Genomic DNA, 72,089 nt, shown 5'->3' with positions numbered 1-72,089 from the left:
TATCAGAATAGTCAAATAATAGTTTGTTAAACTATAAAAAATTTAGTATTTCAGTGTCCTTCAGTTGGTAGTAGGATTTAGCACCAAGTGAGTGTACAGATGGAGTATTCACCAATACATAGCAGAGTCATTAGTAGCAGTCCCTATACTCTAGAACTATTTAGCCATCTTAGGATATGAGAAGTTACCCATCAGATTAGGCTTGACTATCTTGAAGGGGTCACTCGTAAGATCAGGCTTGACACCCTTAGTCCTTTGGACATTGTATCAGTTTGGTAGATCCACACAGTCACTGTTAGTACCCGTGGCACGGTATTAACACACTTTAAAATGGGTTATAGGTTGGACCCCGATTAGCTCAAATTTGGGAATGTCGGTTAGATGATACCTCCCATAACCTCAGATACAGTCTCAGTTTAGTCATTTAGTCTTATTTTTGTTTCACCAAAGCATAGAGATTTTAGTTATTTCAACATTTCATTTTACAAAATTTACTCAGATCATATTATATGCTTGGTCATGCATCCCCAGTATCTATAGATATTCACGTATCTTCAGTAATTACAGATTTTCATGTACACTCAGTACTCCATAATTTACATGTATATTTAGTTAATTATTAGTTTTGTTCATGAAACCATGCATATCAACCAACGTCATTTAGCATACTAGTTTACTCAAAGTACTGATCGCATACATTTTCTTTTGTATTAGGATGTATTATATCATAGGTTCTGACACTCAATTCCCATCTAGTGATTAGACTTATTAGATCCTCAGCAGTAGCAGTGGTGAGTCATTATACTTCAAGTATAGGCTTACTTTATTTTATGTCTCAGTTTAGTAGTTTGTTGGAGTTAGTTGGGGACTGTCCCATCAACTCATAGTCATTCAGTTTTAGAGGCTTATCTGACATTAGAGTATTTAAATTAAAATTTAAGAATGATATGTGACTACGATTGTATATTATAGAATACTCTAGTTTATTAGTTTTTTATCAAATTCAGTCAGTTATTTCTATAGACTCATATCTAATTTTTTAATTTAGTTATTAAAACCTTATGGCATGTCAGTATTCTTCTGCATTTATGATCATGTTATCCTGTGCTCACAGCAGGTACCAGTTCATGGGTTAGCTTATGATCCGTCGGGACTATGAGCACTGTGTGACACCTAAAGTAAGCTCCTAAGGCATTATATCCATATCAAAGTTGACATCTTAATATACCATATCAAGGAAAATCATATCTACCCATGTATTACGACCAACAAAGGTCATAACACAAGATTGGTACTCCAATCCACCGCTAAAAAATCCCCTACAAGATCAGATACATGGATAAGCATATTAAGAGGCTCAAATGCAGCATCAAAACCCAAAGAAAAATATGCTGACATATTATCAAAGAACAAGGTTCAAGTGTCCTAGGTTGTCTCTAAAGTCGTGTCTAGTAGAGTCTTGCAGAATAGTACAAAGACATCTGTATTTTTCTTCGAGAGGTTTCAAGCCATTTAAGAAATATTTCCCTTCTTTCACATCTCAAATCGTGCTATAGAAAGGTTCACTAAGAAACTTATAGAAATTCTCATACTTCGAGGACAGGCTTACTTTATTTTATGTCTCAGTTTAGTAGTTAGTTGGAGTTAGTTGGGTCCTATCCCATCAACTCACAGTCATTCAGTTTTAGAGGCTTATTTGACATTAGAGTATTCAAATTGAAATTTGAGTATGATACATGACTACGATTGTATATTATAGAATACTCTAGTTTATCAGTTTTTTTATCAAATTCAGTCAATTATTTCTATAGACTCATATTTTATTTTTGAATTTAGTTATTAAAACCTTATGGCATTTCAGTATTCTTCTACATTTATAATCATATTATCCTTTGCTTATAGTAGGTACCAGCTTATGGGTTAGCTTGTGATCCGTCGGGACTATAAGCACTGTGTGACACCCAAGGTAAGCTCGTGGGGCATTATATCCATATCCAAGTTGACATCTAACTATACCATATCAAGGAAAATCATATCTACCCATGACTTACGACCAACAAAGGTCACAAAACAAAATTAGTACTCTGATCCACCATTAAAAAATCCCTATGTGAGCAGATACATGGATAAGCATATTAAGAGGCTCAAATACAGCATCAAAAGCCAAAGCAAAATGTGCTGACATATTATCAAAGCACAAGGTTCAAGTGTACTAGGCTGTCTCTAAAGTCGTGTCTAGTAGAGTCTTGCAGAATAGTACAAAGATATTTGCACTTTTCTTCGAGAGAATTCAAGGCATTTAAGAAATATTTCCCTTCTTTCATGTCTCAGATCGTGCTATAGAAAGGTTCTCTAAGAAACATATACAAATTCTCATAATGCTCCATTCATGTCAACTCTTCCTTACTTTCAAGGTACCAAAAATAGTGAAGCTTAAATTCCTATTGTTAAAGTTTTCTCAGACATCCCCATAGACTGTAATAGGAGTGCACGCTGGCTCAAAAGTGTCCCATCAGTTCCTTTATATTCCAAAGTATGAAATATTTCATTCATGATCATAAAAAAAATCATGCACTAAGCAAAAGTTTGATGTGCTTTCAGATCCGTTTTCAAAATCCTATGGTATCACATAATCTAGAGTTAGAAGCATAAACCCAAAAGTGAAGCAGTAGTAGAATGGGGATAGTGTTATCTAGAATTAGAAGATTATTTATCCATGCGGATAGTTTTATGAAAGGTGAATAAGTAGGCTTGAAATTGTGTACGTAAGAATTTAAGTTTATTGTTTCAAAGTTAAGTATGATGGTCTAGTTATGATCTAGAGGTGTACCCAAGGTGTATGGGATTGTATTATTTATAGGTTTTATGGGGTGTGTGCATAAATAGCACCCATAATTTTAGTTTCTAAGAGAGAATGAGGTTCGTAATACAGTATATGGTGTTCTTACCAACTAAGTTACAGGTTATAGGTTGTTGATGTTAGGTATTTTTGTGTAATGGTAATTCTCATGGTTTAGGGAAAAATATAAGTTTAAATATGTGATATTAGTAGGATATGAAGGAAGTTAGTATGGTTCATTAAAATTTTGAGGATATCAATATTAGGTGTTAGAATATAAGTTTGAATCTTGGATAATTTAGCTAATAAAAAAAAGAATTAAAATTCTAGATGGTGTGAACACAGGATATGGTGATACTCCCAAAGATTCTAAGTTAGTAACTATTTAAGTTGTTATTTGATGACTATTAGGGCTATAGAAATTTAATATTTCTATCTCAAAAAGAAGTATTAGCAGTGGGTTTTACACTTTGAGGTGCGGTCTTTTAGGGTGAGTTAGTATATATGTTTATTGTTATATCTTGGACTCTAAAGAAAAGTTGTTGCAGTTTAGTTAGAGTTTATTAAGTGGTTCATAAACTTAGAACGATGGCTTAAATCTAAGAGGGAGATTATGACATGTATGCCCTTTGTTTTGATCTGTTCAATGGATTCATGCCTTTGATACTCTATTTCTCAGGCCACGGTTAAGCATCAAAATTATGCATAGTATTCTTCCATGCTTTCGGTCCTCATGTTTTAACCTTTTAGCAACCTCTTCTTATTAATTGATAGTAGTGATGAATAATTATTTAGACAGGAGTAAGTAAATTTTTCATATTGGGGAATGAATGTTGTATGATTGGTTTATCTAAGGCTATAAGTGTGAAGTAATATTAGGCCAAGATTTTGGTGCATATCACGGTTAGATGAGAACTTCATGTGTGTCTTCTTAAGAATAGTGAAAGAAAATTGTTATTGATATAGGTTTAGAGAATATGAGAAAGATGCATTTACGGGTGTTTCCCTAGAAGTTTATATGTAGTTGTAATGATACACTTGAATGCCATGTTGGTTAAATAAGTGTATGGGTGCATTATGTGCTAGTGTATTCCTAGTAAGAGGTTTAATTTAGTTGTTGAAGTGGAAAAAAGAATTATTCTTCAGATGAAATATGTTAAACATGCATGGAGTATCGAATTCCTGGTTCAGACTAGTGTTATAGTGTTACGTGTGGTAAATTGTGATTTATAATTAGGCTTGATCATGGTGAGGCTATGTAGTTTAACTTAGACTTTGGCAAGAATTGTTATATGTACCTATGTAAGAATTATAAGTTTAATCAAATGAGCATATTAATCAAAAGGACAAGTATAGTTGAGGGAGTAATTTGGAAGCGGGGCTAAGCTTGAAAGTTAGAAGTTTCCTTGCCTAGGGCGTAGTAATTCTATCCTAGCTTATGTTTCATAGGCCTAAATTCTATGTTATACAGTCGTAGTCATGTATCATGCTCAAAATTCTTTTCTCCCTAATGTTATTAGAATTTCTTGCAAAGAGTGTTGAAGAAATACTCCAGTTGAGTATAAACATTAAGTATAATTCAATCTGTATAGCCAACAATTCAGTTTAGCAATTAGACAGACAAGTTCCTATATTTTTCTATCTTTTCATCTAGTCTCATTATCAGAAGTTTCGTGAATATGGCTATTCCATGAGGTAATTTTTTTTTCATACATGTAAGTTATGAATTTAGCTCAGTTCATGCATCATGTTTCAGATTCAACTATTTACTCATAACTCAGTCATAAGTGTTTTATACTTCATCTCAGTTTTCCAAGTATTCCAGCTCAAACATTGTAATACCACTTATATGACCTTGGTCTCGTTATCTCAAGATTCTTTATTAGATAACGTACTTGGCGATGTCATGAAACTCTTTTCTTTTGATTCCTATTCATGTTTTGTTGAGGAATAATTCCTAATGAGAAGTTACGTACTCTATTCCATACTTAGTAACTCTTGGAATTTTATTGTATTAGTTATCACTTTTCAACTCTATATGTATGATCATATCATGAACATTTCAAATGAGTTCTAAAATCTCAATATGAATCAGCGCCTTACAGTCAATAGAGTTAAGTCAGCTCAAAAATCAATTTCATAATGGATATTTTAATGTTTTAGCTTAGCTATATCCTTTGTTAGTAGATGTGTCATGTCTAAGTCATTTCATACTTATAAGACTTCAACAAGTTCCTATCCTTCAATCGAGGACGAATGATTCCAAGGGGGAAATAATGTAACACCCCGCATTTTTGAGCTAGACATTGAACCATTTTTCCTATGTTTTTAATCTCTACTCCCATGATTTTTATTTAAATACATTTATGAAGATCATTATCATAGTGTTAATAGTGATTATTTGATGAAAAATGTTCATAGGAACCACTTAGAGCAAAGTTGATCAAAGAGCCTTTGACTCGGCCAAATTTTGATATTTGATTCTACAAGGGTCTACTTTGTACCTATAAAACATTTGACCTATATAGAATTCGACAACTCAATACACCCCCAAATTATATATAATTTAATTAGCTTTCCAATGATAATAATTTATCCTTAATTCAATACCATAGAAAAAAGTTATGACATTTTTTGTGAGAAATTGTAAGGGTCTTCGATAGCCCCGCGCCGCGAGGGTTGTTCTCCCGTAATTAGGGTAACATCGTGAGGGTTATCCCCTCGAAATTAGGGTAACTCCATGAGGGATATTCCAGCTTCTTAAAAAGGCCAAGGGGTATTTTCTCCTTTCCCCTCAACTCCCAATCATCAAAAACATAATTTATAACATTCATAGGAGTATTATTTCCCCATTAACCTCAAAACTACTCACTAAAACCCCTCTCTTTTCTAAAAAATAAAATTCAAGCTTCTTCTCTCAAGAATTCAAGGATTCAAGCTTTAATTTGAAGATTTCATGAAGAATTCATTCAATTAAGGTATATGGGGTTTTGAACAAGGGTAATCATTAATCTTTGTGCCTGAATGAATGATTTTTAAGTTGAAATTACATGTTTTAAGTTAGGGTTTATTCTGAAATTCTCATGTGTTGAAATCATAGTTTTACCCTATGATTTAAATGACTAAAGAGCATAAGAGTTGTACTTATTCATGTTTTAACTACAATTTTGATGTTTTGTATTGAATTTCGTTATTTTAATGAGAAATTGTTATTCTTCTAAGTTTAATACGTCCTCATGATTAAATCCATGTATTATACTCATGCATTGAACTGTCGAATGTTTTGGGTCTCTAAATTATGACTTTAAATTACTATTTTAAGAGTTATCATATTTGATAAATCATTTAGTCCTGCCGGATTATTAACATCCAATACCTATGTGTTTACTTACGTTTCAGACCATCCAAGTAACAAGCTAGTCAACTCAAGAATGAATCCTATGACATTTTCTTGAAGCTTTTGATACTTGACACGATTTGATAAGGAACTGTAATTGATGTTTGGAAAGACTGTTTTGAGTTTGAGTCGAGTTAGGAATCCATAAGTTGTTTATGATTTACAAATGAGATATATTTATGATTTGGTCTTTATGATAGACCCTTGAGTTGATTAAGGTGGATTTCCTAATGCGTTTCGAGCTGAGTCTGAGAGGAGTATTTAGCACCGAGTGGGAAGTGCGGGTCCAACATATCCTACTTCACTAGAACTACGTGCCACCATAGGATTGAGATTTGAGGGCCAAAGAGCCGAGTATGTGATCACAGAGATGAGTTTGAGGTTATACTCCCTGGTAAGAGTATGATGCTCCCGCCAATGTGTGGTTCCTTCCTTAGGAGGGCAAAACGTTGGATTCCATGCTGCTCACATAATTTATATTAGTTATAAGAAACTCTCAAATCCATAATAGTCTAAGTTTCTTGAGTTACCGAGTTACTCTAAGTCATAAGTGAAAGAGTTTGAATTGAGTCCAATGATTTATCAGATTTATGAAGCATGTGTTATTATTGATGATTTATGGAAATTATGCTTCAGGAAATTCAAGAGAAATGGGTCATTATTGTCAACATGCATGATTTTAGTTTACATTTATGATATTATTTAAAAATGTATCATACACGCCTACATACTCATTACATTCTCAAGTATTGATTCCCATACTCTTCTATGTTCTGCATTTTCTCATGATATAGGTTCAGGTACTCAGTCTCAGCAGCGATAGTGATCTTTGAGTACCTCCATCTACATTCTTACAGTTGGTGATTCCTCATGGTTTGAGGACCTATGTCCCTGATTTTTTCCTTAATAGTAGATGGTTGTTTTTTTTCAATTCAGGCGAGTTAATTGGGGATCTGTCCCAATTGCTCCTCAGTCTTTTGTAGTAGAGGTTTTGTCAGACTAGAAAACAAATATGTACAGAACTTTAAGTATTTTGTTTGTACAGGCTAGTATTTCTTCATTTCAAGTATGTTCATGACATGATTATTCTTCTACATTTAGCATGATTAGTGATATAGTGAGATCTGAAAGGGCTGACAAGCTTAGAGGGTTACCTTGAGGCCATGTGTGGCCTTAAGTATCGTGTGACATCTTGGGATAGGTTCTTAGGGTGTTACAATCTTGGTATCAGAGCCTAAGGTTTAAAGATTCCTAGGGAGTCTAACGAGCCGCGCTACATAGAGTCTTGATCATCGGTGTGTAGCGCACCTATGAGAAAAAGGGTACGGGATGTTTTGGAAAAAGTTGTTTCTTTCTTCAAAATTCTACAGTGCCTACAATTTTTTCTCTCTGCTATTAATTTGTGCTTTATTATAACAGCAAATGCCTCATCATAGAGCTCGCAAAAAAAAATGAACGACCTCAACCCGTTGATCCTTTAGGTGAGACGGTGTCCCATGCTGAATTTTGTGCAACTCAAGCACTAGCCCAGGCGGTTACCGCCAATTCTCAGACCTATATTCAGGCCGTGATTCCACCTTTGTAGGAGGGTTATTCAGTGGCAGTTTGGGGTTATGATTTTATGTGGATGAATCTGCCATAGTTTTATGGGTGAAAGACAAGCGAAGACCAAAAAAATGTATCATGATGAGGTGAAAAAGATCACCCGAATTATGCATGTAATGGAGGAAGAAAGTATGGAGCTATCTTCCTATCGCTTGAAAGATGTTTCTTATGATTGGGTGGAGATGTGGAGGAAGAATAGAAGGGAGGATGTCGCTCCCATGACTTGGCAGTTGTTCCAGGATGCGTTCTTTCCCCCAGAGATGTGGGAAGAGAAATTAGAAGAATTTATGAAATTGAGACAGGGCCCTATGATAGTTAAGGAGTATTGTTATAAGTTCAACCAGTTATCTAAGAATGCTCCCAGTATAATGGCTAATTCAAGAACTAGTATGAGTAAGTTTTTGGCTGGTGTATCTGGTTATGTTGTGAAAGAATGTACATATGCTATACTTAATAGGGATATGGACCTTTCAAGTCTAATGATTCATGCTCAACAGATTAAAGCAAACAAGGAGAAAGATAGAGAGAGAGTAAGGGCAAATAAGAGAGTTAGATGAGAGCAGCAGGGGTATGGTCAGACTAGATTTTCTTGAGGGAATCGCCCTCAGTCCTTGAACCATTCACTTGTGCCATTGCCTTTGTTAAAGAGTGCTCCCACATTCAAAATTAGGAAGGAGCAGGGTAATAGGCCTATTAAATCCAACCCTTGGGTGAAGAGTTAGAGCTATTTTAGTGAGACAGTGTGCCACCAGGCACTTTAGCGCATCACAGAGCCAGTTAAAATGGCAATTGTCATTTTCCCGTGAGCCTCTGCGATATTGATGCATCGCGCCAAGTCTCAATTTTAGGATTGTCAAATTCCAGTTCCCGACCAAGGCGGCAAAAGCAACTTCACCGCATCGCGTCACTGAGCAGTTTCCCATTTGTCTAATTCTAGTGAAGGACCGCGATCCTGGAATATTGCGCCATGACCAAAAATTAGGCTCCAGTTCTAGAATTTGCTCAAGGGTATTTTAATCTTTTCCACCCTTCCTTACCCTTTATATATATACAAGTGAGAGAGAAAATCCTTATTTTCTCTTCCATCTTCTCTAAAATTCTTGGGTTTCTCTCCAAAATTCAATCCAATTCTTGTCTAAACATCTCAACATCAAGCCATGGTTTTCACAAATTAGTTCAAGATTTAAAACTTCCAAGACAAGAACAATAAGATATCTAACTCAAGAAGTGAGAAAAGAAGTCTATAGCAAGTTTATTAATCTCGGATAGTAATCATGGTATGTGGGGCTTGAACAAGAGTATCCTTTCATTCTTGCAAATGGGTTTACACCCAAATTCTTTATAGATGATGTACGAGATTTGAGTTGAATGAGTTTGATATTTATGATTATTTTATCATCACGTTTCTTAAATTGAGAATTTATGCCATGAGTTGTATATTGTCATTTTGTATTGATGATTTCTAAGCGATTTAAGACAAGTTTCATGAGTTATGCTTTTTCTATGAGATGTTTGAGTATTGAATATATTTATCGATATTTAGCTTGAGAGTCAAAAATGAATCTTATGACATTTTCTCGAAGCTTTTGATACTTGATACGATTTGATAAGCAACTGTAATTGATATTTGGAAAGACTGTTTTTAGTTTGAGTCGAGTTAGGAATCCATAAGTTGTTTATGATTTACATGTGAGATATATTTATGATTTGGTCTTTATGATAGACCCTAGAGTTGATTAAAGTGGATTTCCTAATGTATTCTGAGCTGAGTCTAGGAGGAGTATTTACCACCGAGTGGGACGTGTGGGTCCAGCGCATCCTACTTTCCTAGAACTACGTGCCACCATAGGATTTATATTTGAGGGACAAAGAGCAGAGTATGTGATCACAGAGATGAGTTTGAGGTTATACTCCTTGGCAAGAGTATGATGCTCCCACCAATGTGGGGTTCCTTCTTTAGGAGGGCAAAATGTTGGACTCCATGCGGCCCATATGGTTTATGTCGGTTATAAGAAACTCCTAAGTCCATAATATTCTAAGTTTCTAGAGTTACCGAGTTACTCTAAGTCATAAATCAAAGAGTTTGAGTTGAGTCCAATGATTTATGAGATTTATGAAGCATGTGTTATTATTAATGATTTATGGAAATTATGTTTCAGGAAATCAAAGAGTTTGAGTTGAGTCCAATGATTTATGAGATTTATGAAGCATGTGTTATTATCGTGTGATGTCTTGGGATAGGTTCTTGGGGCATTACAATCTTTGTATCTGAGCCTAAAGTTTGAAGATTCCTAGGGAGTCTGACGAGCCGTGCTGCGTAGAGTCTTGATTATTGGTGTGTAGCGCGCCATATCTATGATCAAAAGGCTACGGGATATTTTAGGAAAAGTTGTTTCTTTCTTCAAAAGGCTACCATGCCTACAATTGTTTATCTCTACTATTAATTTGTGCTCTATTATAACATCAAACGCCTCATCGTAGAGCTAAAAAAAAAATGAACGACTTCAACCCGTTGATCCTTTTGGTGAGATGGTGTCCCACACTAAATTTTGGGCAGCTTTTCAAGCGCTATCCCAGGCAGTTACCGCCAATTCCCAGACCCATGTTCAGGCCGTAATTCCCCCTTCTCAGGAAGTTAATTCAGTGGCAGCTCAGGTTTATGATTTTATGTGAAGGAATCCACCAGAGTTTTATGGATGAAAGACAGGCGAGGACCGAAAAATGTATCTTAATGAGGTGAAAAAGATCAGCCAAATTATGCATGTAAAGGAGGAAGAAAGTATGGAGCTATCTTTCTATTGCTTGAAAGATGTTGCTTATGATTAGGAGGAGATGTGGAGGAAGAATAGAATGGAGGATGTTGCTCCCATGGCTTGGCAGTTGTTCCAGGATGCGTTTTTAGACAGATTCTTTCCCCCAGAGATGTGGGAAGAGAAATTAGACGAATTTATAAACTTGAGACAGGGCCCCATGATAGTTAAGGAGTATTGTTATAAGTTCAACCAGTTATCTAAGTATGCTCCCAGTATGATGGTTGATTTTAGAACTAGTATAAGTTTTTGGCTGGTGTATCTGGTTATGTTGTGAAAGACTGCAGATCTACTATACTTAATAGGGACATGGAACTTTCAAGACTAATAATTCATGCTCAGCAAATTAAAGCAGACAAGGAGAAGGAAAGAGATAGTGTAAGGGCAAATAAGAGAGTTAGATCAGAGCAGCAGGGGTATGGTCAGACTAGATTTTCTGGAGGGAATCGCCCTCAGTACTTAAACCATTCACTTGTGCCAGCACCTTTATTAGACAGTGCTCCCGCATTCACAATTAGGCAGGAGCAGGGTAATAGGCCTACTATGTCTAGGTCCTAGGATAGTGTGAGTGATATATGAGCAATTGCTAACACATTTAAGGCCTTTAACCAAAAATAATTACGAGGTCTTAGGAAACTTTTGTCATTTTTTGATGTGTTTATATTGATTTTACAGTATAAGCTGATGGGGTAGAGAACCAACAAGAATGGAGGCAAAGAAATTAAAATCTGGAGAAAGCTGAAGAAAAGAATGGCTGACGACATCTGTGATAAGTCGTCAAACCCATGACAGGCTATCATTGTTGTCCTCAAACATAAACAAAGAGTTGGCATAAATTGAATACTATGATGATATCTGGTGATAAGATGTCAAAAGTATGATAAGCCATCAGGGATATCATCAGCCTTAACCAGAGAATGAGATTTGTTGTAACTTTGTGATGGCATATTGTGATAAGGCATTAGAGTTATTATAAGGCGCCAGGATCACCGTCAACCTTAGGTAGAAATTCTCAAAATGGAAGAGGAGCTGATGACAACCATGTTGCGCCATCAAAATTCTGATAGGATATCATTGTTGCCGTCAACCTGAGACAGCAAAAGCTAAACTTAAAGAGAATCTGACGACGTCCGTGATAGGCTGTCAAACTCCTGATAGGCCATCACGATCGCCGTCATGTATTCCGAGAAAAATTTGTAACTTTAGTTTTATTTCCTTATTTAGGGTTAACTATTTAAAATATTTGTTTTACGGTTTTCTGAATGCAGCGACATATCCCACAAGAGAGAATATATGATTTTTTCTCTCTCTCTCTTTAAGACCAATATTTTGAAGATTTGCCTTGTGATTCAATTCAAAGTATACTTTTGATTTTCTTCATCATTGTAAGTTAATCCTTTCAGTTATAAATTCAATTTGCATACATAATTCTTGCTTCATGAGTGCCTAAACACATGTAACCTGGATCATGGTATCTAGGTTTAGGTCATGATAAGGTGTTAAATACTCAATATTTATTAGGTGTTAGGATTTCTTGGTAATTTTGAGAATATAACTTACGTCTGTTGGTTGTAAAGAGTAGGCGTGCCTACATTGCTTTGCTTGAGAAAGAAATCATAAATAGTGGGAAGTAAATTATCAACAGGGAATTGAAAAGGATTCATTTAATAATGAACATGGTAACAAGGTTGATTAACCTTAGGTAAAATCTGGACAGTGCATAGTGATTCCCTAAGTCTGAGAGGATTAGGAAATTAGTTGCTCGAATAGGTCGAGACACATTTGAGCATATCATCGATAAAGATAGATTGTGATCCTAACGACCATGAGAGTATTGAGTAAATTTAATACGCGGTACGGGCCTTATCATGACATGCCATTACAATGTTACAACAAATTTCATTCTTTGGTTAAGACTGACGATATCCCTGATGGCTTATCATACTTTTGACATCTTATCACCACATATCATCACAGTATTCAATTCATGCCAACTCTTTAGTTATGTTTGATTAAAATTGTGATAGCCTGTCATGGGTTTGACGACTTATCACAGATGTCGTCAGCCATACTTCTCTTCAGCTTTCTCTAGATTTCAATTTTTTCGCCTCCATTATTGTTGGTTCTCTACTCCATCATCTTATATTGTAAAATCAATATAAACACATCAAAAAATGACAAAAGTTTCTTATGACCTCGTAATTATTTTAGGTTAAAGGCCTTAAATGAGTTAGCAATTGCTTACATATAACTCACACTATCCTGGGACCTGGACATAGTAGGCCTTAAATAAGGATGATTCCCTCCAAAAAATCTAGTATGACCATACCCCTACTGCTCTGATATAACTCTCTTATTTGCCCTTACTCTATCTCTCTCCTTCTCCTTATCTGCTTTAATTTGCTGAGCATGAATCATTAGCCTTGAAAGGTCTATGTCCCTATTAAGTATAGCAGATCTACAATCTTTCACAACATAACCAGATACACCAGCCAAAAACTTACTCATACTAGTTCTAGAATCAGCCATCATACCAGGAGCATACTTAGATAACTGGTTGAACTTATAACAATACTCCTTAACTATCATGGGGCCCTATCTCAAATTCATAAATTCTTCTAATTTCTCTTCCCACATCTCCGGGGGAAAGAATCTATCTAAGAACGCATCCTAGAACAACTGCCAAGTCATGGGAGCGACATCCTCCCTTTTATTGTTCCTCCATATCTCCACCCAATCATAAGCAACATCTTTCAAGCGATAGGAAGATAGCTCCATACTTTTTTCCTCTGTTACATGAATAATTTGGGTGATATTTTTCACCTCATAAATATACATTTGTCAATCCTCGCCTGTCTTTCACCCATAAAACTCTAGCGGATTCATCCATATAAAATCATAAACACAAGCTACCACTGAATTACCTTCCTGCAAAGTTAGAATCGCGGCCTGAACATGAGTCTGAGAATTGGCGGTAACCTCCAGGGCTAGCACTTGAAAAGCTGCCCAAAATTTAGCGTGGGACACCGTATCACCTAAAGGATCAACGGCCTAAGTTCGTTCATTTTTTTGCGAGCTCTACGATGAGGAATTTGCTATTACGATAGAGCACAAATTAATAGCGGAGAGAAACAATTGTAGGCACGGTATACTTTTGAAAAAAGAAACAACTTTTCCTAAAACATCCCATATCCTGTTGCTCATAGATGTGGCGCGCTACACACCGATGATCAAGACTCTACGTAGCGCGGCTCGTCCGACTCCCTAGGAATATTCAAACCTTAGGCTCTGATACCAAGATTGTAATTCCCCAAGAACCTATCCCGAGACGTCACACGATACTTAAGGCCACACGTGGCCTTAAGCTAACCCTATAAGCTTGTCATCCCTTTCAGATCTCACTATATCTCTAATCATGCTAAATAGGGAAGAATAATCATGTCATGAACATACTTACATATAAAGAAATACTATCCTGTAGAAACAAAATACTGAAAGTTCTATACATACTGGTTCTCTAGTCTGACAAAGCCTCGACTACCAAAAACTGAGGAGCCATTGGGACAGATCCCCAACTAACTAGCCTGAATTAAAAAGAAACAACCATCTACTATCAAGGAAAAAATCAGGGACATAGGTCCTCAAACCATGAGGACTCACCAACTGTAAAAATGTAGATGGAGGTACTCAAAGATCACTGTTGCTGCTGAGACTGAGTACCTGAACCTATATCATGAGAAAATGCAGAACAGAGAAGAGTATGGGAATCAATACTTGGGAATGTAAAGAGTATGTGGGCGTGTATGAAACATTTTTAAATAATATCATAAATGTAAACTAAAATCATGCATGTTGATGATAATGACCCTCTTCTCTTGAATTTCCTGAAACATAATTTCCATAAATCATCAATAATAACACAAGCTTCAAAAAGCTCAGAAATCATTGGACTCAACTTAAACTCTTTGACTTACGACTTAGAGTGACTCGGTAACTCAAGAAACTTAGACTATTATGGACTTGGGAGTTTCTTATAACCGACATAAACCATGTGAGCCACATGGAGTCCAACGTTTCTCCCTCCTAAAGAAGGAACCCCACATTGGCGGGAGCGTCATACTTTTGCCAGGGAGTATAACCTCAAACTCATCTCTGTGATCACATACTCGGATCTTTCGCCTTAAAATCTCAATCCTATGGTGGCACGTAGTTCTGGGAAAGTAGGATGCGCTGGACCCATACTTCCCACTCGGTGCTAAATACTCCTCCCAGACTCAACTCAGAACGCGTTAGGAAATCCACCTTAATCAACTCAAGGGTCTATCATGAAGACCAAATCATAAATATATCTCATCTGTAAATCATAAACAACTTATGGATTCCTAACTCGACTCAAACTCAAAACAGTCTTACCAAACATCAAGTACAGTTGCTTATCAAATCTTATCAAGTATCAAAAGCTTTGAGAAAACATCATAAGATTCATTCTTGACTCTCAAACTCAATATCGATAAATATATTCAATACTAAAACATCTCATGGAAAAAGCATAACTCTTGACAATTGTCTTAAATCGCTTAGAAATCATCAATACAAAATGATAATATACGACTCTTGGCATAAATTCTCAATTTAAGAAATGTGATGGTAAAATAATTATAAATATCAAATTAATTCAACTAAAATATCATAAATCATCTATAAAGAAATTTGGGTGTAAACCCACTTGCAAGGATCATGAAATTCCAATAGTAAAAATCATTTCTTTGGGCACAAAAATGAAAGGATATTCTTGTTCAAGCCCCACATACCTTGATTATTATCCGGGATTAATAAACTTGCTATAGACTTCTTTTCCCACTTCTTGAGTTATAGATCTTAATGTTCTTGACTTGGAAGTTTTAAATTTTGAACTAATTTGTGGAAACCATGGCTTGATGTTGAGATGTTTAGACAAGAATTGGATTGAATTTTGGAGAGAAACCCAAGAATTTTATAGAAGATGGAAGAGGAAATGAAGATTTTCTCCTTCACTTTTATATATATAAAGGGTAATTACGGGTGGAAAAGAACAAAATACCCTTGAGCAAATTCTAGAACTGGAGCCTGATTTTTGGTCATGGCGTGATATGCCAGGATCGTGGTCCTTCACTGGAATTAGACAAATGGGAAACTGCTTAGTGGTGCGATGCGGTGAAGTCGCATTTGTCGTATTGGTTGTGACCTAGAAGGGCACTGCGATGCGGTGCAATCTTGTTAGTGCACTGGAATTTGACAATCCTAAAATTCAGCCTTGGCGCGATGCATCAATATCACAGAGGCTCACGGGAAAATGACAATTGCCATTTTGGCTGGCTCCGCGATGCGCTAAAGTGATTGGTGGCACACTGTCTCACTAAAATAGCTCTAACTATTCACCCGAGGGTCGAATTTGGACGAATTTGGTATCGACAAAAAGCTTATTCAAATCTCCACATGATAGAAAGTAGAATTTATAGAAATAAATCACAATTTAAACATCATTTACCTTGGAAGTAGTGCATATTCAGTTCAAAATATGGATTCAAGCTTAAGGAACGATCAGGGTATTACAGCGAGACTACTCAATTAGGTGGTGGATGTGGTCAGTACTATGATATACAAGCTAGCTAGAGGTAGAGGTATCTGATTCTATTATCAAAGGTATCATCCCAATTTGGTTTAGATCTGTGTCTATGTTATTTGATTCGAGATAAAATTTTTTCTATATATGTCACAACCCGAGACTACCCCCTAGTCGTAACACGATTCTTGGAAGCACAAGTGATCCCAAGCTAACCCATGAGCTGACATACTACTTCAACAAATGATTTAAATTATATTAAAATTAAATTTACTGAGCGGGAACATGATCATGAAAAAGTCTGAATAAATGTAATACTGATAAAGTTTACATCATGATAAAACTAAAGAAAGAAACTTGAATTGCATGTAACTACTCTGATTGACTATCTACGAAGCCTTTACCATACTGAATTCAGATAGCTGGGACATGCCTCCAACTACCACTAATCAATACATATGACTAATAACAATATAGTACATGAACTACAACTGATTGGAGTCTTTAAAATAAGAGAACTCCTCCCCTGCTAGTTGGAAGCTGCAAACTGTTTGAATATAATGTGTGGGCTACCACTGGTACCTACATTATGATACAATGTATAATATAGTAATATATGTGGATTGGTACTTTCTATCGTACTTAGTAAGTTGGGGTGAATACAATAAGTAAAACTGAATATCTACATAATCTTAAAACATGCATGCAAAATGCAAGTAGACTCACCAAGAGACTGAAATCAACTGAAAGCTAAAGTATCTAGAAAACATGAGTAAAAAAAATAATGTAATAAACTGATGAATCACTCCACTTAGTTTCTTAAATCATTTCTTTTGTAGGATAATTTGAAATGAAGCTGGAAAGCGGTAAAACATAATACCTGTATGTAAATTTCACTCAAAGCTGAACATGCTGTAAAACTGAACTGAGGATCATGTATGAGTGTTGCGCATAAAATGTGAACATGTAAAATTGAGAATGCAAAACCAAGTATAGCATGTAGTGACCTAATCTGAATAATATGAATAATCTATAAAATTGACTGAATAATTATTGAAATCTATTCACTTGGTCAAGCAAACCTAAATAAAACTGTGGAAGCTATTATGTAACTGACATAAACTATATAAGCTATCATTGAGTTCAACGTCTGACCCACGTGGAGGAGTGTTGTTCTAGCCCTGCCATTGGAGTAAAACCTAAACTAGAGTGATCACTAAACTGAGCCCATATTGGATAAGGGGGAACACTCTCTGGAGAGGGCCCTAAACCTACAATGGCACAAAGTTTCCGGGGAAGTTGGTGCACAGGACCTACACTTCCCACTTGGTAAATCCTAGTCCCAACTAAAATATAGTGAAATACTAACTGGTGCATGCACTGATAACTGATAAGCTTAGGTCATGGTATTCTAAAAAAATAGTGCATACAGATTCTGATGTAATTATAAACATGTAAACTGACTCTGCTTAACATTATCATAACAAACTGAGTAAAGTATAAAATCATGAGTTGACTAGCTTGTTACTTGGATGGTCTGAAACGTAAGTAAACACATAGGTATAGGGTGTTAATAACCCGCCAACACTAAATGATTTATAAAATATGATAACTCTTAAAATAGTAATTTAAAGTCTTAATTTAGAGACCCAAAACATTGGACAGTTCAATGCATGAGTATAATACATGGATTTAATCATAAGGACGTATTAAACTTAGAAGAATAACAATTTCTCATGAAAATAATGAAATTCAATACAAAACATCAAAATCTCAGTTAAAACATGAATAAGTACAACTCTTATGCTCTTTAGTCATTTAAATCATAGGGTAACACTATCCTTTCAACACATGAGAATTTCAGAATAAACCCTAACTTAAAACATGTAATTTCAACTTAAAAATCGTTCATTCAGGCACAAGGATTAAAGATTACCCTTGTTCAAAACTCCATATACCTTAATTGAATGAATTCTTGATGAAATCTTAAAATTAAAGCTTGAATCCTTGAATTCTTGAGAGAAGAAGCTTGAATTTTATTTTTGGGAAAAGAGAGGGTTTTTAGTGTGTAGTTTTGAGGTTAATAGGGAAATAATGCCCTATGAATGTTATAAATTATGTTTTTGATAGTTGGGAGTTGAGGGGAAAGGAAAAACTACCCCTTGGACTTTTTAAGAAGCTGGAATATCCCTTATGGCGTGACCCTAATTTCGAGAGGTTACCCCTCGCAACGTGACCCTAATTACGACAGAACAGCCCTCGCGGTGAGGGGCTATCACAGACCCTTGGTATCATTAGAAAGCTAATTCAGTTATATATAATTTTGGGGCATATTGAGTTGCCAAATGCTATATAGGTCAAACGTTATACAGGTTCAAAGTAGACCCTTGTAGAATCAAATATCAAAATTTGGCCGAATCAAAGGCACTTTGATCAACTTTGCTCTAATTGATTCCTATGAACATTTTTCATCAAATAATCACTATTAACACAATGATAATGATCTTCATAAATGTATTTAAACAAAAATCATGGGATTAGAGATTAAAAACTTAGGAAAAATGGTTTAGTGTCTAGCCCAAAAATACGGGGTGTTACATTATTTCCCCCTGGGAATCATTCGTCCTCGAATGAAGGATAGGAACTTGTTGAAGTCTTAGAAGCATGAAATGATTTAGACATGACACATCTACTAACAAAGGATATAGCTCAGTTGAAACACTAAAATATCCATTATGAAACTGATTTTTGAGCTGACTTAACTCTATTGATTGTAAGGCGCTGATTCATATTGAGAGTTTAGAACTCACTTGAAATGTTCATGATATGATCATACATATAGAGTTGAAAAGCGATAACTAATACAATAAAATTCCAAGAGTTACTAAGTATGGAATAAAGTATGTAACTTCTCATTAGGAATTATTCCTCAACAAAACACGAATAGGAATCAAAAGAAAAGGGTTTCATGGCATCTCCAAGTACATTATGTAAGAAAGAATCATAAGATAACGAGACCAAGGTCATATAAGTGGTATTACAATGTCTGAGCTGGAATACTTGGAAAACTGAGATAAAGTATAAAACACTAATGACTGAGTTATGACTAAATAGTTGAATTTGAAACATGATACATGAACTGAACTGAATTCATAACTTATATGTATGCAAAAAAAATTACCTCATGGAATAGCCATATTCACGAAACTTCTGATAATAAGACTAGATGAAAAGATAGAAAACTGTATGAACTTGTCTTTCTAATTTCTAAACTAAATTGTTGGCTATACAGATCGAATTATACATAAAGTTTATACTCAGCTGGAGTATTTATTCAACACTCTTTGCAAGAAGTTCTAATAACATTAGGGAGAAAAGAATTTTGAGCATGATACATGACTGCGACTGTATAACATAGAATAGGCCTATGAAACATAAGCTAGGATAGAATTAGTACGCCCTAGCCAAGGTAACTTCTAACTTTCAAGCTTAGCCCTACTTCTAAATTACTCTCGCAACTTTACTTGTCCTCTTGATTAATATGCTCATTTGATTAACTTATAATTCTTACATGGGTACATATAAGAATTCTTGCCAAAGTCTAAGTTAAACTACATAGCCTCACCATGATCAAGCCTAATTAGAAATCACAAGTTACCACACATAACACCATAACACTAGTCTGAACCATGAATTCGATACTCTATGTATGTTTCACATATTTCATCTTAAGAATAATTCTTTTTACCACTTCAAAAACTAAATTCAACCTCTTACTAGGAATACACTAGCACATAATTCACCCATCCACTTATTTAACAAACATGGCATTCAAGCGTATCATTATAACTACATATAAACTTCTAGGCAAACACCCATAAATGCATCTTTCTTATATTCTCTAAACCTATATCAATAACAACTTTCTTTCACTATTCTTAAGAAGACACACATGAAATTCCCATCTAACCATGATATGCACCAAAATCTTGGCCCAATATTACTTCATACTTATAGCCTTAGATAAAACAATCATACAACAATCATTCCCCAACATGAAAAATTTACTTACTCCTGTCTAAATAATTATTCATCACTACTATCATTTAATAAGAAGAGGTTGCTAAAAGTTTAAAACACGAGGACCCAAAGCATGAAAGAATACTATGCATAATTTTGATGCTTGACCGAAGCCTGAGAAATAGAGTATCAAAGGCATGAATCCATTAAAGAGATCAAAATAGAGGGCATACATGTCATAATCTCCCTTTTAGATTTAAGCCATCATTCTAAGTTTGTGAACCACTTAATAAACTCTAACTGAACTTCAACAACTTTTCTTTAGAGTCCAAGATATAATAATAAACGTATATACTAACTAACCCTAAAAGACCGCACCTGAAAGTGTAAAACCCACTGCTAATACTTCTTTATGAGATAGAAATATTAACTTTCTATACCCCAATAGTCATCAAATGACAACTTAAATAGTTACTAACTTAGAATCTTTGGGATTATCACCATATCCTGTGTTCACACCATCTAGAATTTGAATTCTTCTTTTTATTAGCTAAATTATCCAAGATTCAAACTTATATTTTAACACTTAACATGGATATCCTTAAAATTTTAATGAACCATACTAACTTCCTTCATATCCTACTAATATCACACATCAAAACTTATATTTTTCCCCAAACCATGAGAATTACCAATACACCAAAATACCTAACGTTAACAACCTATAACCTATAACTTAGTTGGTAAGAGCACCATATACTGTATTACTAGCCTTATTCCCACTTAGAAACTTAAATGATGGATACTATTTATGCACCCACACCTTAAAACCTAGAAATAATACAATCCCATACACCTTGGGTACACCTCTAGATCATAACTAGGCTATCATACTTAACTTTTAAATAATAAACTTAAATTCTTACGTACACAATTTCAAGCCTACTTATTCACCTTTCTTACAACTATCCGCATGGATACATAATCCTCTAATTCTAGATAACACTATCCCCACTCCACTACTGCTAAACTTCTTGGTTTATGCTTCTAACTCTAGATTACATGCTACCATAGGAACTTGAGAAGGCATCTGAAAGCACATCAAAATTTTACTTAGTGCATGATTTTTTTTATGATCATGAATGAAATGTTTCATACTTTGGAATATAAAGGAACTGATGGGATAATTTAAGCCTCCATGTACTCCTATTACAGTCTATGGGGATGTCTGAGAAAACTTTATCAATAGGAATTTAAGCTTCACTATTTTTGGTACCTTGGAAGTAAGGCAGAATTGACATGAATGGAGCATTATGAGAATTTCTATAAGTTTCTTAGAGAACCTTTCTATAGCACAATTTGAGATGTGAAAGAAGGAAAATATTTCTTAAATGCCTTGAATCCCCTCGAAGAAAAGTACAGATGTCTTTGTACTATTCTGCAAGACTCTACTAGATACGACTTTAGAGACAACCTAGGATACTTGAACCTTGTTCTTTGATAATATGTCATCATATTTTTCCTTGGGTTTTGATGCTGTATTTGAGCCTCTTAATATGCTTATCCATGTATTTGTTGTCGTAGGGGATTTTTTAGCGGTGGATTGGAGTACCAATCTTATGTTGTGACCTTTGTTGGTCGTAAGAGATGGGTAGATATGATTTTCCTTGATATGGTATATTAAGATGTCAACTTGGATATGGATATAATTCCCTACGAGCTCACCTTGGGTGTCACACAGTGCTCATAGTCCTGATGGATCACAAGCCAACCCATGAACTGGTACCTTCTATGAGCACAGGATAACATGATCATAAATGCAGAAGAATACTGACATGCCATAAGGTTTTAATAACTAAATTCAAAAATTAAATATGAGTCTATAGAAATAACTGACTGAATCTGATAAAAAACTAATAAACTAAAGTATTCTATAATATACAATCGTAGTCATGTATCATGCTCGAATTTAAATTTGAATACTCTAATGTTAGATAAGCCTCTAAAACTGAATGACAGTGAGTTGATGGGACAGGCCCCAACTAACTCCAACTAACTACTAAACTGAGACATAAAATAAGGTAAGCCTGTCCTCGAAGTATAATGACTCACCACTGCTACTGTTGAGGATTTAATAAGTCTAATCAGTAGCTGAGAATGGAGTACTAGAACCTATGATATAATATATCCTATTGCAAAAGAAAATGTATGCGATCAATACTTTGAGTATACTAGTATGCTAAATGAGGTTGGTTGATATGCATGGTTTCATGAATAGAACTAATAATTAACTTAATATACTTGTAAAGCATGAAGTACTGAGTGTACATAAAAATCTGTAATTACTAAAGATACGTGAATAGCTGTAGATATTAGGGATGCATGACCAAGCATATAGTATGATCTGAGTAAATTTTGTAAACTGAAACATTGAAATAACTAAAATCTCTATGCTTTGGTCAAACAACACTAAGACTGAATAACTAAACTGAGACTGTATCTAAGGTTGTGGGAGGTATCATCTAACCGATATTCCTAATTTGAGCTAATCGGGGTGCAACCTATAACCCCAGTTCTAAGTGTGTTAATACTGTGCCACGATTACTAACACTGGCTGTGTGGATCTACTAAACTGATACAATATCCAAAGGACTAAGGGTTTCAAGCTTGAACTAATGGGTGACCCCTTCAAGATAGTCAAGCCTATCTGATGGATGGCTTCTCATATCCTAAGCTGGCTACATAGTTCTAGAGTATAGGGACTGCTACTAATGACTCTGCCTATCTGATGGTGAAGCCTCCATCCCTATACTCACTCGGTGCTTAATCATACTCCCAATTAAAGGACACTGAAATACTAAAATTTTTTACGTTTAATAGATTGTTATTTGACTATTCTGATAATGCTCATAGTATGTTCTGAAGACTATTCCATAATGTACTGAGACTAGACTACATAAAAAATCATGTTTTTTGGGTATTTAATACCCTCAGGACTCAAAACAATAATAGTAAAACTACATTGAAGCTTAAGGGACATAGCATGAAGTCTTTCATAAAACATTTACTCTTGTAGGCATTTTATCAAACACTTATAGTTCATAGCTTAGTCAAATCATAGGAATACTACAGAACTTGTATAAATTACATGAATTTAACATAAAAAGAACTAAGTCATGGTTTAATTTAATAAATGTTAACATTAAAATAAGTGCTTGGTGAGCAAGTCCATCTGAGTCTTTAGATGGGCCATATATTAATCCTGATCCTCATCTCTCCTACGTTGTTCAACAGTCATTCTAAAATGAATAGTGGGGCTTGCCACCACAGAATCTCTGGTGTACCAAGCCCAACTCCGTTTGGTCATCCTATTCAGTATATCTGAGGCATCTTAAAAAGACAGATCAACAAATGAACCACCAGCGGCGTTATCTACAATCGGCTTTGTTACAGAGTTAAGAGCACTATGTAAAGTCTCCATCAAATGTATGTCCGTCATGTTGTGGTTCGGACACTGTGTCAGTTTCTTCTAGAACATCTCCCAAGTTTTATGCAAGGACTCAGTCGGGAGCTGTCTAAAGTTGCTAATCTCATTCCTCAACTGTACCCTCCTGGAAGGAAAAAAGAACCTTTCTAGGAAAGTTTCTTTCAACTGCCTCCAGTTAGTTATAGAATTATGTGTAAGCTTATTCTACTACAATGTTGCCTCCCCAAACAAAGACAACTGGAACTGTCTCAATCGGATAGCGTTCTGGCTTACTGCTAGGTTATTAAAAGATTTGCAAATGATAACAAAATTCACTGGATGCAGGTTAGGGTCATGCCAAGGAAGGCCTCCAAAAAAACCTTTCAAGTTCAGGAGTTAGATCATCATGCTTGTAATGTTGAACTACGCTCCAGGTGCCAACGGTGGAGGAATGATGGCACCTATTGCACCTGCTCCGTCTATACCATATCGTTAGCCTTACCCAGAGAATTTAATTTGCTGTAACATTCATGATCATAAAAAAAATCATACACTAAGTAAAAGTTAGATGTGCTTTCAGATCCCTTCTCAAAATCCTATGGTAGCGCATAATCTATAGTTAAAAGCATAAACCCAGAAGTTTAGTAGTAGTGGAGTGGGGATAGTGTTATCTAGAATTAGAACATTATGCATCCATGCGCATAGTTGTATGAAAGCTGAATAAGTAGGCTTGAAATTGTGAATGTAAGAATTTAAGTTTATTGTTTCAAAGTTAAGTATGATCGCCTGGTTATGATCTAGAGATGTACCCAAGGTGTATGGGATTGTAATATTTCTAGGTTTTAAGGTGTGTGTGCATAAATAGTACCCATCATTCAAGTTTCTAAGGGGGAATGAGGCTAGTAATACAGTATATGGTCCTCTTACCAACTAAGTTACAGGTTATAGGTTGTTGATGTTAGGTATTTTGGTGTAATGGTAATTCTCATGGTTTGGGGAATAATATAAGTTTAGATATGTGATATTATTAGGATATGAAGGAAGTTAGTATGGTTCATTAAAATTTTAAGGATATCCATGTTAAGTGTTAGAATATAAGTTTGAATCATGGATAATTTAGCTAATAAAAAGGAGAATTCAAATTCTAGATGGTGTGAATATAGGATATGGTGATAATCCCAAAGATTCTAAGTTATTAACTATTTAAGTTGTTATTTGATGACTATTGGGACTATATAAAGTTAATATTTCTATCTCATAAAAAAGTATTAGCAGTGGGTTTTACACTTTCAGGTGCGGTCTTTTAGGGTGAGTTGATATATATGTTTATTATTATATCTGGGACTCTAAAGAAAAGTTGTTGAAGTTCAGTTAAAGTTTCTTAAGTGGTTCACAAACTTAGAATGATGGCGTAAATCTAAAGGGATATTATGACATGTATGCCCTCTGTTTTGATCTCTTCAATGGATTCATGCCTTTGATACTCTATTTCTCAGGCCTCGGTTAAGCATCAAAATTATGCATAGTATTATTTCAATCTTTGGGTCCTATTGTTTTAAACTTTCATTAACCTCTTCTTATTAAATGATAGTAGTGATGAATAATTATTTAGACAAGAGTAGGTAAATTTTTCATGTTGGGGAATGATTGTTGTATGATTGTTTTATCTAAGGCTATAAGTGTAAAGTAATATTGGGCCAAGATTTTGGTGCATATCATGGTTAGATGGGAATTTCATGTGTGTCTTCTTAAGAATAGTGAAAGAAAGTTGTTATTGATATAGGTTTAGAGAATATGTGAAAGATGCATTTATGGGTGTTTGCCTAGAAATTTATATGTAGTTATAATGATACGCTTGAATGCCATTTTAGTTAAATAAGTGGATGGGTGCATTATGTGCTAGTGTATTCCTAGTAAGAGGTTGAATTTAGTTGTTGAAGTGGTAAAAAGAATTATTCTTGAGATGAAATATGTGAAACATACATGGAGTATCGAATTCATAGTTCAGACTAGTGTTATGGTGTTATGTGTGGTAGCTTGTGATTTCTAATTAGGCTTGATCATGGTGAGGCTATGTAGTTCAACTTAGACTTTGGCAAGAATTATCTTATGTACCCATGTTAGAATTATAAGTTAATCAAATGAACATGTTAATCAACAGGACAAGTAAAGTTGAGGGAGTAATTTAGAAGTGGGGCTAAGCTTTAAAGTTAGAAGTTGCCTTACCTAGGGCATAGTAATTCTATCCTAGATTATGTTTCATCGGCCTATATTCTATGTTATACAGTCATAGTCTTGTATCATGCTCAAAATTCTTTTCTCCCTAATGTTATTAGAACTTCTTACAAAGAGTGTTGAAGAAATACTCCAGTTGAGTATAAAGTTTAAGTCTAATTAAATCTATATAGCCAACAATTCAGTTTAGCAATTAGAAAGATAAGTTCCTGTAGTTATCTATCTTTTCATCTATTCTTATTAGCAGAAGTTTCGTGAATATGGCTATTCCATGATGTAATTTTTTTTGCATACATGTAAGTTATGAATTTAGTTCAGTTCATGCATCATGTTTCAGATTCAACTATTTAGTCATAACTCAGTCATAAGTGTTTTATACTTTATCTCAGTTTTCCAAGTATTCTAGCTAAACATTGTAATACCACTTATATGACCTTGGTCTCGTTATCTCATGATTCTTTCTAACATAATCTACTTGGCGATACCCTGAAACCCTTTTCTTTTGATTCCTATTCATGTTTTGTTGAGGAATAATTCCTAATGAGAAGTTATGTACTTTATTCCATACTCAGTAACTCTTGGAATTTTATTGTATTAGTTATCACTTTTCAACTCTATATGTATGATCATATCATGGACATTTCAAGTGAGTTCTAAACTCTTAACATGAATCAGTGCTTTACAGTCAATAGAGTTAAGTCAGCTCAAAAATTAGTTTCATAATGGATATTTTAGTGTTTCAGCTTAGCTATATCCTTTGTTAGTAGATGTGTCATTTCTAAATCATTTTATAATTATAATACTTCAACAAGTTCCTATCCTTCATTCAAGGACGAATGATTCCAAGGAGGAAATAATGTAACACCCCGCATTTTGGGCTAGACATTGAACCATTGTTCCTACGTTTTTAATCGATAATCCCATGATTTTTATTTAAATACATTTATGAAGATCATTATCATAGTGTTAATAGTGATTATTTGATGAAAAATGTTCATAGGAATCAATTAGAGCAAAGTTGATCAAAGTGCCTTTGATTCGGCCAAATTTTGATATTTGATTCTACAAGGGTCTACTTTGAACCTGTATAACGTTTAGCCTATATAGCATTTGGAAACTCAATACGCCCCCAAATTATATATAATTGAATTTTCTTTCCAATGATACCAATTTCTCCTTAATTCAATACCCGAGTAAAAAGTTATGACAATTTTTGTAACTAATTGTAAGGGTCTGCAATAGCCCCGCCCCGCGAGGGTTGTTCTCCCATAATTAGGGTAATGTTGCGAGGGGTATCCCTTTGAAATTAAGGTCATGCCATGAGGGATATTCCAGCTTCTTAAAGAGGCCAAGGGGTAGTTTGTCCTTTTCCCTCAACTCCCAATCATCAAAAACATAATTTATAACATTCATAGGGGCATTATTTCGCCATTAACCTCAAAACTACACACTAAAACCCCTCTTTTTTCCCAAAAATAAAATTTAAGCTTCTTCTCTCAAAAATTCAAGGATTCAAGCTTTAATTTTAATATTTCATCAAGAATTCATTAAATTAAGGTATATGGGGTTTTGAACAAGGGTAATCTTTAATCCTTGTTCCTGAATGAACGTTTTTTAAGTTGAAATTACATGTTTTAAGTTAGGGTTTATTCTGAAATTCTCATGTGCATAAAGCATAGTGTTACCCTATGATTTAAATGAAGAAAGAGCATAAGAGTTGTACTTATTCATGTTTTAACTATAAGTTTGACGTTTTGTATTGAATTTTGTTATTTTGATGAGAAATTGTTATTCTTCTAAGTTTAATACGTCCTCATGATTAAATCCATGTATTATACTCATGCATTGAACTGCCCAATGTTTTGGGTCTCTAAATTATGACTTTAAATTACTATTTTAAGAGTTATCACATTTTATAAATCACTTAGTGCTGGCGGATTATTAACACCTGATACCTATGTGTTTACTTTTGTTTCAGACCATCAAAGTAACAAGCTAGTCAACTCATGATTTTATACTTATACTCAGTTTGTTATGATAATGGTAAGCAGAGTCAGTTTACATGTTTATAATTACATCAGAATCTGTATGCACTATTTTTTCAAAATACCATGACCTAAGCTTATCAATTATCAGTGCATGGTACCATTTAGTATTTAACTATCTTTCAGTTGGGACTAGGATTTAGCACCAAGTACGAAGTGTAGGTACTGTACACCAACTTTCTCAAAAACTTTATGCCACCGTAGGTTTAGGGCCCTCGCTAGAGTGAGTTTCTCAGTTTACTTCAACTAGCTCTGGAAAGATAGCTACGGAGGACTTGATGGAAAAGCTATTAGAAGGAGTTGAGGCTAGCAACTCAGGGTTAAATACTTTGAAGAGTGAATTTTCTACTCTAAGTCAGTTGGTTAGTTCATACTCAACTTATATCAAGCAGTTGGAGTAGTAGATGAGCCAACTTTCCACAGAGCTGAACCAAAGAAGAAGTAGTTATGTATCTAGTGAAATGGTTCAGAGTCTACAAACTGATAGCTCATGTCTGGCTATTACCACCAGGAGTGGTAGGATCTTACCTGGCTCTTCTATTGGCAAGTTTGCGAATAATGAGGTAGTTGTGGATAAACTAGAAGAAAGTAATCTAGGAAAGTCTGAGAAGTTTAATAACTCTATTGATGCTTCAGAGAAGGTGAGGGAGAAGAAAGAGGAAATGGTGTTGAAAACTATCCCAAGATCACCACCTCCCTTTCCTTAACGATTAAGGAAAAAGGCTAATGATGCCAACTTCAGTAAATTTATGGCAATGCTCAAGCAATTGACAATAAATGTACCTTTGATTGCGGCACTTGAGAAAATGTCAGGCTATGCCAAATTCATGAAGGACCTTGTGATGAAGAAAAAAGTGGTGAGCTATGAATTGGAGATAGATCTACACGTTTGTAGTGCTATCTCTGTAAGGACCTTAATATAGAAGAAGTTAGACCCAGGTGCAGTCACTATTCCCTGCACAATTGGAACTATAGAATTCACCAAGGCACTGTGTGATTTGGGAGCAAGCATTAATTTGATGCCATTGTCTATTTATAGAAAGTTGGGTCTAGGGAATCATACAGCCACCAACATGAGAATGGTGATGGCAAATAGGTCAGTAAAGAAACCTGTAGGCATTCTGCATGATGTGTTGGTAAAGGTTTCCAATTTCATATTCTCTACAGACTTCGTCAATCTGGACTGCAAGGTGGACTTTGAGGTGCCATAATCTTAGGTCGACCTTTTCTCGCAACCGAAAGTGTGTTGATCAATTTGAGAGCGAATGAGCTCTTATTCAGCATGAATGATGAAGTAGAATGGTTTGATGTGGGCAAATCAATGAAATAGCATGAGAAAAGTAGTGTGTTCTCAGTAGTTGATTTGTATTTTGAGGATAAATAGGACGTGCCCATAACTAAGAAACTTGTTATCGAACCGTTGGCTGTGGTCATGATGAATTATGATATTGAAGGTAGTGGGGAGTGCGAAGAGATAGTTTGTGCCTTGACAGGCATGGGTTCATACCCTTATTCTCACAAAAAATTGGACCTTGATCTGGCTAATCAACCAATGCCACCAGCCAAGCCATCTATTGAAGAGCATCCAGTGTTGGAGTTAAAGGAGCTGCTTGGGCATTTACAGTGTGTATTTATGGGTAAAAAGAACACACTACCTATTATTATTGTAGCCGATATGGGAGAACAACAGGTGAATAAACTTATTTCTATACTTCAAAAGAACAAGAGAGCAATAGGGTGGACCATCATAGATATTATTAGTATTCCCCCGGGCATCTGCATGTATAAAATTCAACTTGAGAAAGACTGTATTCCAATCATAGAATATCAGCACCTTCTTAACCCACCAATGCAAGAGGTAGTTAAGAAAGAGATTATTAAATGGTTGGATACATGAGTAATTTACCCTATATCTGATAGCAAGTGGGTGAGCCCAGTTTAATGCGTGCCCAAAAAAGAGGGTATGACAGTGGTTGCTAATGAAAAGAATGACTTGATTCAACTCCGGCCAGTAACTAGGTGGAGAGTTTTTATGGAATACCGCACGTTAAACTCTTGGACTCTGAATGACCACTTCTCAATGCTTTTTATGGACCAAATGCTTGACCGATTGGCCGGTAGGGGGTGGTATTACTTCTTATATGGTCATTCTAGATATAACCAAATCTGTATTGCTCCTGACAATCAGGAGAACATGACATTCACATGCCCATATGGCACCTTTGCATTTAAGAGGACTCCATTTGGGCTATGAAATTCACCCGCCACTTTTGAATGGTACATGATGTCTATCTTCTCTAACATGGAGGAAGAAACCATAGAGGTATTCATAGATGATTTCTCTGTGGTGGGTGATTCATTTGAAATGTGTTTGGAAAATCTGAATGTGGCCTTGCAAAGATGTGTTGAATTTAACCTAGTGCTTAGCTGGGAAAAATGTCATTTCATGGTAAAGGAGGGCATCGTTCTTGGCCACAAAATTTCTAAGAAAGGGATAGAAGTTGATCGAGAAAAAGTGGAAGTTATCAAGAAACTACCACCTCTCATTTCAGTGAAGAGAGCGCGTAGTCTTCTTGGTCATGCAGACTTTTATTGGAGATTCATAAAAGACTTCTCTAAGGTTGCAAATCCACTTTACAAGCTTTTGGAGAAGGAAGTGAAATTTTTCTTCTATGACAAGTGCTTGAAGGCATTTAAGTGCCTTAAAAAGAAGTTGGTTGAAGAACCTATTGTTATTGCACCTGACTGGGTAAAACTATTTAAGATAATGTATGATGTAAGGGGTGTTTCCCTGGGAGCTGTATTGGGACAATAAAGGGACAAACTGTTTCATCCAATATGTTACACCTGGAAAGCACTGAATGGAGCGCAAAAGAATTATATCATCACTGAATAGGAACTTCTGGCTGTGGTGTATGCTTTCATGAAATTCAGAGTTTAGTTGCTTAGGACCAAAGTAGTGGTCCGCCTTGAGGCATTTGATGGATAAAAAGAAAGCAAAACCAAGGCTTATTACATGGGTATTGCTGCTGCACGAATTTCATTTCAAGGTCAAAAATAGGAAAGGCTGTGAAAACCAAGTTGCGGATAATCTATCTAGAATGGAAGGTGAACAAGAAGCCAGTAATGAAACAAAGATAAATGATGCATTTCCTGATGAGGAGATCCTGGTACGCGGATTATGCAAACTACGTTGTGACTAAGGTCATCCCAGAAAATCTTTCTTTCCACCAAAGGAATAAATTCTTGCATGATGTAAAAAATTACTTCTGGGATGAGCCTTACCTTTTTCGGCGATGCATAGACAATATCATATGGACATGTGTACCAAAAGTAGATCTATTATGCATATTGGAAGTATGTCATGCCTCCTCAGTTGGGGGACACCATACGAGTGTCCGAATGGCTAGAAAGGTGTTGTAGAGTGGCTATTACTGGCCAACATTGTTTAAGGATGCCCATGAGTTTGTGCTGAAATATGACCAATGTCAGAGGCAGGGATCAATCTCTAAAAGACATGAGATGCCCTTGACTAAGATGCTTGAAGTGGAGTTTCTTGATGTCTGAGGCACTGATTTCATGGGTCCGTTTGTAAGCTTATATGGGATGAAGTATATTTTGGTTGTTGTTGACTATGTCTCTAAGTGGGTCAAATCAGTGGCCTTAGCTGATAACGAAGAAAAGAGGGTTGTTGCTTTTCTCAAAAACAACATCTTCTCTCACTTTAGAGTACCACATACTATCATAAGCGATGGAGGATCTTATTTTTGCAATAAATTATTTAGAGCAGCTTTGGAAAAATATGGAGTGAAACAACATAAAGTGGCTACCCCATACCACCCACAAACTAGTGGGCAAGTGGAGGTGTTAAATCGTGAAGTTAAAGCCATCCTAGCCAAAATGGTGAATACTAGCCGGAAAGACTGGTCTCAAAAGCTTGATGACATATTGTGGGCTTACCGAACTGCTTTCAAAACTCTCATTAGCATGTCACCATTTCAGCTGGTCAATGGAAAAGCTTTCCACTTGCCAATAAAGCTGGAACACAAGGCTTTATGGGCGCTCAAAAGGTTGAATTTGAATTGTAAGGAAACAGCAGAGATGAGACTGGGGCAACTGAATGAGATGGATGAATTTCGTCTCAAGGCATATGGACAAGTAGATCTGTATAAAGAAACGATAAAAAAGTAACATGATTGGAGAATAGAGAAACGAGAATTCAAAAAAAGGGACTAGATACTTCTGTTTAATTCCAGACTTAAATTATTCCCAGGCAAGCTGAAATCTAAGTGGTCAGGCCCTTTCAAGGTTAGTTAAGTCCACTCATCGGGAGTAGTAGAACTCAAAAACGAAGAAGGAAGTACCTTTAAGGTAAATGGGCAATGGGTCAAGCATTATATTGGTCCGAAATAGTCAGTGAAAAGCATTACTATTATTTGTCTCGATGAAGTCTGAAGTAATCGAGATACCTGAGTCGCGCTGCGATGCTAAATCAGGAGCTGCATGGGAGGCAACCCATGATCTCTAAGATCCAGTCCATGTATACTCTAACCCTTAATTTAGCTTTTTATGATTTTAAGTTGAGGGTGTAGGGTAGTCTATCATTGTAACGTAGTTGTAGTAACTAGGAGAAATACAAGCATAAAAAAAAAGATGATATGTATTTGATTGACTTTTGAACACCCCTCCAATGTATTGTTTGATAAACTGTATGGATTACAATTATTTGTGACCATTGTGAATCTTATAGTGCCATTAGTTATAGCTTCTTGATGATCATTGCGGAACAATGCATGAACTAGATAAGCAGTGCTCTGTGATATACTTGTGTGCCAGGTGTGTGTGATCTACTATTTGTTTCCCTCTATATGCTAAATCCAGAACTTTCCTGGTTGGTCTTGCCATGGTGATAAGAGAGAAGTTAGGACAAGATCATAGGTTGTTGTTGATTAACCCCCTTTTAGCCTGAATAGCCGTCCCTATGTGCATAATATCTCTTGATCCTTGTGTAGAGCCTAAATTGACCATTTCTTACATATGACACCTTTCACCTTCGCATTTATACCACAATAAACCTGTTTGTCCCTGGCCTTCCTTGGACACTGAGCACCTTAACCTAAGGAAAAAGCCTAAGTTGAGGGTGGCAATCATAGGGGTGCATTGTTAGAATGAGTACGAAGAAGGGTGGAATAAAGGAGAGAATAAAAGTTGGGTACTAAAAAATCCTAGATAGGATAGCATTCTGCAAATTGTTCTAAGTAACTACTACATGAGATAAGGTGGTGAAAGCAGTTCTAAACTATGCATGAGAGACATGCCCATCCGAGGGATTTGCCCGAATGGGCTGAGGGGCGAGCTGATTTTCATTACTTCTTTTGCTAGTTTCTCTGGAAGACAATGTCTATAAATGAAAAGAGGAATGGATTAGGCTGAGAATTATCTAGAACTTATACTTACTCACACAACATGAATACTGGAAGAAGGGAAACTATTCCAAAAACATCTTATAGCCTCCAGTACATAAGTGTGGAGCACAACACACCCATGCACAAGACTTTACTAGATGCGGCTTTTTAGACTCCTAGGAAACTATTGAACCTTAGGCTGTGATACCAAGTTTGTAACACTCCCATTTTCTGGAACAGTAACACCACACGGTGCTCATGACCGCGAGGGACCACAAGCTAACCCTTTCTGATATCTATAACTGAGCACTGTATATTATACTGAAATAAATGCAAAAAACTGGCAGAAACTTGCCATAAGGTTCAAATCATCTAAAATAATCAATACTAAAAATGGAATACTAATACATCTGTCCAAAAAGCCTCTAACTGTCTAAACTGTGGAGCTGATAGGACATGTCCCCAACTAGCTCCGTCTACTAAAAATAAATTGAGTCTAATGCCATAATAAAATAAGGATCATTCTCGAATGAAGAGGACTCACTGCTACGTCTATTATTACTGACTGAGTCCAGACTATTAATAATGCTCTGGATCTCGTGCTTCTGAACCTATGGTATAAGATACTATAGCACAAGAGAAAAGTATGCACCAGTACTTTGAATGTACTAGTATTCTATATGAGGTAAGGCTAAATGCAAGGGCTTAGGCATAAACATAGCTTAACTGAATCACATGAGAGTACTTAATAAGGACATATGCATAAATGTACAAACAAAAACTGGAATCGCAGTAACAATGAATACTAACTCTGAATATTGGTTTCTTATTACTATCTTACTGATGTATGAGTTTACTAATACTGAGAGACTAAATAACTAAGTTCATTGATATTGATGTCTAATCTTCCTAATACTGATACCAATTTATTATATCTGAGATCAAACCAATATAAGGGTGACTTCTGAGTCTACTAATAACAAATATGATTGTCAGAATCTGAGATCAAGCCTATATAATGGGTGATCTATGATTCTACTGATAATGAATATGATTATCTAAATCTGAGATCAATTCTGTATAACTGGTTATCTCTAAGTCTTATGATAATGATATGATCGTCTGAATTTGAGATCAAGCCTATTTAACGGGCGATCTCTGAGTCTACTAATAATGAATATGATTTTCTGAATCTGATATCAAGCCTATATAACGGGTGATCTCATAGAGGTAGTTAAGCCTAGTATAACGGGTAACTTCTCAGCTGAATTTTATTACTGAGAATGAATCTAAAACTAAGATTGTGGTAGGTAGTTATCTAACCGACATGCCCCTTCTAGCTTTCTTGGGGTCCAACCTGTAACCCCATTTGGAAGGGTGTTAGTACCGTGCCACGGGTAAAGACACTTCTCTCTAAACCCAGGATGCCTTGCCTAATATAACCGGTGACACCTAGTTGAAGCCAGGCCTAATATGACGGGTGGCTCCGGGGAGTTAGTCAAGCCTAGTATAATGGGTGACACCTAATCCTACATTGGCTACACAGTTCTAGAGTGTAGGGATTAGTATTAACGACTCTTCCTAAAATAATAGGGAATCCATCATCCCTACCCTCGCTCGATGCTAAATCCTACTCCCAATTGAATAGACACTGAACTGATTCTTAGACCATTCTAGACTGAGCTTAATCTGTTACTGATTATCTTACTTGACTGATCTGACTGAGTTTACTTGATTTTGTTATCTGATGGAATACTTCTGAATTCTACTTTCTGTCTGAATACGACTGAGTTCTGTAACTTACTAAGCTTTATTGAAATCTGAACTGAGTACTAAGCATGATTAGACTGAATACTGAGATTTATTAAGTTTCCTTAACTTCTGTCACTAACTAAAATATACTGATCATAGCACAACTGATATTATCTTGAGACTGACTCAGCTCTCGATAAGCAACTAAGTTTTTAGGTATTAAATACCCCCAGGACTTAATAACATAAATAAGAAAGACGTGACAACTCTTGCGTAATAATCATAACAATAGACTATCATTTGTAATATAACCAATGAAGCATCATTTGGAGCACTTGGGAATCTTAAACATGTAATTGTAAAGGGAAGCGTGCTATTATCTCATAACACATCCAATAAGAAATACACACACATAGGAGTGCTTACAATATATCTTAATTCATTAAAGTCTTTCAACAAACACTTGACATGCACTAGTTGACACATAATAGGGGATTTCATACTTAACATGCTACAATGGTACTATCTTCTTCACATAATCATAATGTGTGAGGTAATTCTAACATATTTGAGGCTTTTAACTAAGAATAATTGCAAAGTCTTATGGAACTTTTGTCGTTTTTGATTGTTTTATGTTTGATTTTGTAGTAGAAGCTATGATGCAAGAGAGCCAACAAGAATAGAAGCAAAGGAGTTTAAATCTATAGTAATTCAAAGAGAGGTATGGCTGACGATATTTCTGGTTAATCATCAGCCCTGTGCTAAGTTATTAGCTTCATCGTTAGCCTCATACAAAGAATACACCTGAGTTGAGAGTTGTGATGAAATTTTGTGATAAGCCATCAAGGAGCTGATAGGTCGTCAAAACTATCGTCAGCCTAAGGAAGAACTTGAGAGCTGAGGTAAAATCTTAACGACATTCGTGCTAAGTCGTCAAGAAGTTGATAGGACATCACAGTTTGTCGTCAGCCTAAGGCAGAGAGTATCAAAAGCAAAATGGAGCTAATGACATTTCTGATAAGTCATCAGCCTCCTAATAGGTTGTCACGAATGTCGTCACCTAATTCGAGTGACTATTAAACGCTGTGATTTTGTTTCCTTATTTAGCTAAACTATTTAAAGTCTTATTTAGGGTTTTCTTTAGAGTTCCAAACATCTTTTGGAGACACGTATTATGATATTTTATCTCTCTAGTTTCTTGACTTGAACAAGTAATTACTTTGAAGAGATTATCATTATTATTTTGGGATTACTATTGTGATCTAATCTGACAATCTCTAATTTCTATTCATCTTGTGATAAGTTCATCTTTCAAATCACGAACATAACTAGTTGTTTGGATTATTACATCATGAGCGGCTAAATTCCTTTAACCTAAATTATGGTATCTAGGGTTAAGTCTTGATAAGGTGCTGAGTGTTTAAGAATCAAAAGGTGGTAGGACTCCTTGATAATTCTGAGGTTTTAATTATCGTCTATTAGTTGCAAATGATAGATAACACATGCTTTGATTTTCTTGAGAAAGAAATCAAATTTAGTGGGAAGTAAATTATTAACAGGGACTTGGAAGCACTTAAAACTTCCATTTAATAATTGATGTTGTAACAAGGTTGATTAGCCTGACGTAAAATCTGGTCATAAATATAAATTCCCTAACTCCGAGAGGATTAGGTAGAATACTTAAGTAGGTCGAGAGACATTTAGGCATAACTTCGATAAAACTTGTTGTCCTACCTAATGTGAGAAACTTGAACCACCATTAGTATCTGTCAAGTACCCAAACCCTTAGTGAACATAATTCAGGTTTTTCCATAAACTCTTGATTACGAACCCTATAACTAAAGTGACCAATAATTACTTACAAAACTAAAAACCCCCATTTCAGGAAACATCCAGCTATCAGTTGATAAAATTCTAGACGACTTAAGTTCACACCATATTCCTTATGGGATTCGACCCCAACCTAGTTGGGTTTTATATTGACAACATTTGCTTACATTCTTTTTAGAGATGTGTTGTTTCAGAATTATCAAAAATGGCGCCGTTACCTGGGAATATGCTTGTAAAATGAAGTTGGGTGCACTAATTGACTGTTAGTCAAGTTTCTTAGTTTTACATTTATTTGTTGTTTTTGTTTATTACAGGATCTTTGTAGTGTATGCCAAGCACCAAAAGTTCTGGAGAACCATTATTACCACTTAATTCGGAACCACAACGAATTGGAAAAATATCAGAATAGCAAGAGGGTGACAGATTGGCAGTCTTAGCTAGAGCTCAGGTGAATGTGCAAAATGCCGGTCAACAAGCACGACATCAAAATCTTGAGGATAAAGATTTTAGAGACGAGGAGTTTCTAAATCTTGGTAACCCAAGGTATGCAGAGAAAGTAGCTGCACCAATACGGTGTAATGTTAAAAGGAACCATCCATTTCGAGAAAGGAAAGAGTACCAGCCGGTCCAGTATGACTTCAATGATGATGATGATGGAATGGACAGAAAAGGTACAATGGATGCAATCATTCCTCTACCATTGTCACCTGGGGATAAATTCAACATTAAGAGTACTATGATTCAACTCCTCAATCTAAAGGGGTTATTTGGTGGCCTTCCTATGTATGAATCGAACTTGCATTTGGTGAAGTTTGTCACCATCTGTAAATTTTTTGATAACCCAGGAGTGAGCCAGAATGCTATCCAGTTGAGATTGTTTCTATTGTCTCTGTCTGGGGAGGCAACTTTGTGGCTAAATGAGCTGACACCCGATTCTATAACAACCTGGATGCAGTTGAAGTAGCCTTCTTAAAAAGGTTCTTTCCGCCTTCCAGGAGGGTACAGCTGAGGGATGAGATCAGCAACTTTAGGCAGCTCCCAACTGAAGCCTTGCATAAAACCTGGGAAAGATTCAAGAAGAAGCTGACACAGTGTCCAAACCATAATATGATGGATATACACTTGATGGAGACTTTGTATAGGGCTCTTAACTCTGTGACAAAGCCAATTGTTGATAATGTTGCTGGTGGTTTGTTTGTTGATCTTACACTCCCAGAGGTTTCAGAGATGCAAGAAAGAATGACCAAATAGAGTCAGACAAGGCATACCAAAGACTCTGTGGTGGCTAGCCCCAATGTGTCTAGGGTTATTACTGTGGAACAATAGATAAGAGATGAGGATCTTGACCAAGACATGGCTCACCTTAAAATATAGATGGACTTGCTAACCAAGCACTTGATATTAGGAAAAACTGAGAAGGTAAAAGCTGTGGAATCTCAGGACAGAGTTGATGGTGATGTAGAAGAAGAGGCAAACTATGTTAATAATCAGTGGGGTTTCTGAGGCAATGGCCAAGGGAATCAATGTCGAAATTATTATGATAAGCCTAATTATAAAGATAGGGAGCAGGGAAATTAGAGGAACAAAAATGATAGGAGTGGGATCTATGTCCCTCCTCGAAATCGTGAGGCTGCTACAAGATATTCTAAAAAGATGTCCACAGAGGACATGATGGCTAAGTTGTTGAAGGGAGTGGAAGCTACCAACTCTAGTGTGATTACCATGAAGGCTGATCTATCATCTATTAGTCAGTTGGTAAACTCGTACTCCACCGCAATCAAATAGTTAGAGCAGCAGATAAGCTAACTCTCCACAGTATTCAACCAGAGGAAGAGTGGAACATTACCAGGTGATACGGTAAGAAATCTATGGAATGATGGCTCATGTATGGAGATTACCACTAGATGTGGTAAGATATTACCTGGACCTTCTGTGGGAACATATGTAGTTGATGAGGTAGTTGATAATGAACCGAAAAAAGGAGGTCCAGTGGAGTTTGAGAAGCTGGATAATTCTGATGATGCTCCGAAAAAGAGAAAGAAAAGGAAAAGGTGGTATTGTTGAAAACTATCCCAAGACCACCACCTCTCTTTCCTAAGAGGTTAAAGAAAAAAACCGATGATGAAAAATTCATCAAATTCATGGCAATGCTCAAGCAATTGACAATAAATATGCCTTTGGTTGAGGCTCTTGAGAAAATGCCAGGATACACGAAGTTTATGAAACACCTTGTCATGAAGAAATGAAAGGTTAGCCAAGAGCCGGAGGAAAATCTTCTACATTGTGGCGCTATCTATACAAGGTCTTCAGTGTAGGAGCAGGCAGATCCGGGAGCATTTACCATCCCATGCACTATTAGGTCCCTGAATTTCACAAAAGCGCTATGTTATTCTAGAGCTAGTATAAACCTAATGCCACTTACGGTGTACAAGAAATTGGGTTTGGGGGATCCTACCCCGATGAACATGCGATTGGCAATGGCAGATAGGTCTGTAAAGCGGCCAGTGGGCATATTACATGTTGTATTGGTAAAGTTGGCCGACTTTATTCTGCCTGCTGATTTTGTAGTCCTAGACTATGAAGTGGATTTCGAAGTGCCCATCATCTTGAGCAGACAATTCCTTGTAACCGGGAGAGTGATTGTATATATGGAGCTGAATAAGCTGAAGTTCAGGCTAAATGATAAAGAATCACGATTCAAAATACACTCATCTATGACACACCAAAAGAGATGAGTGTTTTCTCAATCGTGGGTGTATTCTATGAAGATGGTAAAGCGGTATCAGTAGGTTGTCTTGGCGAAGTCTAAGTAGTTAAGATAACCAAGTTGTGCCGCGATATTAAATCAGGCGCTATTAGGAGGCAACCTAAAATTTTTATGTTCTAGCAAATTGTATATTTTTGTAGTTAGGTTCTAGTTCAAAGAAGGTGGAATTGATGTATTCATCCAAGTGCTCCTGATGATATTTTTTGATGGGCTATCACAATTGTGATAAGCCGTCAGATTTATTGTCAGAGACATCAGCTCTGAGGTAGGGTTTGTTAAGGCTAGCTACATATTTTGATAAGCTATCAGATTTGTGATGGCTTATCAGAAATGTCATCACCAAAAAACCCCAAAAGTTGATGAAAGTCTAGGCCAGGTAAAAAGATCTGACCCATCCCAAGACACTGTATTTCCACCTACCCGCTTATTTTCTCTATTTTATTTAAAGTTTTATTTTTGTTTTATACTTAGTTTATTTTCTTCCCTTTTTCAAAGTGTTTCTAAATAAAACAAAAGAAAGCTTCCATGTGTGTGTGCGTTTGCAATCAAAATAAAGAATATTTCTTTACTTCCTCTTGCTGGTGTAATCAAAATTAAGGTACCCACCAGGTATGATCGAAACCTAGCCCTTCTTTTCAATTGGTAAGTGATAAACTGAGGTGAACCCAAGTTCCCAAGAAGCTTGATTGAAGTTATCTTGTAAATGGCTGAAGATCGGGAACTAGGGTTTGCTATGCAAGCTTAGGACTTAGAAGCTCAACTCAAAAATAAGAACCAATGGGGTTTTAGGGAGAAAGCAGACTAAAAAGAAAGTTAAAGTCGAGTTAGATTTATATCTAGCGCTGACAACATTCATGATAAGTTATCACAACTATGATGGCTTATCAGAAATGTCGTCAAAGGTTGCTAAAACTATTGTGGGTTTTGTTTAGAGATGATGACATTCATGATACGTTATCACAACTATGATGGCTTGTCAGTAATGTCGTCAGAAGTTGATAAACTTTCGTGGTTTCTATTTAGAGATGTCGACATTTGTGATAAGCTATCACATTTATGATGGCTTATCAGAAATGTCGTCACACCTGGGAACTGCAGAATGAATAAGTCCTTTAAAGGGGTGTGAAACTTAAAATGATTTATGTGATTGTGTTTATACTCTTAAGGGTCGTCTAATGTTTTTTCTCTTGCTATAGGTTGTGAAATGGAACCTAAAGGAAAGAACTCAAAATCTACAAAAAAGTGACAAAGGGAAGTGTACCTCGGAGACTCTTCAATGAAAAGTCTGATTAAGAAGAGGAAGAGCCTCTGCTCAGGTGGCAAAAGAAGAAAAAAAAACCCTAAAAATCCTTCACCATCTCCACCATTTGAAGTAGAGGAGAGTGAAGAGAGTGACACTAAGCTAACAACATCTGAACATACAACTTCTGAGCAGACAAACTCTGAGCAACAAGATTCTAAACATGTTGAATATGAAGAGCATGATTCAGATCATCCTCATTTCGGGGAGCATGAGTCTAGGCAGCCTGAATTCATGGGACCATTAACTGAGTCCCCTTCTGCCGAGCCATAAGATGAGGAAGAATCTATGATTAGGGGAACTATGGTTAAATGCAAGAGTACTAAAGTTTGAGATGGCATTAGGTGTTAGATTCACAAAGCTCAAAAAATTTTCTTTAATAGGCTTCACAGAACTAATCGAAGGGCTGTTAAGAGGACAATCTTTGAAGATAAAAGAATCATCATTAAAGGGTTGAGCAGATACCCCAAGGTGGAGCAGAAATTTCATGATTACAATTCAGGATGGACGACAAAGGAGGAAATTCATTTTGCCATACACTAGTTAGGGAGTTCTATGAAAACTGCCAAGCTTGCTTGGAAAACATATGTACATAAGGGATAAAGCAGCTGACCAACCTTTGTTGGATAAAGTCTCGGTACGGGGTGTAATGGTGGATATTTCTGGCCCAAACTTAACTCCTCGAACCACTTCACCTACTTTCTATGCATGATTGAAGTATCAGGAAAATCAAAGGTCTTAGTTAGCCACGCTCATAGCTGATGGAGAATCAGAATGGCTGACCAACCCAAGTGAAAGAATCTTCAAGGCCTCCCTGAATTTAGAAGCAAGATTTTGGTGGGGTATTGTACGTACCTGGTTGATGCCCAGAGATGGCAATAATATCCTATGGGATGATAGAGCTATACTAGTCGCAAGTTTTATGGCTAACCACAAATTAAATTTTGGAGAAATTATCACCGAAGAGATAAACATTCAGGTCTCAAGGTTTGATATAGCATATCCCTTCCCTTGTTTGATTACAAGCTTGTGTCAGGAAGCCAATGTGTCCAAGATTATAGGGTTATAAGAACAACTCCTTTCCATGAAGACCCACAATCCTATCCGAAATGAGGAAAATCACTCGAGGCTAATGCTTGACAGGGTGTCGAGATTCCAACTGATCCACCAGTTATAGGTACCATCTCAGTGGCTAATATAGAAATATAGGATTTCAAGGCTACACCACCAATATTTTTAGCACGAGCAGGTCCAGTGTCTAGAACTGACACAAACCCTTCAGCTGTGGTGCCTACAACCAAATTTTCCTTCAACCCTATGAATTTCAGAAAAGTAGCAAAGTAATCCAAGTGGTGCGAGGCTCATCTTAAACTCTTTTCCAAGCAATTTGCGGTGGCAGTGGACAAAAGGGTTATGGCTCCACTCGATCCCTACGAGGATCTTCTGGGTCAAATTGATAAATTGGAGAACCACTTTAATACATAGTTGAAAGAAAGGATAACTCCAGAGATGGCATTATTCAGATCAGACCTAGAAAAAGTAAATGCAAAGGTTGGGAAGAAGTAACAACACCACTTTATTGTGTCAGTAGATTTGGAAGCTGAGGAGTCTGAGGGAGAAATCCCGATGATTGATCTCATAGAATAGCTAGTGAAGAAAAAAAAAAGAAAAAATATGAGAAGAAAGGCAAAGGTAAGAGAGGGAGGCAAGACAGTGATGAAAAAAGAAAAGCAGAGAAGAGAGAAAGAAAGATGTCTGAAAAAGAGGAGATGAATAAGGCAAGGATTGAGTCCTTAGTGTACAATGAGAGATGGGAGGTAGCTATCCACGTAAGAGCCACAAGGGCCTCTACTAGTAGGCCTTCAGATACTGATAGACCAGCTGCACCAGAATAGAGTAAGGCTCCTGATGGAGATAGGGCAGCTAAAGATGCGACAGCAGGGTAAGCAATTTTTTTAAGTTGAGGGTGTTAATGTGTGAGCTAATGCTAACACATTTGAGGATTCTAACTAAGAATAATTGCAAAGTCTTAAGCAAATTTAGTTGTTTTTTATTGATTTACGTTTGATTTTGCAGTAGAAGCTATGATGTAAGAGAACAAACAAAGATGGAAGCAAAGGAGTTGAATTCTGAAGTAATTCGAAGATAAGTGTGGCTGACGACATTTCTGGTAAATCATCAGCCCCGTGATAAATTATTAGATTAATCGTCAGCCTCAGACAGAGAATGCACCTGAGTTAAGAGTTCTGATGACATTTTATGATAAGCCATCAAGGAGCAGATAGGTCATCCTAATGGTCATCATCCTAAGGAAGAACATAAGAGCTGAGGTAAAATCTTAAGGACATTAGTGATAAGTCATCAAGAAGTTGATAGGACATCGCAGTTTGTTATCAGCCTAAAGAAGCAAGTATCAAAAGAAAAGTAGAGTTAATGATATTTTTGATAAGTCGTTAGCCTCCTAATAGGTTGTCACGAATGTCATCACCTAATTTGAGGGATTATTAAACTCTGTGATTTTGTTTCCTTATTTATCCTGCACTATTTAAAGTCTTTTTAGGGTTTTCTTGAGAGTTCTGAACATCTTTTAGAGACATTTATTTTGATATTTTCACTATCTAGTTTCTTGACTTGAACAAGCAATTACTTTGAAGAGATTATCATCATTATTTAGGGATTACTACTGCGATCTAATCTTAGAATCTCTTGTTTCTATTCAACTTGTGGTAAGTTTATCTTTCAAATCATGAACATAACTAGGTTTTTCTATTATTACATCATGAGCGGCTAAATTTCTTTAACCTGAATTGTGGGATCTAGGGTTACGTCTTGATAAGGTGCTGAGTGTTTAAGAAGCAAAAGGTGGTAGGACTCCTTGATAATTCTGAGGTTTTAAATATCATCTATTGTTTGCAAATGATAGATAACACCTCCTTTTATTTTCTTGAGAAATAAATACAATATAGTGGGAAGTGAATTATTAATAGGGACTTAGAAGCACTAAAAACTTTAATTTAATAATTGACGTTGTGACAAGGTTGATTAACCTGAGGTCAAATCTGTTCATAATATAAATTCCCTAAGTACGAGAGGATTAGGAAATTAAATGCTTAAGTAGATCGAGATACATTTAGTCATAACTTTGATAAAGATAACTTCTTGTCCTACTTACTGTGAGAATCTTTAACCACCATTAGCATCTGTCAAGTACCAAAACCCCTAGTGAACATCATTTCGGTTTTCCATAAACTCTTGATTACGAACACTGTAAATAAAGTGACCAACAATTACTTGCTAAACTAACAACCCCCATTTCAGGAAACATCCAGCTATTAGTTGATTAAATTACAAATGACTTAAGTTCACACCATATTCCCTGTGGGATTCGACCCCAACCTAGTTGGGTTTTATATTGACCACGATCGCTTACATTCTCATTAGAGAGGTGTAGTTTGAGGGTTACCAAAGCATTCTATCAAATATATGGGAGGCACACTTTGGTTATACAACATTCAATACACCCAATTAACATGATTACATAATTCAACATGCTTCTTGAAAGGGCTTTATCAAGAATATCGCATAATCAACACATACTAGGGTCAAAGCTTTAATCTTTATAATCAAAACATGACTCAAAACTTGTCAACAACATGAAATTCAGGTTTTATTCACATAAATCATGAAAACTCATAAAACATACACTTTATAATTTTGAAAAGGATTCTTGAACTTCTTGGGTGGAAGGAACCCAAGAATCAACATCCACCATACCTTGCTATGTAATTTTTGAAACATTCACGGTGAAACCTTAATGATTTGGGTCTTGGATTAGAAACCCTAGGTCATGATCTAGAAGAAAATAGAGAGGAAACAATGATATTTGGGTGTAAGTGTGTTGAATCTCGTATTAAAGAGTATATATAGGGATAGCAAAATGACCATTTTTATATTGGAATTAAAATAACGGAACCTGCAAAAACGCCAGCTTACTGGAAATTGGATTATTGGGAAACTGAGCCTTGGCACGACACAGTGGAAATCGTGTTGCCACCTTGGTTTCGAACTAAAAGGACACCATGATGCAGTGGAATTATGGAGACTTACTGAATCTTGACAATTGCCATTGTGGCTAGCTTCGTGATGCGCTGAAGTACCACGTGGTACACTGTCTCACTAAAATGGTTCCAACTCTTTGCCCAAGTGTCAGATTTAGGCAAATTTGGTATCGATAGAAAGCTTATTCAATTTCCCATATGATAAAATATATATATTAAGGAAATTATATATGGTTGAAAATAATTCTCACTTGGAAAGTCAGCCCTTACTCCCCCTAACGATGAAACTCAACTTAAAGAAAATTCTTGGTATTACACTTCAAAATAGGTTTTATTCAATTTGGGCCTCATTTTAAACTCAATTTTGTGTGGTTTTTAACCTTTATAATCCTTTTGAAATGGGGAACCTTATTCTAAAATAAAATTCTAGTTTTACCCTTTTTATTTTTAAACTCATTTTTCAAACCTACTTTGGACCCGTCTTATATAGAGTCAATATGGTATTTTAGCTTTGTATAGACTTGTAGTGGTCATATTGGACTGGAATGAATTTTTTTGGTGTTTCTTTGGGAGAACTGGGCTTTCAATTGAGGTTTTACACTGCACTTGGGCTTGCAGATCTTTATTTAAGGCAAGTTGATATATAACTTGAATTTTTCCAAAGTCTTTATGTGCTATATGAATGTTTTTTTGTTTTTTGTGATTCACTTAGGATTGGTGTTTGTCTTAAATAAAATGGAAAGAATCTTTATGAATGCTTGAGTCTTTTGGTGGAATGTAGTTACACTATTGCCCTTATTAGTTAGTATTGATACTTGTACATATCTTTAGAGTATGAATAGACTTGTGTTATTTGATTGGATTTTATGTATGGAATAATCTAGGCTTAGGTAATTCCATAATATATGGTGATTGGGATTATTTTTTTTTATGTTGCCCATGTGGGAATTATATGAACATGCTTGTGGACCTGTGTAATTATTTATGAATTGTATTCCCGAATGGGGACTTATATGCATATTATTTGTTAATTTGAGAGGATATATTATTGTGATGCCTGTGTGGGGGATTGATTTGATTTTATTGGTCATGTTTGTGTATTAAATGTCTTATTTATCATTATGTCTCTTGAGTAAGGGCTTGAATTATCATTGCAGGTCTTATATGTACATTAGAATGCCTTATCTATCATTGTGTCACACAAGTGGGGGATTGGCTTAACTTTGTAGGCCTTATTTGAGCATATAATTGCATTACCATTATAGTGATGCCTGGGTTAGGGGTTGGAAATTATATTACTGATAAATACATGACTATTTATTCTTGTGGTTCCAAATAAAAACTCATATCATGAATTATTGATATACTAGTTGACTCTAAGATCACTTATGCATGTATTGAATTGATTTTAATGTTCATACTGATTGGTATTGACCACTATATCCTCATATCATGCATACATATTTATAAGATTTTGACATTACTGAGACAATCTAATTTTGTAAGAAAATGAGATGATATTTAAAACCCTTGGCTGAAGTCATTTACCAGCAAGATGGAATGAGATTGTGAAAGTACATAGGTTGGGAATCCCCTATGGTTCCAACTTGGTAGCTACAATCTCCATGGGTGTATATAGATAATCACGTGAGGACTTTCACCATTCATCGTCACCATATCATCATTATTCCATTGCATTACATTATATTCCTTGGTTGGTTTGATATTGTGGGAGTGTTTACTCTTGTACTATATTTTGTGTTACATCCTTGTTTGTGATATTGTATTTGATCATTCATTTTATTTCATTACATTATCTTATATCAATTTATACTAATTTAGAGGTTGGAACATTAAGAGACATGGGGTATGACTGAGGCTTGATAAGAGAGATAGATGTGTGGCTCTTATTGGTAGTATGAGATACACTAGTATATATGTGCACACTCATATATATATGCATTCTCTCTCTATCTTCATTCATATTATTTGATTAATTATAATAGATTAAACTGGATATATCTTATAGTGAGTCTTCGTCATAAAAAACTTTCCTTATATTCTAATAATGGTTTGGATAGTGCTGACACACCTCCATTAAAGTGCCTACAAGGTATATTTTGGTAGATATTTTGAATGTTGTGGTGTGTTACCCTAATAGGATGACTTATTGTTATTGTGGGTTATAGACTTTCAGGAAATTATTGGGTTGTTGGGGCAGTGGTTATCTCCATAACTTTGGATTAGGATCATTTATCGATGATTCTTGCTGAGTACACATGGTTTTGTACTCACTCTTAATTTTCTTTTATTTTTCTTATTTTCTTTACCCCTTGCAGGTATTGTACCGAGTAGTAGCTTGCATATTATTTTCATCTAGATTTTACATTGCAGTTATTAAGATAGTGTTGGGAGAGTTCCAAAATACCCGGATCTCATTTTATTATCTTATGTTTGTACGCATTTAATATAGTTTTGTTATTTTTATTGTTCTGTATTTAGAGGCTTCTACTGATGACAACTAGACCTGGGGTATATTTTTGATACTTGTGTCTCGTATATATATACACATATATAAGTATATACAACTATAACAACGACATACCCAGTGTATTATCACAAAGTGGGAGAGGGTGTGCATCTATATATATGTATATAAATTTATATATATTTATGTAATTCTTCTATTTCTTCTATTTCTGCACTTGATTCCCTTTTACTCTTGTTCTTTAGGGTGGGTTAGGTTTACTTGTCCGGAGGGTTTAACAAGTGCCATCGTGTACCTATTTTGGGTTGTGACAAGACTAGCTATTATTGGAGATTTTTCAAGGGAATTTCATAGATTTTTACTCACTTGACAAGACTAACTTAGAAGGAGGTACCTTTCATTTGGTTTAACAGGTGTAAGGAATTCAAAGGCTCATATTTCGTGACAAAAACTCCCATCCTTTCTTTTCCCATTAAAGGTAAGAATTTTATAGTATTAATGACATTATTAATGGCCTTGAATGAAGAGATATAGTAGAGTATGCAACTAAGTGTCAGAATTGCCAGTATGTAAAATAACATCAAAATCCTTGAGTCTATATTAGATGATGCCCATTCTTGAATAGAAATAGAAGAGAATTATTATGGATTTTTTTGGGACTTTCTAAGACTTTGGGATAGTATGGATCTATCTTATTTATTATTGATAGGCTATCAAATTCCATGCATATTATTCTGGTCTAGATTAGTTATAAAAGTAATGAAGTTAGCCAAGATCTATGTTAAGGAGGTGTAACAATTCTATACGGTTCTAGATTCTATTTTATCTAATATAGTCATCCAATTTACCTGTATGTTTTTGCACAAGTTATAGAGTGTTGGGTATCAATATAGATCTCAGTACTAAATTTCATCCTTAGACAGAAAGGTAGTTTATGAGGACTATTAAGGTAGTAAAATACATGCTTCGAGCATGTATAGTAGATTTGGGTGTCATTGGGATCAGTTTCTAACATTATTAAAGTTTTCATACAATAATGGTTATAACTTTAATATTAACATGGCCATATTTGAGGCTCTATAAAAGAGGAGATGTAGACTATCCATAGGATAGTTTGAGGTGAGTAATATGATTACCTTGGGCATGGACTACGAAAGGAGACACAAGACGAGGTAAGGTTTATTCAATTTAATTTGTTGACAGGATCATGTCAACAAGGACTATGTAGATCTCAAGTTGAGGGGCATGTTCTTTAAGAAAGGTGAACATGTTCTATTTAAGGTTTCAGGAAGTAAACTAGTTTGGCAGTAGGAGAAAGCTTAGTCCTACGTATATTGGTATATTTGATATTCTTGATGATACGGGTCTATTGGCTTACAAACTTTTGTAGCCTCCAATATTGTCAAGAGTCCACACAATATTCTATATCTTTATAGTTAAGAAGTACGTTTGGGATGGAAACTACTCATTCAATGGGATGGAAACCTCTTTTATGATAAGAAACTATTGGTAATACCTGATTAGATGTTTGGAAGTTCAGTACCAAAGAGATTAGGGCCATGTATGTCTATAGGAAACATAGCCTTGTTGAGGAATCCACTTGGTATACTAAAGAAGATATGTGTGAAAAGTATCCAAAATTGTTTGAGGACCCACATGTTTATTCTTCTGTATTTTTCCCTTCTTTTCATTATCTGGTATTTAGTGAAAAACAATCTAAAAATTAGTATATGTTGTAATGACCTTTTTTGTGATTACAGTACAGCTTAGAATGTAAAATTTGTGGTTAAGTATCTCTTTGGATGAAGTATGGATTATTTCACTCTAGGTCAGTCTTTGATAAATTTTTGGAGTGGTGTGGTCTAGGTAAATTCAATAACTGATAGGGCAGTGATTTAATAATTTAAGATCATGACTTGATAGTAAGAGTTTGCAAGTTTATTGAAACTATTAAAATGGGTTTTAGGTTAGTGTAACGACAAAAATAGTATTTAACAAAAATATGTTAGTTCATGATGTTGAAATTTGAGAGTGTGTTGATAAAATGGCAAAATTACGAACCTTGTTACAAGATACTGCCTAGACAACCCCACTATAGTATATGATAGGGCGCCACCGTAATTCTACTATAACAAGAATTATTTTTCTATAGCAGAAGTTAATTTGGGTTAGCTCCACTGTAGACGGATAATCCAACTATAACAAAGATCATATAGAGGGAATAGAGCCGCTATAATGGGCTCAAAATAGTAAATGGAAGTTTTTGGACTTAAATGTTGTTTTACATCAAAAAATATTCATAAGCCATTTAGGAACTATTATGAGTGATCTTGTTTAGATCTTCTTGAATTTCACTAGTGAGATAAGTCATTCCACTAATGTCATCTATATTTAATCCCAAAATCCTTAGAATCTTCATAGGTTAATTTTTATGGGGATAATAGATATAATCTTAGGTTGGAGGAATTAATATGATATGGTTAAGGTGGGATTTAAATTTCTTGCTAATGGTCTAGAAGTGAGAAATTAATCATTATAACTAAATTTTGACCTCTTAATCATAATTAATGGGAAAATTGGGTGAAATAAAGGGCAGAAAACACTAGAAAGCGGACTGTTCATGACCTTGACCTTAATGTTATGTATTTAGGATATAATACCTAGAATAGATAGAACATTGGTTAAATTATGTTCTATGTAATTTTTAGATCGAGATAAAGCCAAAGCTACAAGAAAGGGAAAGTCTCAATTCATTTGGAACATTAGAAAGCTCAAATCAAAGTGTGTGATGGTTGAATTAGAGTTAAAACACAAGTTGATTATATTTGTGTACGTTAATCGATTGTTTGTTTAGTTACTTGCAATGCATACTAATAAATGTAGAACTGCTAATTGTTGAATGCAAATTTATAAATTAGTAATCTATATTGATATTGGTAGAAAGGAACTTGTTTGATGTGCAAGGTGATTGATTTACTTACTATGTGATTGTACTTGTCATGCTATTTACGGTTGTGAGATGAAACGATAAAAATTGATCATGATTGAATTGGTAGATTTCATGAAGTATAAGGGTGGGGATATTTCAATAAGGTTGGTGTAACACTTAGTTTATGATAAGCGTGGGAGGAACTATTGTGTGGGTTATTGATACTTGGACTGATACGATCCGACTGAGGGCCTTATCGTAATGGGCATCCCATGTCCAACTAGGATCGGGGACCACCTGCTGTTACCCAACACAACCAATAGACGCATGCCCTGAGTTGGCAGAATTTTTAACATATAACAAGATAACGTAACTACCCAAATTACAGACTTTGGGATCGGTCTATACCAAGACCAACCCAACCGAGTCCAACCGATTGACAAATTGTACTGACCAAACCAATCAATACCAAATCAATGGCCATAAACCAAGCCATAACCAAATGGGCTCCAAAACATAATATAATTAAACCCAAAATGAAATACGATGGAATAGTGAGAAATTATGTCCAATGATGTTAGGACCAATACGAATACCAATACTAAGACCGACACCAATACATATCCCGCCCATACCAACCTATAGCAGTACCATAAAGCCTCTAACTAAAAGAGATATAAAATCCAGTTGGGACATGCCCCCAAACATAGCCAAAACCATATTCCATAAGTAATCTAAAGTATGAAATAACAACCATGAAATAGAGCCTTTCGGAAAGATGGATGCTTACCACTTCAATCCAAATGTTGACCTCAAAGTTCGAATCGCTAAGCAGGAGAAGCAGAATAGCCGATTCCTGCGTTAGATGGGGATACAACGCCCGAAGATGGGTTATCAAGTTAATGCTAGCATGAACTTAGGATAAGAATAAATAATTCCATTTATAAAACCAACTAAAAACCGTCCATACGCACAAAACCATACATATATATATAACCATGCCGGGAAAGGGGACCGAGAGTAGCATGCCATTAAAATATTTACCTCGGTTGTGTAGCTTTGCCGTCCTAAACTACCCATGGGCTATATGGGTTCAACTCCCCTTGCTGAAAGGACCCTAGTGTGCGAAGCAGAACTACAAGAGAAAAAAACCTGTGATGACTAGCATATCCCCCAAAATATATAGTGTAACATCAAGCGCACGGTCACTAGGACCAAACCTCACATCGGCAAATATGAGTTTCCAGTTTAGATCCCCCCGGGACCACCACCTTCTATGGATTTGTTACATATCTCTCCTTTAATACCAATTAAAACTATTACAAATAAAACAACCAAACCATTAACCATTTATTAATCAAAGCTATTCGATATTGTATCATCATACCAACTATAACTTGCAAGTATTGTCTTTAGCCAAACCTTTTTTAGATCAAGGGATTCCCATGTACCCCACTAGTATGTTTAATAATCCAAACCATTCAAAATCCATTTATACCATTCATACCATTTAGGGTTCCATTACCAAGTTTAATCCATGCATAAGTTCCATTGAAAAACCAATATTATAGTAAAAATATTGTTTTAAGCATTTTATCAAACAAATTGGGGGTATAGTATTTCGAAAACCAATTCCAATTTCCAATAACCATTCCCATGCACGATAATTATCCAAAAACCAACACTATAGCATATAATAACATAACTAAAACATAGGAAATCATAACTACGCATTTATAAACAAAACCTCCAAATCATATTTGAAAACCAAAAACCATACAACATTCAAACTATGAAAACATTGTATAAAATCCATGCCATTAATTGGAACTAACAGTGAGGGAAGAGAGCATGTCTTAATTAGCAAAGTAGATGGAAAGAAATCACCATCAAGATACCCAAATTAATCCTATAGTTGAAACTCTAGATTCCTTGCCCAAAAACTCTTGAAAGAATTGTAGAGTGTTTACGAAGTATTTTTAAGTGTTAATGAATAGAATAATAGTGTAAATAACCTCCCAAGTGAGTTCGAGGTCATCGAACCTCATTAGAATAAGTGGGGAAATGTCTAGATTGTCCTCACTTAAACTGCATAAAAACCCATCACCGGGTAGACAGATCCATACGACACGTGCACTCGATATACGAGTGGTATCCATCACTCGAACCATTGGCCTCCCCCTTAGACTTAACACTATCCAAGGCACGACTCACCTAAATCTAAATAGTATCGACAATGTACAATATGTACCCTACACTCTTACCCATGGAAGAATAGAGTCTAAAAAGAGTTGACCATTATTCAGCATACGAGTCCATGGTACAATACATACCCTACGGCTCTTAGTGAGCCACTCATACTCAGATACAACTCAAATAACCATGTCTAAGATTAAGTGAATGAGCCAAACAACACGTATCTACCTGTACGACTTATACCACCTAGTCGTACCCATTCCAGTAACCTAAATCCCTTCCACCAACCAACACTATTCACATTGGAGTGGACCATACCACTCGTACCCAAGTGTATGACTTGTTCACTGAGTCATATCCTGCCCAAAAATAAAAAATCCAGGAAATTTTGTAATGTCCAGAAACTAGGGTGTTTCAGTCTTCCCTAGTAGGAACATTTGTCCTCAAATTACAAACAAAGTAGGGGTAAGCACACGCACGATTCATTTGCATTATCAAATATATTTTCAATCTTTAACAAAGTTTGAAAACAAAGAGGCAAATATATTAATCTTTCCTTTAAAAAATCTCAGAAAATAAAGATGTGTTGAAGACACAGACCTTCCGCACGAATCCCAGGAGCAAAATATAGATGCAAAAAATTGGACTTCATGTCCTTCTCCGTTTCCCATGTATCCTCTTCCACGTTGTGGTTCCACCATAAAACCTTAAACAAATCCACCTTCTTGGTCCGTAACCGATGAACCTACGTATCAAAGATCTCAACTGTGATTTCCTCATAAGTTAGTGAATCCGAGATACCTAACCCTTCCAAAGGAATAACCAAAGAAGGATTACCAATACATTTCCTTAATATGGAAAAATAAAATACCGAATGAATCAAGCTCAATCTAGAAGGAAACTCCAGCTCATAATAAACATTACCAACCCTTCACAAAATATCATAATGTCAAATAAATTGAGGATTTAGCTTCCCATTCTTACCAAACTGCACTACTCCCTTCATGGGAGATACTTTTTTGAACACCCTATCCCCAACCTCAAACTCCAAGTCTCTACACCTAAAATTTGCATAGGACTTTTGGCAATTTTACGCAACCTTAAGCCTATCCTGAATCACCTTTACCTTCTCCATATCCTGATAACCAAGTCTGGACCAAACATATCCGCTTCTCCAAGCTCAAACTAAGCAATAGGAGATCTATACCTCTTACCATACAATGCCTCAAAAGGGACCATACCAATACTATAATGATAGCTATTATTGTAAGCAAAATCTACCAAAAGTAGATTCTCAACCCAATCGCCACCATAACCAATCACACAGGCCCCAAGCAAAACCTTCAATATCTGAATAGTTCTCTCTACTTTTCCATCAATCAGTGAGTGAAAAGCAGTAACAAGACTAAGCTTAGTCCCCAAACTTTTTCTAAACACTGTATAAGTGAGATGAAAACTGCATGCCACAATCACAAATAATCAAACCCTATACCCCTTGCAGGTTCACTATCTATAAAGGTACAACTTCACATAATCCTCCGTTGAAAAGGTAGTTCTAACTAGCAAAAAGTGAGTAGACTTCATCATCCTATCCATGATGACCCAAAATAAATCAAATTAATTTTGATACCATGAAAGATCAGTAACGAAGTCCATATTGATCATCTTTTATTTCCATTGAGGCAAATTAATATCTTGATATAAACCACCAGGCTTCATATGCTCAACCTTAACTTGTTGACACACCATGCACTTGGCTATGAAATCAGCCACATCCTTTACCATACCATTCCACCAATATATCTCCTTGTGATCATGATACCTCTTAGTAGAATAGTGTGATTTATGTGCCTAAGCCAAAATCTATTCTCACAATCCAAAGACCTTAAGAACGCATAATTTCCCTTGGTATCATAAAGTACCATCACCACTGATGTCAAAGACCATTACCTTTTACCCACCAACATCACCCTTGACTTTCTTCAAGATAGGATCTAGCACTTGGTTCTCCTTAACCTCTATACAAAGAAACGACCTACCCAATTCCTGAACCATCACACCACCTTCATTGGAGTCCAAGAGACAAACTCAAAGATTATCCAAGTAGTGAATATCCTTTACCAATTCTCTCTTTACTTTCACCACATGAGCCAAACTCTCCATGTTAAGAGCATCAACAACAACATTAGCTTTACCTGGGTGATAGTGAAGACGCATATCAGAGTCCGACAAAAGCCCACCCCATTACCTTTACCTGAGATTAAGCTTCTTCTGAGTGAACACATACTGCACATTCTTATGATCAGAAAAGATGTCCATATACACACCATACAAATAAAGCCACAGTATTTTCAACGAAAACACAACCGCCAATAGCTCAAAATTATGAGAAGGATAGTTCTTCTCATGCACTTTCAACTACCTAGAAACATAGGCAATCACCTTCTCATGCAACATCAAAATGCAACCAAGGCCTACCCAAGATGCATCACAATAAACTATAAACTCCTTATTGGCTTTCGACAAATTTAGAATTGGAGCCAAAGTTAGCTTATCTTTAAACTTCTTAAAACTCTCTTTACAAGCATCTGACCAAGAAAACATTACCTTTTCCTAAGTCAACTTAGTCAAAGAAGCATCTTTCGATGAAAAGCCTTCCACAAACAACCTATAATATCCAGCCAAACCTAAGAAACTTCGAATATCGATTGGAGTCGTGGATCTAGGCCACCTCTTAACTACAACCACCATTTGCAGATCAACCATGATTCCGTCACTGGAAATCATATGACCCAACAAAGTCACATCGTTCAACAAAAACTCATATTTAGATAACTTGCCATACAACTATTACTTTTTTCAAGGTCTGTAATATGATACAAAAGTGATTAGCATGATCCACCTCACTCATTGAATAAACTAGAAAGTTATTGATAAACACAATGACAAAGAGATCCAAATACTAGTGAAAAACCTTGTTCATCAAATCCATAAATGTCGTCGAGGCATTAGTCAAGCCAAATGACATTACCAAAAATTCAAAGGGGCCATATGGAGTATCAAAAGACGTCTTAGGGATATCCACCTACCTTATCTTTAGTTGATGATACCCAGACCAAACATCTATTTTTGAAAACAACTTGGCACTCTGCAACTAATCAAATAAGTCATCTATCCTTGGAAGAGGATATTTATTTTTTATTGTCACTTTATTCAACTTTCTGTAGTCTATACACATCCGGAGGGGCCCATCATTCTTTCACATAAAAAACACCATTGCACCCCATGGAGATACATTAGGATGAATAAACCCCTTACCCAGAAGATCCTTAAGTTTCTCATTGAGTTCCTCAACTCAGTCGGAGCTATTCTATATGGAGGAATATAAATTGGACGAGTGTCCAAAATCAAATAAATACCAAATTATTCTTGCCTATTTAGAGAAAAAATAGGAAAATCATTCGGCAAGACCTTAGGAAACTCATTAATCATAGGGAGCGAATGAAAAGAAGGACCTTCTGAGTTAAAATCTTTAGCCCAAACCAACTAATAGAGACAACCCTTAGAGATTATTCTCCGATTTTTTAGATAAGAAATGAAACTCCCCCTAGAAACTAGAGAACCACCCTTCCACTCTACAACCGGTTCACCATGGAACCTAAAGACAACATTATGAGTCCAACAATCTAATGATGTGTAATGAGAATACAACTAATCTATCCCCATAATGACATTGAAGTCTACCATATCTAATTCAAACAAATCTACCAAAGTTTGCCTATCATCAATAGATACCACACCCCCCCTACATACTCTCTTAGCAATAACTAAGTCACCTATTAGAGTAGAAACAAAAAAAGGATTTGAAATAATTTCAAGATCAAAACCAATATATACAGCAACAAATAAGGCCATATAGGAAAGGGTGGACCCCTAATCAAGGAAATAATACACGTCAAGAAAAAAGAGTAGTAACATACTAATAATAACATCAGGTGATGTCCCAGATTCCTCCCTAGATACAAGAGTATACAACTAATTCTTGCCAGTGTTAGAACTAGGAACAGATGTCGAAGCCGCACCACTAGGTGCAGGAGTAGAAGATGAAGCAACCAGAGCTTTGAGCAACTGATAACGCTCAATCTACAGCTCTCGTGGGAGTGTAAAGCGGTCGTTAGCAAATATAGAACCCAACCTGGGTTGGGTATCGATCCCACAGAGAATAGCTTGGCCAACAAGCAAGAGAAATTACTAGACTTTTAGTGCAAGTCTCGTAGGAAAGGGGGGATTGTAGTATGTAACCAAAACAAGAATGTAAGAACTGAAAATAGCAAAATAAAGAGAGATTGTCACGTGTGTTGTAAACAATGAGAATTGAGGCGTTGGGGTTATGTCCACCTTCTGAGGTATACGTCTCTATTGGCTATGAGTGTGTAGAGTCTTGACATGTAATTGCTTATAGAGAATTGTAGTCGATGGTAAATCCAAGCGTCTCTCGACCTAAACAAGGACTATTTCACTTTAACTCTCTCGAGCTTAAAGCGTGACTAACGGTACGAATTCTCCAAGAAGTTAGTCCAGGTACGGCACTAGCTTTTTAATAGGAAAGGGTGTCCTACTACCTTGACATTATCTCTTTTCCAGACAAATAACTTTTCTCTCGAACAAGTCAGATGTTAGACTGGCGTTGGTCTATGCGTCTTCTTTTCTAGACAAATAACCTTTCTCTCGAACAGGTTAGATGTTAGAATGGCGTGTTCTTGTGTTTGAACCGCAAAGAATGTAGATTTAAGATGAAGAGAATAATGATATAAGCAATATACTTGTCTTGAACTCACAAACTCATAGCTATAGATAGTAACTCATTCGGCTTCCATAACCCCAACTAAGAGATTTAGTTACCCATGAATGCGAAGGATATCACGTTTTGCATGGTGGATGGCGTGAATAGTAGGTGTTTGGCGTGTGGTTTTAGTGATTCCGTAGCAAGTAACGATTCTCTTGTTGTGGAATTTAAGAGTAGAAGAATGAAGAATTGAGAATGGGTTGTAGGAAGATGTCTTAATTGTAAGGAGATGAATGAATTGTCAGAATGTCTCCCTCCTTGAAAATCTCTAACATGATAGGGTATTTATAATACTCCTATCCTACTCCTACTAAACTAATAAAATAAATAACCAAATCCTAATATACTAATGAAATCCTTGACCCAATTGTACTAGGGTAAGGTTACAAAATTATAATCCAAATAGAATGATGAAACACATAACCTAATTGCACTAGGTTAATGTATTATGGCAAAAATCCAGCTTTGTGTCTGTAAGTCCCAAAGTCTTCAGAAATGCTGTTTTAGCCCGGGACAGATTTTCCATGCAGCAGATTTAGTCCTTTATGCGTCCAGCTCCTTTCCATCTCGTTTGTGAGCTTTCTTTTGCGTCAAGTAAGCCATAAATTGCTGTATTTTGCATCATTTATACCTGAAACTTTCCTAATCACATTTGTTAGCTCATTTACAGGAAAAAGGACTAAAAGTGTACGAAATAGATAATTAGTTCTCGAAACTAGGCTAAAATATGGGCAAAATATATTGATATAGGCGCGTAATTTCGCCTATCATCAGCAACCCTGAAGCACTCTTACCAACTGGATATTTCTTAAGTATATGGTCTGGCTAGCCATATTTAAAACATGTATCCTTGCCTTCATCATAATAGCCCCAATGAATACAACTAAAGAATCTACATAGAGGGCATAAAAAAATCGACTAACCCTCATTCTCTTTAGATTGGGCACTCTGTACTCAGAAATTATCACCACCATGCAGAAACCTATTATCCGACTACCTTGGGTAAGGAGATTTAGCAGTAGAGAAGGAACCCAAACTTCCCGACTTCTTTTCCTTCCATTTTCCACCATCCCGACTACTCTGAGACTGAGTATCTCCCTATTTAGAAAACTTGCTCCTCTTACCCTGCCGATTTCTAAACTTTGCCTATTTTCTCTTCTTATCTTCCACCTGCTGCAAATGAATAGTCAACCTAGAAATGTCCATATCTTTAATCAGCAAGGCAGTCTTGCTTTCTAGGATTAGATCTTGATACAACCCAAAATAAAACTTCCTCATTCTCGCCCTCATGTAAGCTACTAAATCAAAAGAATACCTTGACATCTAATGAAACTTTAAGTCATATTCCTTGAGAGACTGTAATGCCCCGAGTCTGGTACCCCAGAAGTTACACAGTTATTATAATCTCGAAGGACCACAAGAAAATCCATGACTGGTACTTGCTGCAATAACTATAAAATAATAATGAAATATGCAAAATAATAGGCTGAACTTTCGTAAGGTTCAATACTATAATAAATCTGAAATAAGGTATATCAATACCAAAACTAAAATAACTGTCTGAAGATGCTATAGTCTAAAAATACCTCTAAACTATCTGAATAAGGAGGTGAAGGGACATGTCCCCAACTAACATCAACTACTAAAAGAAACTAAGTACTAAAGTACTAAAATAATAAAATAAATGAATATCCTCAAAGAATGAGGACTCACTACTACGTCTACTGCTGATGACTGAATCTGAACTACTAATGATGCTCTAGAGCTCGTGCTTCTAAACTTATGGTATAAGACACCATAGCACAAGAGAAAACTATGCGTCACTATGTGAAAATGTACTAGTATGTAAAGTGAGGTAGGCCGACTGCAAGGGTTCATATGTATGAACTATAACTGACTAAATAACATGAACAAGATTACATGAGAATGCATGCATAAATACATAAACTGTAATTGAGATTTGTGATAGCACTGAATACTGATAGCATGGGTTACAGATAACTGATATAATTATTAATTGATATACTATTAACTGAGTGATTATGTCTAGTAGTCCTGATTATGATATAACTAGCTGAGTTCTATACTAAGATGAGTGGTTGTATCTGACAGTCTTGTAATATGTAGAACTATCTGAGTTTTATTTTGAAGACCGAGCTGAGATTGTGGGAGGTAGTCATCTAACCGACATACCCCAACTAAGTTGGTGTCTAATCTGTATTCCTAAGGGTGTTAATACCGTGCCACTGGTAAAGACAAACTGTGAGTGACCCTTATCTATCAGGTACCCTAATTAGAATGGTAGAACCCTCACCTAACAAGTTATGCCATCTCATCAACCCTCATCTTGCAAGTTAGATGTCTCAACATACACTGGCTACGTAGTTCTAGAACGCAAGGATTACTTGTACGAATTACACCCTCTGCTAACAGGTGAGTTCCCATCCTTGGGATCACTTGGTACTGAATCCTACTTCCATCTGAATAGACACTGAATTGTTTATACTGAGTTGAACTGGACTGAGTTCGTTGAGTTTTGTTGACTGATGAAATACTACAAAATTCTGATAACAGACTAAGTTTTATTGAGGACAACTGAATACTAAATAAAACTAGATTGGCACTGAGATTACTGAGTTTTTTTTGAGTTTTGTAACTGACTAAACTATAATGATGATGGCTTTACAGAGAGTATCTTGAAAACTGACACTGGCTCTAGGCACACAGGTAAATTATCGGGTATTAAATACCCCCAGAACTCGATAGTATGAAAATAATAAGACATGAACATTCTTGAATAGGTGACCATAGTCATCAATTCACAATACAATCATTAAGGGATTTCACAAGCACTTGAAAGTCATAAACTTATACATGGAGAGGAAAGCATCCAATATATCATAAATTCACAATTTCAATCTCATGAACATTTCCTCAAATCATTACAAGACATTGCTTAGAATGGAAGTCATTTTGAATATGTAAGTATATCATGAGTTCATCATTTGGATCACAAATAGGTCATAATACACAATTCTTATTCACTTAGGCATCTTAAGAAACACATGAAGGCATAACCTTTTCTAGGGCATAAATCAATAACTAATACATTTACATGTGTACAATCAAACCCACAACATGGAATTCAAAACTTATATTTTGAAAAGGGTTTCTTGAGCTCCAAGGGTAGAAGGGATCCTAGGATGAACACTTTACATACCTTTGTTGAAGAATTCTAGAAAGTTAACGAAGGAATCTTGAGTTCTTGATTTGAAATTAACTGCCTAGGGTTTTCTTGTTCTTGAGAAATTGTGAAATAATATGTATATTTACCTAAAAGAGGGCTAAATTTTATGCTAAGAGGGATGAAGATCGGGGGAAAGGACCCAACTATCCTTAAATAAGTGGGTTTAAAAGATAGAAAAATATGGCCAATGATGCTGCATACAATGTGGCACATCAAGGGTACCAACGTGAGAACCAACGGACGCACCGATATCACGCCAGTTCACTAGAAGTTGCCTTAAGTTGAGAAACATTTTATCCATTGATGTGATTGGCAGTGCAACACGCCAACATTGCGCTAACTCATTATTTTGGGATTTCAAACAAGGTCTAAACGAGGTCCAAAAAATCCAAAACTCAATTGGGAACCCCTATAGACATTCCTGATCATGAGTTAACTTAAATATTGACCTTTAGTGGTTGTAAAGGTCGTGAAATAAGATTCCCAAACTTTGAAGGCTTAAAATAAAGCTAAGTCTTGATACTTAGACAAAATATTCTAAGTGTGGGACCCCTTGACAAGCATTAATTGACTAAATTAAACTTAGAGTTTTACGGGGTCTTACAATATCTCCCCCTTGGGAATATTTGTCCTCAAATGATACTAAGAGGGAAGAACTGAAACCTGAGAGTGAATACTGGACATGCATATCTGATGCATGGTTTCATGGCTAAAGCTTATGATATAATGAATTTTTATACTGATGATGCATATCTGATGCATGAATAACTAATATGCCCAAATTACGCTCTCTTACAAGAGAGTAAGCGGTTGTTGTCAAATATATAACCCAACTAGGTTGGGGTCGAATCCCACAGGGAATATGCTGCTAATTAAGTTGTATACAGATTAGTTGACTTTTAATGATTTGTTTCTGTAAAATAAATAGGGGGATTTGATTCAGTTCACAAATTAATGGTTTCAGTTTAACAAGATAAAATACTTGTAGCAGTATTCAAATTCATACAAATAGCAATCTAAGGTTATTTCCACTTTGTAGTTTTCAATACTTTCTAACTATGGGCTTTACGAATTCATATATGCATCGTACTTACTGAGAAACATATTGTATTTAATAACATAATCCTAGTGTTTCTCAACCATCAAGGACTAATTCACTTTAGTTCTCTCGAATCAAAAGCGCTTACCAAAAACAATATGAAATCTCCAAGTAGTTAATCCTGCTAAGGTGTTAACATATGAAATAGGGGTTGGGAATCCTATTTTCTTGTCACTACTCTCTTTTTCAAACATCAACCTTTCTTCCAAACAAGTTGTGTTTAAGGCATATCCTCTATGTTTGCAACCACAAGAATTTAATATAAGAGAAGAGAGTATGATGTAATCAAATCAATGCATAATGAATGCAAAACCCAAAGTGATAGATTGTATACTAAAAGGCTTCCATAACCCTAACTAACAAACTTAGATACTCATGGATAAAAAGAAAATCACAATAGAAATATTCATCATACCAAAAACTAGAATACGATCTTCGTAGAGAAGATGAATAGCGTTACTCCCTTCGTGTAAGCCACGTCTCTCCTCTCTCAAAATAATACAAAATAATGAATGATGAATAAAAATTCAGCATTAAGCCTTTTAATAATCTTTTCTCTTATAATTGTCTTCTAAGTCCCTGAACTAATTATAAATGAGAAACTATTCTTGGACATAGTTTCTAGGTGCCATATTTGGTCCAAACTGCTAGTCTCTCATGTGTCATATGCCCTCTATATTCCATAGTCCCATATGTCTTCCTCTACTTCATTAATACCTGAAATCATGCTAATCACATCAATTAGCTCAATTGCATAGAAGTAGAGTAAAACATAAGAAACTAGGCACTTTGTTCTCTAAACTTAGCTAAAATATAGATAAGTTATGGTGCTTAGGCGTATAAATACACCCAAGATCAATAACTAACTAATGAATGCATAACTAAGATTACTGCTAAGCTAAATTTTCTCATGATGAGAATGCACACCTGATTCATAAATACATGATTGATCTGACCTATGAACATATGACTGAACAAGAAATAGTATTTGATACCAAGTTTGTAACTGAAATCTAAACATGAAATTGAATAAGCTTAAGGAAAGCTATTACTTTGGGATGAATCTGAGTTTGCGGAGAAAAGGTAAAGATACTTGGCCTGCATGTCTGGTTCTGTTTCACAAGTATCTCCCTCAACGGACTAATTCTGCCAAAGAACTTTGACTAGAGGGACTTCTTTGTTCCTCAGTTTGCGAATCTAATAGTCAAGAATTTCGATTGTATTTCCTCATAAGAGAGAGTGCTTTGAAAATTTATGCCCTCTATAGGGACTACAACTGCTGGGTCACCTATGCACTTCTTTAGAAAGGAGACATGGAATAATGGATGGACTAAAGCTAGATTTGAAGGAAATTCAGGCTCATAAGCTACCTTGATGAAGCGATTGATAATTTTGAAGGGACCGACATATCGCGGACTAAGCTTTCCCTTCTTGTTAAACCTCTTTACTCTCCTTATGGGAGAGATTTTTAAGTACATATATTTACTAATGTTGAACTCAAGATCCTTTCTGTGCATATTTGTGTATGATTTCTGCCAGCTCTGAGCTGTCTTGAGCCTTTCTCTAATCAACTGAACTTTCTCTAAGGTATCAAATACCAAGTCAGGCCCTTCAACTATGGCCTCACCCACTTAGAACCAACCGATTAGAGATCTGCATCTCCTACCATAGAGAACTTCAAATGGAGCCATCTGAATACTGGAATGATAGTTGTTGTATGCAAACTCAATCAAAGGAAAGTAGTCATCCCAACTGCCCTTGAAATCAATTGGACACACCCTTAGAATATCTTCCAACATCTGAATGGTCCTTTCTGCTTGACCACCTGTCTGAGGATAAAAGGTTGTACTGAGATGAACTCGGTTACCAATACGCTTTTGGAATTCTTTCTAGAAATGAGAGGTGAACTGGGTACCTCTATCTGAGATAATGGACAATGAAAAACCGTGTAATCAAACAACTCCTTGCTATAGAGTTTTGCATAATCCTCGGCTGAATAAGAGGTATAGACTGGAAGAAAATGAGTTGATTTGGCCATCTTATCTATAATGACCCAAACTGAATCATTCTGATGATGAGTGCAAGGTGAACCCGTCACAAAGTCCATGTTCACTTCTTCCAACTTCCACGTAGGAATGTTGAACTCCTTCATAGACCCACTAGGCTTCTGATGCTCGATCTTAACCTACTAACATGTTGAGCACTTAGCCACAAACTCTACAATATCTCTCTTTATCCAAATCTACCAATAGATCTCCCACAAGTTGCAGTACATCCTAATTTTCCTTGGATGAATAGAGTAACGCGTACCATGCACTTCTGCAAGAATTCATTGCTTCAAGTCATCTACACTGGAACACATTGACAACCCTGACAATGCAACACACCATCTTTCTCTTGGGAGAAAACCTCTACCTTCTAATCTCTAACTAACTCTTTTAACTTACCTAAACTGGGATCTCTATCTTATTTTTCTTTCACCTCAGAAACTAGAGATGATTCTGAACTATTCTAAACCCATACACTACCTTCTTCTGAATCGACTAAGAGGATACCTGTCGGGCGAGTTGGTGAACTTCCTAAGCTAACATCTTCTTATTGTCCTTTACATGAGCAACACTTCCTATAGACAGTCTACTGAGAGTGTCAACCACTATATTAGCCTTTCTCGAATGATAAAGGACACTCATGTCATAACCTTTCAAGAGTTCTAACCACTTTCTCTGGTGGAGGTTAAGGTCTTTCTGGGAGAATACGTACGAAAGGATTTTATGATCTGTGAACACATCAACATGCACCCCATATAAGTAATGCCTCTAAATCTATAATGCAAAAACTGTAGCTGCTAACTCAAGATCATGAGTCGGATAGTTTTTCTCATAGGGCTTAGGCTATCTGGAGCTATAGGCTATGACATTGCCATACTGCATAAGGAAAAAACCCAAAACTACTTTGGATGCATCACAGTACACAACAAACCTATCTGAACTACTTAGAAGAGTCAAAATTGGGGCTGAGGTGACGCGAGTCTTCAATTCCTAAAAAGTCTTCTCGCATGACTCTGACCACTGAAACTTGACTTTCTTTTGATTCAATATGGACATAGGGGATGCAATAGAAGAAAACCCCTCAAAAAACCATCTGTAATAGCTAGCCAAACCTAAAAAACTTTTGATATCTATTGGAGAGATAGGTCTGGGCCAGTTTCTCACCACTTTAGTCTTTTTGGGATCAACTCTAATGCCATCTTCGGAAGTGATATGACCAAGGAATGCTACTGACCTTAGCTAAAATTTGTACTTACTGAATTTGGCAAACAACTGATGATTTTTGAGAGTCTACAATACTATCCTTAGATGGTCTGCATAATCATGCACACTGTAGGAGTATACAAGAATATCATCTATAAATACTATGACGAACATGTCTAGGTACATCTTGAAGACACGGTTCATCAATTCCATGAAATTTCCTGGAGTATTGGTAAGACAAAAGAACATGACTAAGCATTGGTCATATTCTTTAACTTTGAGCAGATGATAGCCTGATCTGAGGTCTATGTTAGAGAAGCAACTAGCACCCTAAATATGGTAAAAAAAGTCATCGATTCTAGGAAGTGGATACTTGTTCTTGACTATTACTTTATTGAGCTAATAGTAGTCTATACATATTTTGAGATAACCATCTTTCTTACGCACGAATAGAATTAGTGCACCCCATTGGGAAACACTGGGTCTGATGATTCCCTTATCTAAGAGATCTTTTAACTATTCCTTCAATTCTCTGAGATCTACTGGTTCCATTATGTATGGCGGAATAGATATAGGTTGAGTATCTTGAGGAAGGTCAATGCCAAAGTCAATTTCCCTTTCGGGAGGAATTCTGGGAAGATCTTCGCGAAAGACATCTGAGAATTCATTCACAACTGGAACTAATTCATGACTGGGAGTTTCAAAACTAGAGTCTCTATCTCGCACAAGATGATAGATAATCCCTTAGATATTATTTTCCTAGCCCGTGATTGGAAATAAGCTGACCCCTGAATGCTGAAGTACTACCCTTCCACTCTAGGACGGGTTTATTTGGAAATCAAAATTGTACAATTCTGTTTCTGTATTCGACTGTGGCATAGCAGGAATGAAGCCAATCCATACCGAGTATGATATCAAAATTAGTCATCTCCAATTCAACTAAGTCTGCTGAAGTGACTTTCTAAGATACCATAACAAGACAGTTCTTATATACCCATCGGGCTATGATAGTTTTACCCACTGGGATATAGATTGAAAAGGGCTCTACCAGAATTTTGAGACTAACTCCAAAATCAACTGCTATATAAGAAGTAACAAAAGACAAAGAAGCTCCTGGATCCATCAAATCATAAATATGCAAATAAAAGATCTGTAACATACCAGTGACCACATTAGGAGAATTTTTTTGTTTTTGTCAAGACTAAAGAGAATAATCTTTATTTGAGTGTTGCCCACTGGTAGTGCTTGAAGTGGCACTCTACTGATTCGGGCAACCAGACTAAGCTGAGGAATGGTTATGATGATCCTAAAAAAGTGACTGAGGTCAATCTTTGACTTTTTGGCCAGGCTTGCCACATCCAAAAAAAATATCACTGCCAGCTAACAAATACCCTAATGGTGTTTGCTACAACTCTGGCAAAGAGGATGGGTTTGGCCACTGCTGACACTACCCTAAAGCTTAAAGCCTGGCGCCCTATCTTTGTTAACATTCCTAAACTTAAGAACTGGAGCACTGGCTGGGGAAGGAGCTGAACTGAAGACTTTGAGAGAAAGTAAGAAATATTGCTACCCTCTGACTTAAGCTGATTGAAATTAAAGCTACCTGCTCTAGCTCTCTTATTCTACTTTTCTCTCTCCTTAATCTTCTGCTCCTCTATCTATTGACATGAATGTCATGAAATAAGATTGCCAACCTTTGAAGGCTAAAAATAAAAACTAAGTTTGGATACTTAGCCAAAATATTCTAAGTCTGGGACCCCTTGACAAGCATTAATGGACTGAATTAAGCTTAGGGTTTAATGCGGTCTTACACAGATAGTCTCCCTTAATTAAGATTCATAAATTCCTCCATCTTTGCTTCCCTCGGCTCTTAAGAAAAGAAATGATCTAGAAAAGCACTAGAAAAGGTATCCCGTAAGGACAACTCCTCCATATCACCTCTTTCCCGATCCCAATACTCATAGCATTGGTACGCAATATCTTTGAGATGATAAGCTGGAAAGTGTACACCTTCCAGATTAGTAGCCTACATCACCCTAAATATCTTCTCTATTTTATCCAAGAAAGCCTGAGGATCCTCCTCCACCTTTACATCAATAAAACTAGGTGAATTCAGCTTTATAAATTGACCAACCCTTGTTGCCTCAGCAGACACCCTACTAGATATATCCCTCTTAGCTTGACCAATTACATGAATAGATTGGCAAAATTCTGCATTAATCACCTCACCCTGAGGAGTTCTAGTAGCAACTGGAAGATTTCTAGAACAATCAACTACAGGACCCTAAGATAGAAGACGAACTACAGACATAGGACGTTCCCCATAAACATTATCCACATATAGGAATGAAGAGTTTCCTTGTATTGCAGATCTACGAGGCATGATATGAAAGACAAAAAACCAATGATTAGAGAAGATTCATGGAATAAGAAACCAAGATTTAAAATAGAATACAAAGAAAGTGAAATATTCATAAATGCCTCGAGCCTCTTTCTAATGAGTGTGGCATGCTACAGACCCATACCAGCCCATAGCAGTACCACAAAGCCTCTAACCAAATGAGTGATAAAATTTGGTTGGGATATGTCCCCAATCATAGCCAAAACCATAATCCATAAGTAATCTAAAGTATTAAATAACATCCATGAAAAGGAGCCTTCCAGAAAAATGAAAGCTCACCACTTCAATCCAAATTCTGACCCTAATTTCTGAATAGCCAAGAAAAAAGAGTAGAGCGGTCTATTCCTACATCGTATAGGGATATAGCACCAAAATACGGGTTAGCGGGTGAACATTAGCATGAAATCATGATAAGGATTAAATAATGCCATTTATAAAATAAATTAAAAACCATCCATATGCATATAACCATGGATATTTATATATAACAGTGCTAGGAAAGAGGATCGGGTTTAGTATGCCATTAAAACCTTTACCTGGGTTGTGTAGCTTTACTGTCCTAAACTACCAATGGGCTATATGGGTTCATCTCTCTCTGCTGAAAGGGCCCCAGTACGTGAAGCCTCACGACTAGAGAAAAGAACCTGGGATGACTAGTACATCCCCAAAAAAATATAGTGTGACATCATGTACATGGTCACTACAGCCAATTATCACATTGGAAAATATAAGTTTCCAGTTTAGACCCCTCCGGAACCTTTACTTTCAATGGCTTTGCTATATATCCTTCCCTTAAGCCCAATTAAAACCATTACCAAGAAACTAACCAAACCATTACCCATTTATTAACTAAGTCTATTAGATAGTGGTATTGCCATACCAACTTCAGCTTGCAAGTATTGTTCATAGCCAAACCTTTTTTAGATTAAGGGATTCCCATGTACCCCACCAGTAAGTTTATTAAGCCAAACCATTCCAAAACCATCTTATACCATTCATACCATTTAGGTTTACATTAACAAGTTTAATCCATGCATAAGTTTAATTAAAAAAATAATATTATAGTGAAAGTACTGTTATAAGCATTTTATCAAACACAATGGGGACATAGCATTTTTAAAACCAATTCAATTTCCAATAACCATTCCCATGCAATCCAATTATCTGAAACCACCATTAGAGCATATAAAAGGATAATTAAAACATAGAAAACCATAACCAAGCATTTTTAAATAAAACCCCCAAATCATAATTGAAAACCCAAAACCACAAAACATTCAAACCATGAAATCCATGGATTTAGTTAGAACTAATAATGAGTTAAGAGAACATGCCTTAATTGATAAATTATATGAAGATAAATCACCAACAAGAGCCCCAAATTAATCCTCTAGTTAAAACCCTAGCTTACTTGCCCAAAAGCTCTTGATAGTCATGTAGAGTGTTTAGGAAGAGTTTCTAAGTGTTAATTAATAGAATAATATGATAAATAACCTCCTAAGTAAGTTATAGACTGAGGGACCTTATTAGAATAAGTAGGAAAATGTCCATATTTCTCTTAATTACACTACATAAAAAACCTATCACTTAAACTACATATGAATCGTACTATTTTTTGCGAGTGGTACCCATCACTCCTTCATTTGGCCTTACCTTTGGACCCAACACTATCCAAGGATTACTTACCCAAATCCAAGTCTTATAGATAATGTATGATGCGTACCTTTCCTTCGTACCTATGGCAGAATAGAGTCTAAACCACCATATAAGTCTATGGGATGATCCATACCCTGTCTTATGGCTCTTAGTGATCCACTCGTACTTAGAACCAACTCAAAAAACTATGTCTAAGTGAATAATCCAAATGACATGTATCCACCTGTATTTTTTCGTATCACCTAGTCGTACCTATTCCAGTAACCAAAATCCCTTTCATCAACCAATACTAATCAGTATAAGACTGGACTATACCTCTTGTATCCAAGTTTATGACTCTTTCCCAGAGTTATATCTTTCCCAAAAACTAGAAATCCAAGAAATTTTCTAAGGTCCCAAAACTGCGGTGCTTCATGGATAGAGCTCATCCCCTGCAGGTCATTGCTAGTGGGAAATAAGAAGACTTATAATATGTGTGTAAACCTTGTTTTAAACATTTTGATAGTTCTTTGAGTGAATTGTTGTATTTATTATTATATTTGAATCATTGAGTGGTACGATTAATCGGTATTATATTTGGATCCTTGAGTGGTCTAGTTTATGATGTTTTACTTGAATGAGTTTATATTTGTTGACATGTAATAAAGAGTTGTTTTTATTTAGATGTAATAAGTTTTAGAATATTTTGGATCATCAATTTAAGGATATGAGCTTTGAATCATCTATGATCAGGTGTTGAGTAGTGAATCCAAGAGGGCTACCATTGATGTTGAGGGTATTTTGAGGTTTGATGGTCGTATTTGTCTTTTAAGGGTTTGAAATTTGATTTAGTTGATTCTACATAAGTCTCATACCTCCAGATATTCTATTCTCCTGGGTACAATATCGTATAGGGATTTGAGGCAACATTATTAGTAGAGTGGTATAAAGAGAGATATAGCAAACTTTTTAGCTCGTTGCCTATGTTGTTACAAGGTAAAGGTTGAGCATCATAAACCTAGTGGTTTTATATTATCTATTCCAATGTTTAAGTGAGAGTGGATCACTGTGGACTTCGTTAGTAAGTTTCCTCGTAATTCCTATGGTTCTGATAGTATTTGGGTCATTATGGATTGGTTGACCATATCGAGACATTTTATTCTTATTCAAATGTCTTTTAGTACTGAGAGGTTAGTCTATATCTATGTTCATGAGATAGTTTATTTACATGGTGTACTTATATCTATCATTTCAAATTGGGGCTCAGGGTTCAATTCTAGCTTTTTGATAGCTTTTTAGGTGGAGTTGGGTACTCAGGTGGATCTTCACATAACACTTAGCTTTGGTTGAGTTTTCATATAATAATATCTACTATTTGAGTATTGAGATGGTTCTATTTGAAGTAGGAATGGATCACCGTGGACTTTATTTGTAAGTTTCCTCATAATTCCCATAGTTCTGATGGTATCTGGGTTATTATGGATTGGTTGACCAAATTGGCATATTTTACTCCTATTCATATGTCTTTTAGTGCTGAGAGGTTAGTCTTTATCTATGTTCATGAGATAGTCTGTTTGCATGGTGTGCCTATATGTATCATTTTAGAATTGGGCTCAAGGTTCAATTCTAGCTTTTGGAGAGATTTTCAAGAGGAGTTGGGTACTCAAGTGGATCTTCACATAGCCTTCCATCATCAGAATAATGAGAGATTGTAGCGTACCATTCAGGTTACTAAGGATATGCTTTGAGCTTGTGTTATGGATTTTAGAAGTCAGTGGGAGAAATACTTAACTTTGGTGGAGTTCGCATATAATAATATCTACCATTCGAGTATTGAGATGTCTCCATTTGAGGCTTTATATGGTGGATGGTGTCATTCTTCTATTGGTTGGTTCGATACCTCAAAGATTAGACCTTGTGGTGCTGACTTGCTTCATAAGTCATTAGATAGAGTTCGGGTGATTTTGGATAGGTTCAGGGAAGCTCGGATATAAGACCCTGTAGAATCCTAGCTTAACTAAGTCTTTTAGAGCATGAAAAGAGGTTCCATACTTGGAGATTTTAGCTAAGTGTTTATGCTTAGAAATATTTTTTTAGCCTTCTTAAGTTGGCAATCTTATTGTATAACCCTTATGACCTTAGAATGTCGATCCTTGGATTAAATCATGATCAAGTGTGTCAATAGGTCACCTCGAGTGAGTTTTGGAATTTTTAGATATCATTTAAGGCATTTTTGGGCAACCAAAACAGCGGATCGATGCGATCTCGATTCATCGCATCGACCAGAAAGTTTCACCAGCCATCAGTGCAAATTCTATTGAGCCAACATGATATCAATGCGTCGCATTGGCTATCGCATCGGCCATTAAAGCGGTGCGGTGCGGTGCCCAATGCGTCGCTAGGCACATTTTCTGTAATTAAATGTTCGCGTACGGAAGGGTATTTGGGTCATTTTCCCAGTCCTATTTAGCCCCAAAACACAAGATTAATCATTCCTAAGGGAAAAAATCACTCACTTCCTCTCAATTTCTCTTAAATTTCTCTCAAAACAAACCCTAGGGCATTCAATTTCAAGTTCAATCTTTAAGAACACACCATCAATCTTCAATAATTTGATTACCAAGTATGTTAGGTGTTCATATAAGGGTTTCCTTCCACTCTTCGAATTCAAGAATCTCTTTTGAAACTACAAGTTGATTGCTTTCATGAATTTTGTGTAGAATTTTATTGTATTTGTGTTCATGATATTATTTGGGCTTTAATCCATGATTTACTAAATATTTCATGAAATTAAATTAGCATGTGTAGTGAATTATATTATTTTCATGTTAAAACCTTGAAATTACAAATTGATTATTGTATCCAT

The sequence above is a fragment of the Capsicum annuum genome, chromosome 2 (assembly GCF_002878395.1).
Source record: "Capsicum annuum cultivar UCD-10X-F1 chromosome 2, UCD10Xv1.1, whole genome shotgun sequence".
Taxonomy (NCBI): domain Eukaryota; kingdom Viridiplantae; phylum Streptophyta; class Magnoliopsida; order Solanales; family Solanaceae; genus Capsicum; species Capsicum annuum.
This window is presented reverse-complemented; position numbering follows the sequence as displayed.